Source organism: Lolium rigidum, chromosome 1 (genome assembly GCF_022539505.1).
Source record: "Lolium rigidum isolate FL_2022 chromosome 1, APGP_CSIRO_Lrig_0.1, whole genome shotgun sequence".
Taxonomy (NCBI): Eukaryota; Viridiplantae; Streptophyta; class Magnoliopsida; order Poales; family Poaceae; genus Lolium; species Lolium rigidum.
Genome location: NC_061508.1, coordinates 256,696,792 through 256,768,450, shown reverse-complemented (window position 1 = coordinate 256,768,450; position 71,659 = coordinate 256,696,792). Strand labels below are relative to the sequence as shown.

Here is a 71,659-nt window from a genome sequence, read left to right as displayed (position 1 = left end):
TCAACGATGACTTTAGTGATCGAATGAACCATTCACATACAATACCAATTCCCTTTGTCTCGCGATATTTTACTTGTCCGAGGTTTGATCTTCGGTATCACTCTATACCTTGTTCAACCTCGTCTCCCGACAAGTACTCTTTACTCGTACCGTGGTATGTGGTCTCTTATGAACTTATTCATATGCTTGCAAGACATTAGACGACATTCCACCGAGAGGGCCCGGAGTATATCTATCCGTCATCGGGATGGACAAATCCCACTTGTTGATCCATATGCCTCAACTCATACTTTCCGGATACTTAATCCCACCTTTATAACCACCCATTTACGCAAGTGGCGTTTGGTGTAATCAAAGTACCTTTCCGGTATAAGTGATTTACATGATCTCATGGTCATAAGGACTAGGTAACTATGTATCGAAAGCTTATAGCAAATAACTTAATGACGAGATCTTATGCTACACTTAATTGGGTGTGTCCATTACATCATTCATACAATGATATAACCTTGTTATTAATAACATCCAATGTTCATGATTATGAAACTAATCATCCATTAATCAACAAGCTAGTTAAGAGGCATACTAGGGACTCTTTGTTTGTCTACATATCACACATGTACTAATGTTCCGGTTAATACAATTATAGCATGATATATAAATATTTATCATAAACATAAAGATATAAATAATAACCACTTTATTATTGCCTCTAGGGCATATCTCCTTCAGGTACATCCTCGTGGGTTCTGGATTCTGGAGCTTCTTTTCACATGTCTCCTGATTCTTCCTCTCTTTCTTCTCTTCGACCTCTTCCTCTTCCTGTTAGTGTTCTTACTGCCGATGGTACTTCTCTCCCTGTTGCTAGTCGTGGCACTCTTTCTACTTCCTCCTTTTCCGTTTCTGATGTTTCTCATGTTCCCCGTCTCACCATGAATTTGTTTTCCGCTGCTCAACTCACTGATTCTGGTTGTCGGGTCATTCTTGATGTTGATTCTTGTTCCGTTCAGGACACTCACACTCGGGCCCTGGTTGGGGCTGGCCCTCGGTGCCGTGACTCCCAGGGACTTTGGGAGCTTGACTGGTTTCATGTTCCTTCTTCCCACACTTCATCGACCGCTCCATGCGTGCTTGCTGCTTCCACCACCGCCTCCTTTCAACAGTGGCACCACCGTCTTGGTCATCTATGTGGTTCTCGCTTGTCATCTTTACTTCGTCGAGGTCTTCTGGGGCCTGTCTCAGGAGATGTCTCGCTTCAGGGTTGTCAGGGTTGTAGGCTTGGTAAACAGAATCAGTTACCTTATCCTACTAGTGCGTCTGTATCTCAGCGTCCGTTTGATTTGGTCCATTCTGATGTATGGGGTCCGGCTCCTTTTGCTTCCAAGGGGGGCCACCGCTACTATGTTCTTTTTATCGATGACTTCTCTCGCCACACTTGGATTTATTTTATGACTTCTCGCAACGAGGTTCTCTCGATATATAAGCGTTTTGCTGCCATGGTCCATACTCAGTTTTCCACACCTATACGTGTCTTTCGGGCTGATTCTGCCGGTGAGTATATCTCCCAGCTATTGCGTGGTTTTCTTGCTGAGCAGGGTACTCTTGCCCAGTTTTCCTGCCCTGGCGCCCATGCCCAAAATGGCGTGGCTGAGCGCAAGCATCGCCACCTGCTTGAGACGGCACGTGCGATGATGATCGCCGCCTCTCTTCCTCCTCACTTCTGGGCCGAGGCCGTGTCTATTTCCACCTATCTCATCAACCTTCAGCCCTCCACAGCCTTGCAGGTGGTATTCCTCTTGAGCGTCTCACTCGGTCACACTCCCGATTACTCGACCCTTCGTCTTTTGGTTGCGTTTGCTATGTTCTTCTTGCTCCACGCGAACGCACCAAGCTGAGTGCTCAATCGGTTGAGTGTGTCTTCCTTGGCTATAGCTCTGAGCACAAAGGATATAAGTGTTGGGATCCTATTGGTCGTCGGATGCGCATATCTCGGGATGTTACTTTTGATGAGTCCCGTCCTTTCTACCCGCGTCCCTCCTCCTCTTCCTTCTCGGTGGATGATATCTCTTTTCTCATGTTTCCTGACTCACCTCCTCCTGTGCCTCCGGTCCCTACTCTGCCGAGTCTCTCACCACCTTCTCCTCCTTCACCCGCCAGACCCCCCTCTCCTTCCTCACCACCGTCCCCACCCTCCACATCTTCCCCTCCCATGTCACCTTCCTCGACTACGGTTGTCCCTTCCTATCCTTTTCACTACTCCCGTCGTCCCCGTGAGGATGATGCTGCTTCTCCTGCTACACCCTCTACCTATGATGCGATGCCCACTCCGTCCGAGCCGACTCACCATCTTCGTGCTCGTCCTCGTCCTCCTCCTGATCGCTATTCTCCCACTCACTACGGTCTTTCTGCTACCCTTGAGCCGACCACTTATCGGGATGCCCTTGCTCATCCCGAATGGCAGCTAGCGATGGCTGAGGAGATTGCTGCTCTTGAGCGTACTGGCACTTGGGATGTTGTCACTCCTCCTTCCTCTGTTCGTCCCATCACCTGCAAGTGGGTCTACAAGATCAAGACTCGCTCCGATGGTTCTCTTGAGCGCTACAAGGCTCGCCTTGTCGCTCGCGGTTTTCAGCAGGAGCATGGCCGTGACTATGATGAGACCTTTGCTCCCGTGGCTCACATGACCACTGTTCGTACTCTTCTTGTTGTCGCTTCTGTTCGCCACTGGTCTGTCTCTCAGCTTGATGTACAGAATGCTTTCCTTAACGGTGAGTTAAGTGAGGAGGTATACATGCAACCACCTCCTGGCTACTCTGTTCCCGATGGCATGGTTTGTCGTCTCCGGCGCTCTCTCTATGGCCTTAAGCAAGCCCCTCGCGCCTGGTTTCAGCGTTTTGCCTCTGTGGTCATCGTTGCTGGTTTTGTCCCTAGCGCCCATGACCCTGCGCTTTTTGTCCACACATCCTCTCGTGGTCGGACTCTGCTTCTTCTTTATGTTGATGACATGATCATCACAGGCGATGACCCTGAGTACATTGCCTTTGTCAAGGCCCGTCTTCGCGATCAGTTTCTCATGACTGATCTTGGTCCTCTCCGCTACTTTCTTGGGCTTGAGGTTTCTTCTACCTCCGATGGCTTCTATATCTCCCAGGAGAAGTATATTCAGGACCTTCTCACTCGTGCCGCTCTTGGTGATGACCGCATTATTGAGACTCCTATGGAGCTCAATGTCCGCCTCCGGTCCACTGATGGTGACCCTCTTCCGGACCCGACTCGCTATCGTCACTTGGTTGGGAGTCTTGTCTACCTTGCTGTCACACGTCCTGACATCTCCTACCCGGTCCATATTCTGAGTCAGTTCATGGCTGCTCCCACTAGTGTCCACTATAGTCATCTTCTTCGTGTCCTTCGCTATCTTCGTGGCACTATCTATCGTCGGCTTTTCTTTCCTCGCTCCAGCTCCTTACAGCTCCAGACCTACTCAGATGCTACCTGGGCTAGCGATCCAGAGGATCGCAAGTCTCTTTCTGCCTACTGTGTCTTTCTTGGTGGCTCTCTCATTGCTTGGAAGACCAAGAAGCAGGTTGCAGTCTCTCGTTCGAGTGTTGAGGCTGAGTTGCGAGCGATGGCTCTATTGACGGCTGAGGTGACTTGGTTACGCTGGTTACTTGCGGACTTTGGTGTTTCTGCTATGCTCCGACTCCGCTCTTATCGGACAGATGCGGTGCCATCGGCATTGCGCGTGATCCGGTGAAGCACGAGCTCACCAAACACATCGGTGTTGATGCCTTCTATGTGCGTCATGCTCGTGCGGCATCGGGTTATGGCCCTTCATTATGTGCCTTCAGAGCTTCAGCTTGCTGACTTCTTCACGAAGGCCCAGACTAGAGCACAACATGGTTTCTTTCTCTCCAAACTCAGTGTTGTTGATCCACCATGAGTTTGTATAGTCCCTTTTCTGTTATTCCCCAGTGTATGAGGGGCTTACCTGCACATTGTCACACATGTACATGTACTGGCCTATGGCCCTCTGTGAATACTAGTTGCTATTCTCCAACAGATACCATGTTATTCTTCCGTGCAAATGAGGAACAAGCAGTTCGTGTTAAGGAGGTGTTGGATGTTTATGAGAAGGGGACTGGCCAACTGATCAATCCGGCCAAATGTTCTATCCTTTTCAGCCCAATATGCTCACAGGATGATCAAGTTAGTGTTCGTAGTTCCCTCAATGTTGTCCAGCAAGCATTTGAGGAAAAATACTTGGGCCTTCCAACTCCAGAAGGTAGAATGAAAAAAGAAAAATTTCAAAGCTTACAAGCTCGGCTGAGTAAATGGTTAATCGATCTTGGTGATAGTTTGCTGGCTCAAAGTGCACGTGAAGTGCTTATTAAAGCGATCGCACAAGCCATTCCGACTTATGTCATGGGTGTGTTCAAGTTACCAGCTTCGGTTTGCGATGATATTGAACAATTGATACGGAATTATTGGTGGGGATCAGGGTAAAAGGAAAATTCATTGGATAGGTTGGCCAAGGCTGCTACGTCCTAAATCACAAGGTGGCATGGGTTTTAAGGATATGAGACTATTCAATCAGTCCCTGTTGGCACGTCAAGCATGGAGGCTGATCAATTTTCCCAATAGCTTGTGTGCAAGGGTACTACGTGCTCGATATTACCCAAATGGCGATCTAATTGATACGGTGTTTACCGGAAACCCGTCCTCTACTTGGACGGCAATTGCATATGGATTGGAATTACTTAAAAAAGGTGTTGTCTGGAGAGTTGGTAATGGACGGAGCATCAGGATATGGCGAGATAGTTGGCTTCCACGCCAGTCTTACATGAAGGTTTTATCACCTCGTTGCAGTTCTCGGCTGCGGTGGGTATCGGAACTATTGGATACCAGCGGAGAGTGGAGGACAGAATTGGTTCGCCGAACCTTTAACCCAATTGATGTGGAGGTTATTCTCAGTATTAAACCTGTTTTCCGTTTTGATGATGTCCTTGCCTGGCAACCAGAGAAGACTGGTATCTTTTCTGTTCGAAGTGCTTATCGTTTAGCTTTCACTCAAATGCCGATTCAATGTAATTTTGCTGCTTCGAGCTCGAGACCTGAGGGAGATGATGTTTGTTGGCAGAAGATATGGAAGGCCAACGTCCCTCCTAAAGTTAAAACCTTTGCATGGAAGGCTGCTTCCAATGCGTTGGCCACAGAGCTGAACAAGAAATCTAGAGGTATTAAAGTTACTGGAACATGCCTAATTTGTGGCTCGGCAATGGAGGATACTCAGCATGCACTATTCTCATGCCCGCATGCAAATCATCTTTGGTCAGCAATGTCAGATGTTTGGCACATCCCGAGGTTGGATGAAGTGCGTGTTCAAGATGGTATGTGGTTTCATTCTGTAATCACACAACCATCAATGGTAGATGCAATTCTGCTTATTGCCTGGAGGACATGGCACACTCATAATGAGGTTACTCATTCAAAGCCACTGCCATCTACTGAAGGTTCTAAGAGATTTTTGATCAGCTACTTGCGCTCGTACCGACAAGCTCGGGAACTTACCACAGAAGAAATGTTGTGTGGAAAACAAATCTTGGGCTCCCTGAAATTGAAACCAGAGGCCACGGGTCGAAGAAAAGAAGAAGCTTGCTGGTCTAAACCCGCCGCTGGATAGGTGAAACTGAATTGCGATGGCTCTTATCGCATAGAGGATGGTTCAGCGGGTGCTGGTATGCTTTTACGAGATGAGCATGGGCAGGTTATTTTTTCCGCCTGTCGTCAATTACAGAGTTGTAATGAGGCGCTTGAAGCTGAGGTTCATGCATGCAGAGAGGGCCTTGCCTTGGCCTTACAATGGAGTACTAAACCTTTGGTGGTGGAGCTCGACTGCGTTGGACTGGTGGATGCTGTCAACAAATCATCACTGGACCGATCGGCATTTTCATTTCTTATTCAGGAGATTAAAGCTTTAGTTAATTCAAATCGTACTATTTCTGTTGTAAAAGTGGATCGTATACAAAATAGGGCTAGCGACTGTCTCGCAAATTTTGCAAGGCAACATAGTAGAACGGTTACATGGGTGAGCTCGGGGCCTGAATGTCTTCGGCAGTTCCTCGAGGCGGACCTGATTGTAAGTCCTATTGAGTAATAAAGATCGCTTTTACCCGCAAAAAAAAAAAAAAAAAAACGAGCATGTGACCTTGATGACGAGCAAGCTGCCTCAAAGGCGATCACATATTCATAGGCACAGATCCGCTGCAGCTGAGCGAAGGAGACGACGGAGGCGACCCTTTTGTTGTTTCTGATTTTTTCTTGCCTTGCTATTCCATGTTTGTAGCGGACAGTGCCAAGACTTAGGTGAAGTTCTCATTCTTGTGTTGTTCCTTTTCTATTTCTTGTCCGTCTCCAAGGTTGATGTGCTAGCTTCTTCTCACTAAATGTTCTTTCGGTTTCGGTTGCAGGAACAATGTTTCTTATCGTCCTGGATGTTGGTCCAAGTGTCGTTATTCCCTCCAGCATGGTCAACAGGTTAGGCTCTTGCATCTTCAGGAAGAGATTGCAGATCATGAGTTTGTAGGCCATTTGGCATCTGGAAGTGCAGGTCCAATTTTCTCTCCATCTTAGGCTGCGCAATCATGTCACTTCGTTTTATGGGCATCACCCAGACTGATTTTTCTATGCTAATAATTCTTTCAGCGCGAGAATTCTAAATTCTCCAACTGGTTTCAGTCAAGACCCAGGAAACAAAGGGGGGAAGGTATTTTCCCGGGTCGAAGTGCTTTTAAATGGCTAAGCACAAATGATTACTAATTGTTGCATTGTTGTGCTGTTAGTTGTTAATGATACATAAAATGCATGAGCTACTTTACTGAGCAAATAGATGGATGCAGTAACATATTTTTTTCATTGGATTGCCTGTTTGTTTTTCTTAACATTTCCCTTTTGCTCGACTCAGGTTGTGTTTGATAGGGGCGTCTCAACTCCCCCTGTGTAGTTCAGATATGTAGTGTGCAATGACATCACAAAATATGGTATACTAATTCTATAAATATGCCGCTTCAAAGAAATAATGAGCATGGGTGATAAAAAATGACACGCTTCATTTATGCAACAAGATTCCCTAGATATTACCTCTGTTCTGACCATGATTCATAGATAGGTGAACATAACTGAAAGTCTGAAACATTAATGTGCAGTTTCTGTTCTACTTTGATTTACATTTCTTATGGAAACATGCTCCTCAAATGTGAGGATAGCTGCTGGTATGCTTCCAGATATAGTATTGGTACATCCATTTAATATGGTATACTTTGTTTTACTCTGAATCTTTGCCATGTCATGCTGTAGTCATAGGATACTCCTATCTAGGTCTGGCCTTATAGGAGGATTTTTATTCAAGCCATGTATTAAAGTATTTAGCTAATTTTACAGAGTTAAACGACCAGCTGGAACATGGAGCGAATTTGAGTCCAACAAGGTACAATAGTGCTTTAATTATTTCTGGAGATGTCATCTTTACTATTAAATTGGAGTTGGTCGTTTGACACTCAACGCGTTTGGTGGTCGTCATTAAAATCATCCAGACCGTCCAATCTAAATCCAATGCCACAGAGGTTCCACCAGACAAAAAAGAATAGTTCTAAAGAAAAATCAGCGCACAACAAGAAATCCGAGATTTCATGCGCAGTTAATTATCCTATCAATAAAAATCTTTACTTCCTTTTATTGTACCTGGTCGCTCCAATCCTTCATTGGTTAGAGCTAGATCATAGGACCTTCTCTGTTAGCGCAAATCTCGACTACTCCAGTCCTAGCCGAAACGCCAGCCCCATCATCGTTCCCCCAAATCCCGCACAGAGAGAAGAAAGAGAGGCGAGCGATAGCTCTAGGGTTGGGCGTTGCAGCCCCTTCTCGTCGTCCTCCGGTGATGCCCGTTCTTGCCGACACGCTGCCATCCATGCGCCCGGCCCTCCTCCACGACGCCTCTCTCCCATGACGCCTAGGGTCAAGGACCACAGGTGGGTCCACCATCCACACCGACTTCCTCCACCCCGACAAGCCCCTATACGCCGCCGCTACGGGACTGGGCCGTCGTCACCGGCGCCATTGACGGCATCAACCGGGCCATCACTGTCCGCCTCGCCACCAACACTCGAGGAGTCGAGGTGCTGCCCTCCATGTCCGCAAGACTACGCCCTCTGCCCCTTTACGCCCGTCAATCTCCGCATGGAAGAAGTGAACCCACGTCTTTTCCATATAAAGGGAAGAGGATAATATCAATGGGGCAACCATATTTGACGAAATGAAGAAGCTCCATGGTACGTTGTGTTTGCTCAGGCAATGTCCTGCAGCTGTAGATGTGTTCATACCTCTCCCTCCCGAGACGCCCCTTGCCGGTCCCTGTCATTTCTACTCTCTCGGGCTGACTTCCTCCTAATGAAGGTTGACAAGATGGGCAACGTAAGTCCTAATAACACCACCATGTGAAATTGTTATCTTTACATCTGAGCTTTTTTGCTTATCAATTGGATTCATAGCACAAGATCAGATTCATCAATTGCTTTACCAAATTAAAGTGAGTGCTACTTATAGAATTCCGTTGTGTTCGATTGCCAGATTGATGCTCATGATTGTTATTATATTTTCACAATCTTGCTTATCACTTCATTATTATATTAGCAATTTCTGAACCTAATGCATTAGTGTGTGTCTGATGTACTGTTAGATGAGAACATAGATGAAATGAGAGGCTTAGAGCTCCAGAGATGATATTGTTGGCACGAATGATCACCAGACAAGACAAATGAGGTATATTATGCTTTACAAATGACTCCATGGGTTGATAGATGCCTAACATATATAAGCATAAAAGTGGAAGTTGTGTAAATCAGGTATGATTTTTTGTCCTCATGGTGGTGTTGTATACATATGCATGTTTCTTGTACATACCAAGCAAAGCATTACTTTAACTTGTGCCTCATCAACCAAAAAATAATCAAATGCACACTATTTTTTTAACCTGGAATCAGTACAACTTGGATTATTATGATGGTAGGACATTCCTTTCAGGTTCAGATGGTCGGACATCCTTCCATTGAATCACTATAGTATTGGTGATGGAGATGATTCTGAACATTAGCAACGACTTTGAGCTTGGCAAGCCCGCAAAAGTCGTGGTCCAGCGAGGCGGAGGAGGTGATTTGAGGAGGAGAACTGTGGATAACTGGAGCGGTGTGCCAAGGCAGAGGCGTCAGCTAAAATCGCAATGGTTTGTCTGGTTCACAACAGAATTCCATTAAAAAAGGATTGTTGAAGGATAATAACGGGCAGACGCTCTCATTGCATTATTGACTTGAACCGGGAATGTCTCATCAGTTAGAAACATGTCTTCATAGTTCACATTTCGACTCATGTAATGATTTATCATAGAATGAGCTGATGTCCGTATTGAAAATTGGAATAGATTGACCCTCGGCACAACAATTGTTAGGGCCTTAGTACTACTTGCTGGCTCCAAAGCGTGAGCAAGTAGTTTATACCGGTATATTGTTTATTGGAAAAATATTTTGAATTGTTCAGCCAATGGTTAGCTTCATTTTTTATTACTTCAGTATGCATACCATGTTAGGCTTGTTGTGTTTGTTAATAAATGTGATCATATATGATGTGAACCGTTTTGCAACAAAGAGTATACATGGTTTCCTGTCGAAGTAAGGTACATAGTTCTATGTTTTCATTCATGTGTGCTAATATCTGCTGCAACTGAGATTCATGATGTTGGAGCTGGATCGTGTCGACCCTTGAGCAGAGGGACGGGAAAATGGTGGTTTTAGGCCTCCACTTGTGCCGGCACATCAAAATCAGATTTTAGGTGATTGTTGGAGGCTTATGATTACTTGTGTAATAGTTTATTTTGTAGGTTTATTCCTTGAGAAACCATGATGGTTCTGTTTGTCGAGTAATTTCATGCTTATTATACAATATAAAAAGAAACTACTGCATCTTGGTATGACACCAGATTCAGTCCTCTCACTCATCTTAAAGGATAATTTGGCAGCACTCCATCAGGAGTTGTTGGATACACTGTAAATTTTTCATTTGCACGCCTAAGGTTTATTACGCCATAATATATAAGAACCTTAAGCATTAGTTGGTTATCTTGATTGCACTGTCTGGAATTATGTTTTTCTGCCAGATCTTTGGCCACGAGGGCCTTTCCTATTTATTATTTATATGAACTAAAGAAGCCTAAACGTGTGGATTTGATGAAATGGTGTGGTGGTACAAGGTTTGGGATTACAAAGTGACCTTGATATATCCTGAGAGTATTTACATGTGAGATTGCAGTCCAAAAGTTAGAACGATGGCATGACATTCTGCAGTTGTACTGGGGTTTATATGACATCCAACTATCCATGATTTGTATTATTTTAGGCTTCCTATCAGATCTACTGTTTGCATGATCCTTGGTCATTACTCGGATGCCTTAATAGCCTTCTGGAGCTCAGTATAAGGTACATGTTCAGATTGGTTTTGAAGATATTCAGTTTGCTTTCTGTCAGAAAGTATTTGGGGTTAAATCCTACCTATGTAATTGAATGGTACATTGGTGTGTTTGCATTCTAGCCAGGGAGTGGACACTGCAAGGTTGCCTTCCCCAGCGTGCGCTGATGGGCTCCTCATTGGGCGGTGGCAACCTTACATTTGGCAGGGTTGATTTCTAGCATGGGGAGAAGCGCGCAGGGTGGATGACCAAGCAGAGGCACATCTTCTGGTTGAAGGAATCACCATCATGCGTGTGCCATGTGACATCATCCCCATCGTCGAGCCCGTGTTGAACTGCGAATTCTCCATCGAGATCTCCACCTCGTCAAGATTTCCTTCCGCGTCAAGTATGTGCTCAACTGCGAGTTTCCTGTCAAGATCTTCTGGTAAGACACCAGATTTTTTGGGACTTCTCCCTTTAGATTTTTGTGCTTGGTCTGATCATAGTGAAAAATGATTCAGTCATTATCCTACTAGAGTATGCTGCTCTTAATTTGATCAAATGATGACAAAGATGTGTGCATTCATGACCCATTTTCCCAACTATTGTCTTCCATTATTATTCAGGGGGAGACTTGAGATTTGTAAGGCTCTCGGGGTCCCTTATCTTGTTTGAAGATACGAACCATAGTTAGAAGGTAATAGGCATGGAGCAAAGAAGAAAGAAAAATATTGACAGCATGGCACATCGGATTTGGTTGAACGAGATTTCCTTAAAACCATGGTTATTTAACTAATTGAACATGGATGCTGCTCAAGTTTAATTAGAAGGGGAAACTCAGGTGTGTACTATGTACCACCAAAAGAATCTTAATTCGATCTAATACCATCAAATTATTCGAAGGAGAAGAGAATTTTTACAATATCACCACTTTGTGGCAAGTGACGGCCGAGGTGGCCAAGCAAAACAAAGGAAAACACACCAGGTGAAGACCTGGATGGACAATTATGCAGACCTAAATAATGGTTGTTTAGACATAATGAGCCACGTAGCAAAGGGTCATATGTTCTTGTTTTTTTATTTATTTTGTAGCTAGCTTCTGTCTTTTTTCTGGTTGACTGGTGAGTATGTGCTTTTAATCCATTAGTCTAATAACTCATTTTCTCATAGGACTACACCAACTAGAGCAGTCACAGTTTCTCAGGTGGAGAATATCAAGCCTTTTAGGAGGTAATTAATCGGTTTCCATTTTCTCGTGGCAGTTCTGGCTATTTTGACATGCTTGACACTATTTCTTCACCTCTTCCAGCCGCAAGAAGCAGTTGCGGCTTGCAGGTACAGATGCAACTCCCCGAGCACATCTAATGATGATTGTATCCAGCAAGTTACAAAGAGGTCGAAGGTCACCAAGCCTAAGAATAAGTAGGGGCAAACATGCCCTGAACTGTCATGTCATGTACTTGCAACATTCCAGGATATATTATGTTTACCTCGATTATTCTATGTTGTTTGAACATGTAAACTTAGGCTGAACTTGATAGCTTCATGTCGTGATGTCTGAACCTGGTACTATATGGTTGGACCTGATAACCTTATGTGACTGAACCATTTAGAAGGTATTGCACCTGGTATATGCAATAGAATGTTAACAATACTAGAAGTGCCTTGTTGTGTGATTACTTGATAGCACCTTTTGCTCGAAATAAATCGGCCTAGGCAATGGTTGTTTTTTCTTATCATAAAACTTAGATTATATTAACTAAAAAAAGGTTTACACACATCTGGAGCTAGAGTTAGGACAGTTGTCCTCACAAATATAGAGAAGACCAGAAAATTTAGAAATATGTCCAAGTTCCGTAGCAAAATCTTCTGCATCTCAAGTTGGCAAAACTTGTTTGGTTGTCGTTGAATCATCATAGGAGAGAACGAATAGGAGAGAACGAATGCTGATAGTATTGTAAAGTGAGTTGCCGACGCAAATCTATCAAGGGATATTATTTGTAGAAGTTTTATAGTAGACACATGACGCGGACGACGAGTTATGTTGTCAGTGGGGGACATGGTTTGATCGGTTTAAACGGTTTGTTAGATTCGTTGGTGGGAGCCGAGGGCTTACACCGTCATATGCTGTGGGTGGAAATAACCTACACAATAAGTCTGCAGCCAGGCAATACCACACCAAACAGGGGCACATGCCCAATATGACGGACATGTTGGATCCTCAAGTCGTCAACTGAAAATCCAAGGGTCCAAGGTGAGGTCGAAGTCAGTACCATTATATGTAGAGCTGCCACCGCCATCTAAGCAGTGCCACCACGCCACCAAGACCTAACCCAAACTACACGCCGTGCGAGAAGAGCCGAGATTCCTCACACCTTTCGTCGCTGATACAGAGGGGAGGGGAACCACCAATGGAAGGCCAATGAAGATATGATCTGGAAAGGGAAGAAGTTGGGGGACGTCGTGTCGTGGTTGAAGGAAAAGATAATTGTTAGATTGCTGCTATCTATGCATATGATACCAAATTATTATTATTTATTAATTATTTTTGAAACATTAAAGAAAAACGTAAAATAATATTTGAATTGTCATGTTATTATATTTACATGTCCGTGAAATTTGACAGAACCGTAGCAACGCACGGGCATTCAACTAGTATTTATAATATTTCAATGGCTGAATTTTCGAAATTGAAGCTCGCCATGTAGTATATATGTTCAAAGAATCATTCCCTTAACCCTCTGCTCTTCCGGTTCATCTCCAGCATCACGCCTCCTGGTAATTCATATATTGGATAAGCCAAGTAGGAGGATCATGCTTCACCTTCTTTGGATGATAAATGGTGAGCATCCTGCTTATGCATATATTTCTAAAGCTTCTGCGTCTGAACGATGTTGAATGGATGTTGCTGAATGTTGCTTCCTTCTATCTTGCAAGCTGAACCAGGCTGCTATGGGTGATGCGTCAAAGTAGTGCCTTAAGAAAATCTTGTATGTCCAGGGCAATATGCCATTTTTTTGCTAGGCCTGACCTGGTACATGTATACCTACAACCTTTGATAGACGAATGATTAATCTTAACCCTTGCATGATTTCATTAGTGTACAGTTAAACATATAATAGTGACAGCCTCCCGCTCTTTGCCAAAAAGAGTATGCATGTGTAAGCTGTCATAACCAGATTGAGCTTTGGAACACTAGGTTCCCTGTTCCAGAATTCCTTTTCGATGGGTCATTCTCACTTTGCTCTTCATTGGAAAGGATTTAAGTTCATAGAAAGAGCATAATTTGTGGAGCAACGGTGTGGTTTTATTGTTCAAAAAACACATTATAGTATCTATCATAGTTCAGTTATCACCATATTTTCTTGAGATATGATGTACTGTAATTTTCAGATGTTCTACAAGCGGGCGAAACAAACAAATAGTTAGTTTGCTGTCTAAAAGAAACATTGGAACCTGAAAGGAGGCTCCAAATTTTGTGCCTTTCCAATTTTGGTTCTGGATGTGCTTTTATTACTCAAGTCAACTTGATTTTTTTGTTGTTGTCGTTCTAAGGTTTGAAAGCATATTCTGTCGGAACATAGGAAGTTCATGCATTCTTATGATATTTTCATGTGTATTTATCTATCTAAGATGTCTCTTCAGCGGTTTTCATGTGTTTTCATTTGGCAGTTTTCACTACAGTACATGAATTATGAGTTTGTTTTTCGAGAAAACGCAAAAAGCCTTTGCGTTTCATTTCATTGGATAGGTAGAAGGTTTGCGGTTACATGCCCCCAAAGAGGCGATACAACACGGAAGGAACAAAAAGGGAAAAAAAGGCTAGTGTACATCCCAGGTCTGAGGAAGGATCAGGCGTAGCCCCTGCGCTCCAGCCCTTGCCCATAACGCGGCCTCCTCCTTGATGTTGTTGACACGGTGCTGATGGAGGGTTGAGCTCCATTGAACACGCAATCGTTGCGGTGCTTCCAGAGCATCCATGGGATGAGCAGGGTAATGGAGGCTAGGCCCTTGTGGCTGAGAGTAGGGGAGGTCCGATGTGCCCTGTGCCACCAAATCTGGAGCGAGTCGTCACGTTCCGGGGGGTTGCAGCCAGGCCAAGACCTCGAACCAAACCTGCTGGGAGAAGCAGCATCCTGTCAGGAGGTGCTGCATGGACTCCATCTCCTGATCGCAAAGGAGGCAGCGGGGGTGGTGTTGGCGTCCCCGGCGTTGTAGGCGTGCGGCCGTCCAGCATCGGTCCAGGTTAGCTAACCAATGGAAGAACTTGACGCGCTGAGGGGCCCAGGTGCTCCAGGTGAGCTTCCAGGCGCCGCAGTGGGTTGATCCCTGGAAGGCTGGAACATGGCTGTAGCAGGACTTGGCGGAGTAGGTTCCGGTGTCGCTCCACTTCTAGGTGAGGGTATCGGCTTGGTTGGACAGTTCCACGGGATCAAGTTGTCGCCAGAGCAGGAGGTACTCGCCAATCTCTGGGATCACAATCGAGCCGTGGATGTCGCGCGCCCAGGAGTGGTCACGCATGCCATCCGCGATCGTCCTGATGCGGCGTCTGCGTTTGGGGATGCACGCGTACAGGTGGGGAGCAATCTCGCTGATGGAGCGCCCGCCCAGCCAGCGGTCTTCCCAGAATAGCGCCGTGCGCCCGTCGCCGAGGACCATGGTCGTCGAGGCGAAGAACAGCGCGCGTTCCACGGCCGAGAATTGCAGGTCAAGGCCCTGCCAGGCTCTGGCCAGCGGAGGTGAAGAGCGATGCCAGCCTTGTCTAGGTTTAGGACGCCGAGTCCGCCACGGTCGATGGGACGACAAACCCGGCCCCAGTTGACGTGGCAGTTGCCACCATGGGCCTCCTTGCGCCCGGCCCAGAGGAAACCTCGCTGTATCTTTTCGATGAGGTGCAACGTCTTCTTGTCCGGGGCATAGACGAGGAGCTGGTGGATGGGGATCGCACTGAGCACGGACCTTATCAGTTTCAGCCGCCCGGCCTTGTCCATCAGATGCACCTTCCAGGTGGGAAGCTTTGCCGCAACACGGTCGATCACGGGCTGCATCTGAGCTCTCATGGGACGCCTGATGGTGAGGGGAATGCCCAGGTAGGTGATGGGCAACTCCACAACGGGGCATCCCAGGCCCGTGGTAACTGTGGCTATGTCATCGTCTGTGCAGTTGATGAGGGCCGCCGAGCTCTTGCCGTAGTTGACGTGGAGGCCAGATGCCTGTCCGAAGAGGTGTAAGAGCTCACGGATGGCGGTGGTGTCGCTGCGGGATGGGCGGCAGAAGAGCACCACGTCGTCGGTGTAGAGGGACATGACGGGGACATGGCGACGAGGGTGTAGCTGCTGGAGGATGCCGAGTGTTGCAGCATGGCTGATCAGGCGGCCGAGCACGTCGACAGCGAGCACGAAGAGCTGCGGGGACATAGGATCGCCCTGGCGCAGCCCGCGTCGATGCCATATAGGTGGGCCAGGCTCTCCGTTGATCAGCAAATTATGAGTGTGTGACCATGGAATTGTTCTTTAGATTAATTTGATTGGCTAGCATAAGGTGAGGGATATTATTTTATGCCCATAAAAATTTCTATATTTTGATTGTACTAACAGTATGTAACTTGCACTATGTGGTATGATTGGGATGGTGAACTGTCTCAGTTGGTTGTTCACAGTTTTTCAGCACCGTGGATCCTATGGAGCGTGCCTACATGGCAACGAGGGCTCATCAGGAGAGAGGGACGGCTAGTCCTAATTAACTCAGTGGTCGCGGCCAGAACAGTGCACCAAATGGTCGTAGCGGAGGCCCCAGTATGGTTGTTGGAGGACATAGAGAGGTGGATGAGAGTTTTCTTTTGGGCTGGCAAGGATGAGGTTCGCGGTGGCCAGTGCTTAGTGGCTTGGAAAAGCATATGTAAGCCAAAGGAGTTCGGCGGGTTGGGAGTGAAAGACTTGAGGTTGCAGGGCCTTGCCTTGAGAGTGAGATGGATGTGGCTCAGGCGCACGGATCCGGAGAGGCCTTGGCAGGGCCTACCCGGACTGAATGATCCACTTGTAGCAGGAGTGTTCCACAGTCTGGCGAAATTCAGTGTTGGGGATGGGCGGTTGACCTACTTCTGGAGAGATAGATGGATCAGTGGGTACACAACAGAAGAGCTGGCACCGGAAATCTTCGCCAAGGTAACCACTAGGCGAAAGAACACCCGCTTGGTGGCGGAGGCATTACATGAGGATGCTTGGATAGACGACATACCAGGAGAGATGACGGCTGACCTATGGAGGCAATGCCTAACTCTGTGGGAAGCGGTCGAGACTGTGGAGAGAGATGTTTCGAGACCTGACCAAATGACCAAATCAGCTGGAAAGGTGCGGAGTCTGGGGCGTACTCGGCAAAGTCCACTTACGAGATGCTCTGCCATGGGAGTGTGAGATGGAGTATGAGCAGGCCAGTCTGGGGATCCTTTTCACCCATGAAATGCAAGATCTTCGCATGGTTGGCTCTGAGATACCGATTGTGGACCTCCGACAGGAGAGCCAGGCACGGGCTGCAGGAGCACCCGGATGTATGCTACACGTGCCTGCAAGGCGATGACAGTGTTGACCACGTCTTGGTTTTATGCCCTTATGCGAGACAGGTTTGGTGCAGGATCCTGCACAGTGCAGGGTTACGGATGGACGACCCAGGAGGCACGGGCAATCTACAGAGATGGTGGACGGAGGCCCGGAAGCGAGTGAGGAGGATCGATAGGAAGCGTTTCGACTCCATGGTCATCAGCGCGGCATGGACGATCTGGAAGCAGCGTAATGCGAGGGCGTTCGCAAATGAGAGGGGGCAGAAGACAGTGGACCAAATGGTGATCCAGATTAGAGACGATTTCCACCTGTGGGAGAAGTCCAAGAGAGGAGGGAGGCTAGAGATAGCGAGAGAGTAGGCCTAGGCGGAGGGGAGGTGGTGTGTGTGTGTGTCCGCAGTACCTTGGTGCTGCTCTTGTAAATTGTTTTGCTCTCTCTTCTATAAAGATAAGGAACGGTTTGCGCGTGCTCTCGAAAAAAAAAGAACCTACGCTTGTCACTGCAAAGAATGTTCTTTCCATCCTTTCTATGGACTACTCTGTTGAGAACGGTCATCCAAACACGATGGTTCGCTTTCTACAGCCTATTTTCCTTGTTTTATCGGTGCATTAAGCATAATTAGCGTTATGTTTGATCCACTGAGGTTGCCGATGAAACTTCTGGCATAGAAAGAGAGATTAAGCGATATTTTTTGTTGGGATTTCTGCATGTTGTCAGTTTCTGCCAACTGCCGTCACCACGTTGCCATGTACCTACAGGTTTTTTCAATATCGTATGGGCTTATGATTTCTTATCGTTGATTTTGTGGCCTTTTAATTTCCCCCTTTTGAGCTCAACTTTCTCTGTTGGTGCCTTGACCTGCTCTTTGATCTCTTTTACTGCATTTTTTGTGGAATGTTATGTCAATGCTAATGGCACATGGCCTTTAGGGTTTACTAGATCATAAAACGCGCGCTTTGCTGCGCCCTCCCTTCTTGGGGGAGTAACTTTATAAATATCTTGGGAAGCCACGACAATCTAAATAACAGATCAACATGTCTATAAAGTTAGGATAATCGAAGCAACACATCAAGGAATTAAGATACTGCAACCTCAAGTTAAAATTGATCGATAGTGTCAATAGTTAGGACATATTCACAATACAAGGATAGTTATTATTAATTAACAATGGCAGAAGAATTTTCTGAATTATGGAGATCATCATTCCTGATTTCATTACAAACAGAGACTAACAACACACAAGTCTCACATGGTTCCTACAGAACCTCGCCAGGCCATCGGGTCACAACAGCCAACACAAGAACGGAAGAAAACTCGAGGAAAGGATAATTAACTAAATAGATTAAGGCCGTTGCAATCGCTGGCTTCCCAGAGTTTTGCCGGTGCCGTGTGGGCCATCGTAGCGTACGCCTGCTGGAGCGGACCAGCCCACCGCCCACCGCTCACACGCCCAGCGGACCCCCTGCCCTCTCGCTCCTTTTTCTTTCTCGCAACCGAGATGCAGCGTAGCCGCCGCCTAGGGTTAGCAAGCGCCGCCGTGCATCCGCCCGTAAGGTTCTGCCGCCGCACCCCCGTGTCCCGCCTCTTCGGCTCCGCGCCTCCTCCTGCCCGCCGCCTCGGTTCCCCACCGACAGGCTGACGAGCGACGAGGTGCGGCCCTGATCCTCGGCCGATTGCAAGTTGGTGCGCACGAGCTAGCCCTCCCGCACCTCGCCTGCAGGCAGGGCGTGCAAGCTCATCGACCTACGCCATGGACGATCCCAGCGGAACGGCATCTCAATTTTTGTTTGCGTGCTTGGACTTCGCTTTTGCGGGCTGTGTGGCCGACGAGAACATGTAACTTTCACGAGAGCCTCTTCTGGTGGTTGGCTGCTTACAAGTATTCTGCAGTTTCAGCAGGTACTGCGTGTTCAGGCATATGTAAGGGGGTGGTGTTGTTGAGGACAGTATTCATGCGTGTATGGAAATTGCTATGTACAAAATATTATCTACATACTGACCTGCTATTTCTCTTTAAAATTTTCAGTTAACATGATCGCTTGAGCCAGGTTTACTATGGACAAGGATTGGTGGGTGCGAGGCTCCTGAACCATTCATGAGTAAGCACAGCAGGCTGCGTGTGTGCTCGCTTTCAACGTCCATGCAGCCAAAGAAGGTTCATGGTCCATGGTATTTTCTCTCTCTCCAGTGTACTGTATGTGTGTTGCAATTACTTAAATTTGAAAGATTTCTGTGAGGTCCTGCTCTGCAGCATTTCTATTAGCTCCCATATCTGGTGCCTCATGTCCGGCCAGCTTTGCAGCCGTAACGACGCCAAATCTAAGACAAGCAGGAGTTCTCCCTTCACCTCTCTCACCCCCATTGGTGCACACACCTATTCAGTAACATCTTTATAGTTTGTTGATTGGTGTAGGCTGACCCAAATAAGGTGTTGACATACTCATTTGTCTCAGTGTTCCCTAATGCTGCTGCAAGAAGGCATATAGCAGTTGCATTTTCGAAGCTTTGTGTCAAATTTGTGATAGGTTGGGCAAATAACAGAGTAAAGCATATAGTTTTATTTATTCTGTAGCAAGTGTTAGTGCTATGAAATTTAAGGTTCATGAGAAGAACTGATAGATTGTATAAGACCAGACCTTTCATAGTTATATGATTTACTTAAATCTTATATTAGGATTTACTCAGCTAAAACACGGGTGTAGATCCTCTCCATGTGCTAAGATTAGGTTTTTATAGGTCACTTGAGACTTATTCACATGTTGATCTTCTGAAAAAAAAGTTCAATGAGACATGAGTCTTTTGAAAAAACAGTTCAATGACATGTTTATTCACTGGTCAATGGCTAATGGTTTATACACTTAATGAGAAAAAACACGCCATGAAAATTTGGGTCCACAATGTCCTAACACATTTATTTATTTTATGTGTTGAACCAGTGTTTATACATATTTACAATATTTACCATGTTTTCTGAAATTTGTGAATTTTTGTCTACAAGCCAGACTGCAGCTTGCTCTACAGATGAACTGCACTACCTGTTTTCATCTTACATATGTGAGTTGCTTCTTACTGAAACTAATTTTACATCTGTATATTATTATTAAGTGGTGCCTACTAACCATTCATAGAGTTACTATATTCAGTCAACTTGCTCATTATCCTCCCAGCAGTTTTAGAAATAAGGTCTTAACTATGTGCATGTACCTTCAGTAGAAATCTTTAGTCGAGGTATTTCACACTATCCGAATGCGGTGACGGGCCTATCGTATTTGCATCTTTTGAGTTAAGCCTAGCAAATGCCCTTGCAAATGGACTACACTCATGCACATTTGTTAGAAGTCAGGGTATGTGCATGCTATGCGAGCTTTTCATTTACTATTTAGAATAAGTTAAATTTTCTTAATGTAAGGACTATAATTCAGTAACACGTTCTGGTAGGCAACAATCATCTATAGCTAAGGCCACACCCACAAATCTTCGTACAATTAGTACTGAACGGGTTATCAATAGGGGAAATATATTGCCACACACTTGGATAATCTTGGAAAAACTCATGCTTATAAAAAAAATGATGACCTGGGCTATGGATGATGTTATTGGTTGCCACTATGACCCAAAAGGCATTTTCTGTGCTAAATCTGTTACAAAATCTAAATTGAAGATAAGTAAAGAGAATCAATGGCGGTTTATTTACTGATAGCTCTCAACCAAACCTAATATGGAAAAAGGTTTAGAAGCCGAACTGTACGTACAATGTAAAACACTTATTGCGGAGATTGGAAAATATCTCTTTTGCTCGGAGGAGGAATTTGCACTAGCAAGGAAAGACATTGACACCTTTTGTTCAATATACATTCGATTTGATTGAGATGGTTCACATAATTGTTTCCGTTGGAAGTTTGTAGCGTTATTTGTGTGTTTTAACCTGCATAATGTCAGAAATTTAGAGACTCTTGAGCAGTGCAAATCTGCACTCAATATTCGTGGAATCCTCTCCCTAGAATCCAATTCACATTTGATAGTCCTAACTTCTATTTGAAAGTAGTGGGAGGAAAGAAATAATAGCAGTAGGGTTGAAAGAAGTGATATTCTGAGGTACTATGCTTTATCAGCACACTGCGGAATACATCAATGATCACATGCTACCCAAGTTCGTGTGGTGGAAATCTCCTGATGTCGACAAATTGGAGCTCGGTATTAAAGGCTTCTACGAGTGCTGGATTGAGCTGGGATGGCCGGGATTTCGTCATTTGGGATTGCACAAAATGTTTATCGCTGCTTGATCCGGTCAGTATGAGCATCTTCAAGATATTGTGTAGGCTGAACCGCTGAAGTCAGAGTTCTATATGTTATATAGCAGGACCCTTACTTTCGTGTGTTAACTTAATCACTGTATGGCATTGCCGTGTAAGAGGTAGAACCCTTCTTAGTTCAGTATTGGGTCTTTATCCAACTTAGGCAATGTACAATGTAGCTATGTATTTATTACCTCTGCTCAGTATGTAAATGGAGATATTTACTCTGCATACATCTTTCCGATAGATACCTATATATACTGCAGACCAAGGTGTTTTTGCCCAAATGTAACCCGTAGCTAGCTCCTTTAAGAGAAATTGATTAAATCTGGTGGAGGTCCTCACTCATGCGAGTTTATGGGCTTGATCATGACTTATAATACTCTACTATGTTTGCCTTTACCTCTCTTGGGTGAAGGTTGATCCTTCGGATAGTGAAATGGTTTTTCTGTAGGAACACAATTTTCTGCTGGTCGTCTTCATATGGGGAGCAAGAATGAGATAATTGTTGCCATATTCTTTTTTCCCAAGATGCTGACAACTAATTGAGCAGGCAACATCTATAAAGTGTATTGCAATTAACCATTTAATTTATGAGATGTTTGAGACTTGCTTACCTTCAGAGAAAATATGCGATTGATGTCACAATGTCATGTTGTGAAATTTTATCACGAGGGAGTTAATGACCGATAAACAGACATGCAAAGTTTTTGTATAGCACCTATAAAGTTGAGGAAGGCTACAAGTCTATAGTAGTATCTAATTTACAGCGATAGAGAAGAGTAAATGAATACGTAGAAACCCAAGTAGCAGACCATTGCAAATTAGTAATTCGACAACAACAAAAGGACCATTGCAAATTAGTAATTTGCAGCGATAGAGAAGAGTAAAATTCAAAAAATATGATTTAAAAAATCAGGAGCACTGGTGCTGCTTATGTCTCAAATACACTTTTCGCAAGGCTACTTGCAACTAAAAAGACTGACAAACAAAGTAATTCTCTTCCATATTTTCTGTGTAATCTGATCTCTCTTGATGCTAATTTTCTTTGGGCTATCGGTGTCTCTTTTCTTTTTTATGACAGTGGATAGCACGTCCTTCCATATTTACTGTGTAATCTGATCTCTCTTGATGCTAATTTTCTTTGGGCTATCGTTGTCTCTTTTCTTTTTTATGACGAGTGGATAGCACGTCCTTGGGCACATTCATTCACTGTTTTGACACGATGTGGTATGTATGCTTAAAACATTTGCCATGCTCTTGAATATGAATTACAAATAATATTTGGTGCGCATATCATTTAAATCTCAATTATTTCCCAATGTGGGTAGATACACCCAGATAAAAAAATTCTCTGTTCATTTGTGCCAAATTGCTGGTGTTTGTGAAGGTTACCTCTTTGAGTAATGATGTCGTGATTCCTCTAAATTATATGCCAGACTATCTAAGAGGACGAGCTACCGGTTTGTATCTATTCGTGTGCCCTAAGACAGAAAGTAAATAACCTAATCGCATTACACACAACAGCGGCATAGATAAGAATGCATACAGTTCTACTTCTACCATGCCGGCCACTATGTTAGAGCGAGATGCAGGCGGCGCGGCGAAGCGCGCATGATCATCTAGTAAGAGAAACACTATGACGTTCTGCCATCAACCTTACAGATTTAAATCACCTTCTAAGCACAAACACCAAAAGATGCAGCACCATCACCAAACTTCACCCTCGACCTTCCGGAGCATAGGTTTGAAGCAACATAATTCTCTTTTCCATTGGCCCACATCCATACCCAACAATTGTAATGGTACCATTTTTCACACATTATACTCCCAGTAATAATTTGCACACAAATATCAAATATATGCAATTGTACCCAAATGTTTGACCTTCCATACAAAATAACACGACAAAAGTAGTCTATGTACCTGCTCTAAAGATCCACTCGGCCGTATCAGGCATGCAGGATCCAGTATAAACCTATAGATCCTAGTGTAGTGCACTGAACCAACTACTTATTGCATAATTTGCTAGCAAATACCTATAACATTGCAACTTACGTGTCATCGGAAGAAAGGGTATCTTGAGAAGCACCATCAAAATTGTATATGAGTTCAAGGGCAGCAGCTAAGTTGAGCAGGTGGAATAGTTAAACTGAAATTGTAAATAGCTACAAGTAGAAAAATCTGCGAAAAAAAACTTATTATGACAACAAAATCCATTTTTGAAGCATGGATGCTCACAAAAAGGATCATCAGTTATGCCATGTCAACATTTACAGTTTCCCTCTGCAGGTCCTCCTTTTTGTTAGGTTTACATCAGTCTGAATATGTATTTCATATTTACATAATTATTTGCAAGGAAACTAAGATGGCTAGCACTTGTCATCTACATAACATAATATTCTATTCTAGCAATATGTACATTGACTGATAAAATCCGTACCTATGTAAGTTTTCCATCTCTAGTTTCGGTGCAGAATTCTTCATTCTCTGTTGTTTATTCGGCTTTCTAATAAAAAATTATGAATTTTAGCTATCTTCTTTTAGCTACCTAAATCTACCCAAAGCTCCATAATACAATCAGACCATAGCGGGATTATATGAAACGCCCTGCTCCAAGCCAGAAAAAACATAGATGAACATTATAGGGAGTTAATAATCCCCACACTAAACCAGAACAAACAATGGACTATGAGAACTTTTGTAATAGGTGGAAGAATATTTTGCAATCATAGGCGATGTTCTCTTGGCATGCATGTTGATGACATAAAGGGAGAAGCTGATATATCAAGACTTGAAATGGAAGAAGACAAGCTCCCGGCCGGAATTGATTCCCTCAAATGGAGGTCATATACACACCATGCGTCCAGCCCCAACAGAGCACTTCCTCCAAAAGTTAGTGCAATAGTTCCTGAAACAAGAATATCAATCGAGTTGGCTGGGTTACACAGACATAGATAAAGAAAAAACTGACAAAGAAGGACAAGGGTGAAGTGCAAAACTAACCTGGGTGGCCACCGGACGGACGGGACGAAGGTCAGATGGAGTCATCGACCCAGATGGAGCATGCAAGAGAAGGGAACCCACGGACACAGACCATATTTATATGGAGGAGACAAACAAGGAGGAAGATGGAGAGACAGTAGAAACGCATGTTTATTCTCAGCAACAGAAATGGAAGGGAGACGGAATAACCTCTGCCGTGAATCAATGCCGCCGGCCATCGACCTTCGCCTTGATTACACCGCCGCCAGGCCTCCACATGTGTTGCTTCTCAACGAAAAGAGAAGTTTAAGGGAGTAGGAGGCCCGTGGACCAAATAGTGAGCCTCAAGTATCTATTGGCCTGTTTGAAGGATTTTCTAGCCCGGTTAACCAAAGAACGCCCAGGTCAGCGTGCCGAGTAGCAGCCCAAACAATGGTGTGGCAGGTTTTGACGCGAGTTACGGTGGGAACGGGATGCTGTGACCTTTCGGTTTGACACGGAAGATCTGGACCATTCATATGCACGATCGGACGGATAATAACGTCAAATCGCTGTGATGACTCCTAGCTAGGTGAGTTTTACTGTTAACTAATTGTGCAGTCATATGAATCATCATCTACCTTGTGTTCTGCCCTTAATTTTCCATTGGGAAAAATTGTTCAAGAAAATTAAAACCAATGATCATTGAATACCAGGCGAAGAGCCTGTCTATATTCTACGAGCTGAATTATGTATCTTTTTTTTTTTTGAGAAACTGAATTATGTATCTTAACTTCATAGAAAGGCAGTTACTTCTTCAAAAAAAAAGGCAGTTATACTTACTATTCCCTTCGCTGCAAGAAATGCTGATATTAAAATGGATTCTTTTTGTGCAGTTTTCTTACCTTTTGCTGGCATTTCTTCTGACAGTGGAAGTTTACATTAGAGAAGACCCTCGGAACTTATGCTATTGCAAATAAGACCATGTCGAGTCATGATATATGCACTGCTGGATAATCTCTAGCATAGTTTGGATATATTCGAAGGAACGCGCCGGCTGTCTACAATGGTAGTTATCAACTAGGTATTGTTTTTGTACTGATTTAATTAACTCTGCGGATAAAAGCTCTGGCATGCTATTTGATCTCGACATGTTTGACTACCTGACTACCTTTTATGTTACTCTATCCTTTTATTTCAGCGCATTGCGATGTTATATCTACATCTCTTTATCATCTGATCCTGAACCGTTTAGTGTAGATTAAAGTGGGGCATTACTTATGCCCTTGCAAGCTAAATTAGACTAGAAAAATACTTTACATGTGTGCCCTTCCTCTTTTCTTTGCATTATGTTTGTTTATATGTGACCAAGCTTGTGTTGTGCCCCTTCACAGAAGTGGCTTCGTTCATGGTTCTACATACAAGTACATATATTCTGAGCCTGAATTCCCTGGATTATGGTATGTACTTATTACATAACTGAAATTATTAGTGATGTTTACTAGACCTATTAGATAACTAAATACTCCTTCCTTTTTCTTTACACTAACTGAATATGCCTTCCTGAATTAAAAGATGAATGATTCTTCGGTCTTGTTTCTGACTTGATTCATGTTTAGCTCATTCCCATTAGATTGCATGAAATTATCATATGCAAAACAACCTCATAAGCTGACTTCCTGATTTTACACAAGAGTGATTTCATAAGTCACTGCTCAGTTCCCATTATGAGTATCTGTAGTTGTTGGCCCTATTTTAAGAGCACACTGAGGACATATACATGCCCTTGTAAAACTTGATGTGCTCTGTACATACAAGTATGCATCCCCTTTTTATGACTAGATTTTCAAAAGCTTTGAAATCATGTCATGGTGGACGTCAGATATCCAACAATGCATTTCTCACTTTGTTTTTCTATGTTGCTCTGTGTACGAGAAGGAAGGAAAAACATTTATTTTCATCTCAAGTGGTACTAAGTTTCTTCATATGGTTTCTTATGATAATACTAGAATCCATTCGGATGCATACGATATACTTGGAAGGGAGATCTTTCTGGACTACTTGGTCAACATCTTTTGACGTTGTATGCGAATCATTGCCAAGGAAAATTAACATCGGGACTGAGGCACCAACACCAAAAATTTATGCTCCTACAATTGTTGATTATATGCAGGAACATCACCATACATCAACAACTACAGAACTATGTTTTGGATTGGGAAATAACTGAGAGTTCCTTCGGTTACCGTGTATGCAGTACCAGCCAGCGCTATGTGACATCACAATAGATCCAGAGAAAGGAAGGACGAAAGGAGAGACTCTATCATTTCAAGTGATGAAGTGCTATAACAAATGTGTTGGATTAGAAGCAGCTGTTTGTTTTACTTATTCCTATTAAAGTTGCAGCCTAAGGTAGCCAGTTCTTATGTTATGTGTAATATAATTATATTCTTTAGTATATTAGTTAGTATGTACAAAATACCATTCTTATAATGATATCTCTATTTTGCTCCTGATGGCATATACCTTGGTCCGGCCCTTTTTAATTGACCCAGATTTAATACAACAAATTTGTGTAAACCGTCTACTGTCTATTATATTATAAAATTATGCTTTATTAATTAAACTTTTTCCACAATGTTTGCTTTATTTTGCTTATCCGCCATTGGCGGGCAAGCACGCGGCAAGCCGCGCTTTCCTACCTAGTATATAACATGGTTTGGTTGCACCCAACGGCGGTATAAATAATTTCTGGACCAAGAGCGAGTTAAATAAATATACTTTACACTAAACATGTATACTCGTGTATAAATTAATTTGGTATACACCTTCCCCATTACACATTCAACATAGTTAATCAAATATGAATTGTTACTAATATTGATTGTATCGTTGTTTTTATTCCAAAGTATATAAATTATTAGACTTACCTTGTGCTAAACAAATATATTTTTTAACAAAATTATGTATTTTCTACTATACGAACATTGACAAAATTGTACCCATCCTTATTTTTTGCATCTACGTTAATGTTTAAATATATTTAATAGTTTCATAGATATATGTATTTAGGTATGTTTTAACAAATATCTTAATAGGGAGATTTCTAGTGTATTATTATGTTAGATATTTTTCTAGAAACTTTTAGAATATAAATTGAGCTATTTTCATGTCTACCAGTCTTTTGTGGTCAGATTGCCTTACATGTTACGTTGTGTTCAATAATAATGTGACAATGCACGCATTATATATATTGGATATTGAAAAGTAATCAACCAAGTTTCATAAATTATAAATTATCTAAATTTATCGTACAAACAACTTGACTTGCTAGTCTCATCATTGTTTCTGGTATACACAACTTTTCATGTTAGTTTTTTCAAAACAAATGTGCACAATATTAAAAATATAAATTTAGTTACCTTTGCTTTCACTACAACTAGGAGAGCTTCCACATTAGAGAGACTAACGATTTGCCATCGTCGATCAATTTGGGATGCTCCAATGAGCGAAGCCTTCAAACGAGCTAAGCCTTTTATAGATAACTAATAGTTGTTGGATATAATAGATAATTACATAATGATAAAAATACTTTACTTGAAACTTGGATTTTAATCATTTTTCTGATTTACAATTCTAACTTAAGCCTAAAGATTAGAGATATGCTAACTACCAACATAGATACGTAGCTTGGGCCCTGCCTCTCGATGGCCTAGGGCCGGTGCCCCGTGGCCCCAGCCTTTGGGCCGGCCTTGGCTGCATCATACAATGTACCACAAAATGAAAGCTATTGATTATCTAAGCTAAGGTGGTGACTGACGACGGGCAAGAAGAACAATGACAAGAGTCACAGACAAGCTTACTAGTGCATCTCCTTATTTGCATAGCAAACACAATACTCTATATCATTCAGAACAAACAGTGGCAGGTGATTAGATGCCCAACAAATTCTTGAGATACTAGCTAGAATCCCTACACAACCAGTACAAATTGCTTATCTCATTGGTGGGCAAAAATAGCTGCAACTTTCGCTTCACTCAATCGCTATTCACAGCGAAGAGTACTTTTTTTTTTTGAGGAATCTTCGGACCATGAAGCAGTGAACCATCCACAGTTAACATAAGATGCCCTATTATGTGTATATAGAAGAAATCCAGCCAGTAGTGCAGTAGTTTCACATCCCACCATTACAAAATAATGGCTAAAGCAAAATCCAGTTGCTCCTCGTGTCATATCAAGCTCACCGCAAAATCCATGACAAATGATCCTAACCTCTGTTCAATGTCATTTGTATATGTTCTTTCCACCAAGACTAGCATAGAATTCTAATTTCCCTAGGACTAGACTTCCCACCTCTTGCCATTCTCTAGTGAGCTGCCACCAACTTGGGCTCAAACTCACAAGGCTGCCACTATGTGGGTTTTGAGATTTATAGGGAAAACTGAAATCTAATTTGGACCACTAAAAGTAGGCCAAATATTTCAACATAGACTAGTATTATTTCACAGACTTGTCGCCCAAACGACTGACACAGTGACACCAGCCAGCACAACGAGCATGTCAGCCATGCTCTCGAGACAGGGAAAGCTGACATCCCAAAAGGTACTAGTCTAGTATTCGTGTTAGTGTTCCTTGGTTCTACATGGTTGCATAAACTAGGTCATTGTCAGTATATACTACAATGATGCATCCTAATTTGCATGTGGGTGAGCAACGAAATAGAGTTGACATGGAACAATGGTGCACATCCTTCCGGGTCTTAAAATTGGAGAGACGAAGCCTGCAATGTGAATTACGCAACAGCTTTTGTTAAGACCAATAAACATGTGCACTCACTGGAAATTTAAAGAACATAAATTATCAACATACTTGCAGATCCAAGCCAATGTGTTTAGCGACCTGTATCTTCCTCATAAGATACTGGTTCCATGTTTTCCGTTTGGGAAGCTGAGATAAAATTGAAACTAAATCAAGTTCCAGTCTTAAAGAATAAATAAGGAACACAAACTATGCAAGAGGAAGCATGCATACCTTGTTCCAAACCGCCCATGCAATCAACCTACGTGCTTCATCCTCTGGAGCCTAAAGCCAATCAGATTTTTTTTGTCATCAATATTTATGAGATATATTTAAGAACTACAGGATTTACCAATACATGTCCACTCACTACAGGAATGGCGCGATGCGCCGACGGCCGTGGCGTACGCCGACGGCCAAATGTCGGGGCCGTCGGCGTACGTCCGGTCCAGGGCAGCGGCCCAAAGAGCCCCTCGGCGTAGACATCCCCTCGGCGTAGAGACGGATACGCCGACGGCCACCCTCGGCGTACCCAAGGCCGTCGGCGTAGCACGAGCATCTGCTCCGGTCCCGCTCCGGCCGTGACGGCCCGGTCACGGCGTCGGCGAGGCGCCGAGGGCCACCCTCGGCATAGGGCATCACCCACCTATGCCGACGGCCACCCTCGGCATACATTTTTTTTTCCTTTTTTTTCTTTTTGGTCATTAACTTTATATTATGTTTGTTTTATTTATGTACTAGTATGAATTATGTAAAAATAGTTACTTTTTTAAAGAAAAAAATGGTACATGGCTTATGTAGATCCCACGAGTGACGCTCTTCGTAGACGGGTCGACGGGATCCGGTACGCCCAACATCTGCTATCGATGTACATATGTCCTAAAACAAAGGAAAAAAGTCCATTGCTAACCCTAACTTTAACCCTAACCCTAACCCTAACCCTAGGGGTAGATTTGCGAGGTCCACTGCCCCTAGGGTTTCCCTAGATACAAACCACCGGAGCGTCCGAATCGCTGGAAACTCCTGCTACGGCTCATCCGGGGCCTATTTCATTCCAAACCTATGGTTTCCATGTGCATATGTCCTAAACAAAGCAAAGAAATTAAAAAATCCATTGGTGAACCCTCGCACGAAAAAAGCTATAGGGGTAGATCTGCGGGGTCCCCGCCCTAGGGTTTCCCAAGATACGGATCACCGGAGCGTCGGAATCGCTTGAAAACTTGCATTTGTCCCTAACATATGTGTACAAGTGTGATGTAAGGTTTGTCTAACCTTGCATGTACCCGGCGTTGACGATTTCCGCATACATGGGCCCACACTTGGTAAAATCCGGGATTTGTATGTGGAAACTCCTGCTACGGCTCATCCGGGGCCTATTTCATTCCAAACCTATGGTTTCCATGTGCATATGTCCTAAACAAAGCAAAGCAAATTAAAAAATCCATTGGTAAACCCTCGCACGGAGAAAGCTATAGGGGTAGATCTGCAGGGTCCCCGCCCTAGGGTTTCCCAAGATACAGATCACCGGAGCGTCGGAATCGCTTGAAAACTTTCATTTGTCCCTAACATATGTGTACAAGTGTGATGTAAGGTTTGTCTAACCTTGCATGTACCCGGCGTTGACGATTTCCGCATACATGGGCTAGCACTTGGTGAAATGCGGGATACGTATGTGGAAACTCCCGCCACTGCTCAAACAGAGCCTATTTTATGGTAAAGTATGCCCAACCTATGGTTTCCATATACATATGTCCTAAACAAACCAAAGCAAGTAAAAAAGTCCATTGGTAAACCCTCACTCGGAGAAAGCTATAGGGGTAGATCTGCGGGGTCCCCGCCCTAGGGTTTTTCAAGATACAGACCATCGAATCGTCGGAATCGCTGGAAAACTTGCATATGCCCATAACATATGTGTACAAGTGTGATGTAAGGTTTGGCTAACCTTGGATGTACCCGTTGTTGACGATTTCCGCATACATGGGCTAACACTTGGTAAAATCCAGGATACGTATGTGGAAACTCTCGCCACGGCTCAAATGGAGCCTATTTTATGGTGAAGTATGCCCAACCTATGGTTTCCATGTACATATGTCCTAAATAAACCAAAACAAGTAAAAAAAATTACATTGGTAAACTCTCGCACGGAGGGTAGATCTACGGGGTCCCCGCCCTAGGGTTTCCCAAGATACAGATCACCGGAGCGTCGAATTGTTGGAAAACTTGCATCTGCCCCTAACATATATGTACAAGTGTGACGCGTCATTTTATGTGCTAAATGTTTTCCGTTTCGCGCGTTGGCGGACGGGTGCACGCGCGCGCGCGGTACGGCCATACCGCATGTCCCGGCGGCCCCGTTTTGCGCGGTTGGCAAAGCAAACGGAGCCAAAAAATCGAGCGGAGCCGCGTGGCGTCATTTTATGTGTCCTAGTGACCACTTGCAAAAGACGGAGCCGGGATACGGCAATTATCTTGGAGAACCCTTCACGAACAGGGCTATCTCGTCCGGAGTTCTATGGCTTTTAGGGGAAATGAGTAGGAAACAGCCCGTTTCACCACATAGTTTGTCGGAACGAGGCCATATTTGGCACGTGCGTGGGCCTTAGGATGGGAAGCAAGGCCCCGGTCGCGGATTTCCAATCCGAACCACGGGCGACGGTTTTTCCATTTTCGGGGTGCCGGAACGGCTTTTTTTTGAAGCGGCTACATGGTGCGCATTTCGGTATCGCGCGGGACCTCCGCGCGGCGGTAGGATACCTCCTACGCACCACCTATCACATGCCATATGCGCGCGGAAGCCATCCGGGAATCCCACCCGCTTCTGCGGTGCCCGCCGAATCCGTCGGAAGCTGTCCGGATTTGAGCCGGGGCGACACTTTCCTTCGCTCAATAAATGGAGGGAAAAATGTTTTTAGGTCTAGGACGCGTCATTTTATGTGCTAAATGTTTTCCGTTTCGCGCGTTGGCGGACGGGTGCACGCGCGCGCGCCGTACGGCCATACCGCATGTCCGGCGGCCCCGTTTTGCGCAGTTGGCAAAGCAAACGGAGCCAAAAAATCGAGCGGAGCCGCGTGGCGTCATTTTATGTGTCCTAGTGACCACTCGCAAAGACGGAACTGGGATACGACAATTATCTTGGAGAACCCTTCACGAACGGGGCTATCTCGTCCGGAGTTCTATGGCTTTTAGGGGAAATGAGTAGGAAACGGCCCGTTTCACCACATAGTTTGTCGGAACGAGGCCATATTTGGCACGTGCGTGGGCCTTAGGATGGGAAGCAAGGCCCCGGTCGCGGATTTCCAATCCGAACCACGGGCGACGGCTTTTCCATTTTCGGGGTGCCGGAACGGCTTTTTTTTGAAGCGGCTACATGGTGCGCATTTCGGTATCGCGCGGGACCTCCGCGCGGCGGTAGGATACCTCCTACGCACCACCTATCACATGCCATATGCGCGCGGAAGCCATGCGGGAATCCCACCCGCTTCTGCGGTGCCCCGCCGAATCCGCTGGAAGCCGTCCGGATTTGAGCCGGGCGACACTTTCCTTCGCTCAATAAATGGAGGGAAAAATGTTTTTAGGTCTAGGACGCGTCATTTTATGTGCTAAATGTTTTCCGTTTCGCGCGTTGGCGGACGGGTGCACGCGCGCGCCCGGTACGGCCATACCGCATGTCCCGCGGCCCCGTTTTGCGCAGTTGGCAAAGCAAACGGAGCCAAAAAATCGAGCGGAGCCGCGTGGCGTCATTTTATGTGTCCTAGTGACCACTTGCAAAAGACGGAGCCGGGATACGACAATTATCTTGGAGAACCCTTCACGAACAGGGGCTATCTCGTCCGGAGTTCTATGGCTTTTAGGGGAAATGAGTAGGAAACGGCCCGTTTCACCACATAGTTTGTCGGAACGAGGCCATATTTGGCACGTGCGTGGGCCTTAGGATGGGAAGCAAGGCCCCGGTCGCGGATTTCCAATCCGAACCACGGGCGACGGTTTTTCCATTTTCGGGAGTGCCGGAACGGCTTTTTTTGTGAAGCGGCTACATGGTGCGCATTTCGGTATCGCGCGGGACCTCCGCGCGGCGGTGAGATACCTCCTACGCACCACCTATCACATGCCATATGCGCGCGGAAGCCATGCGGGAATCCCACCCGCTTCTGCGGTGCCCCGCCGAATCCGTCGGAAGCTGTCGGATTTGAGCGGGGCGACACTTTCCTTCGCTCAATAAATGGAGGGAAAAATGTTTTTAGGTCTAGGACGCGTCATTTTATGTGCTAAATGTTTTCCGTTTCGCGCGTTGGCGGACGGGTGCACGCGCGCGCCCGGTGCGGCCATACCGCATGTCCCGGCGGCCCGTTTTGCGCGGTTGGCAAAGCAAACGGAGCCAAAAAATCGAGCGGAGCCGCGTGGCGTCATTTTATGTGTCCTAGTGACCATCTGCAAAAGACGGAGCCGGGATACGACAATTATCTTGGAGAACCCTTCACGAACGGGGCTATCTCGTCCGGAGTTCTATGGCTTTTAGGGGAAATGAGTAGGAAACGGCCCGTTTCACCACATAGTTTGTCGGAACGAGGCCATATTTGGCACGTGCGTGGGCCTTAGGATGGGAAGCAAGGCCCCGGTCGCGGATTTCCAATCCGAACCACGGGCGACGGCTTTTCCATTTTCGGGTGCCGGAACGGCTTTTTGTGAAGCGGCTACATGGTGCGCATTTCGGTATCGCGCGGGACCTCCGCGCGGCGGTAGGATACCTCCTACGCACCACCTATCACATGCCATATGCGCGCGGAAGCCATCCGGGAATCCCACCCGCTTCTGCGGTGCCCCGCCGAATCCGCTGGAAGCTGTCCGGATTTGAGCTGGGGCGACACTTTCCTTCGCTCAATAAATGGAGGGAAAAATGTTTTTAGGTCTAGGACGCGTCATTTTATGTGCTAAATGTTTTCCGTTTCGCGCGTTGGCGGACGGGTGCACGCGCGCGCCGTGCGGCCATACCGCATGTCCGGCGGCCCCGTTTTGCGCGGTTGGCAAAGCAAACGGAGCCAAAAAATCGAGCGGAGCCGCGTGGCGTCATTTTATGTGTCCTAGTGACCCACTGCAAAAGACGGAGCCGGGATACGACAATTATCTTGGAGAACCCTTCACGAACGAGGGCTATCTCGTCCGGAGTTCTATGGCTTTTAGGGGAAATGAGTAGGAAACGGCCCGTTTCACCACATAGTTTGTCGGAACGAGGCCATATTTGGCACGTGCGTGGGCCTTAGGATGGGAAGCAAGGCCCCGGTCGCGGATTTCCAATCCGAACCACGGGCGACGGCTTTTCCATTTTCGGGGTGCCGGAACGGCTTTTTTTTGTGAAGCAGCTACATGGTGCGCATTTCAGTATCGCGCGGGACCTCCGCGCGGCGGTAGGATACCTCCTACGCACCACCTATCACATGCCATATGCGCGCGGAAGCCATCCGGGAATCCCACCCGCTTCTGCGGTGCCCAGCCGAATCCGTGAAGCCGTCGGATTTGAGCTAGGGCGACACTTTCCTTCGCTCAATAAATGGAGGGAAAAATGTTTTTAGGTCTAGGACGCGTCATTTTATGTGCTAAATGTTTTCCGTTTCGCGCGTTGGCGGACGGGTGCACGCGCGCGCCGGTGCGGCCATACCGCATGTCCCGGCGGCCCGTTTTGCGCGGTTGGCAAAGCAAACGGAGCCAAAAAATCGAGCGGAGCCGCGTGGCGTCATTTTATGTGTCCTAGTGACCACTTGCAAAGACGGAACTGGGATACGACAATTATCTTGGAGAACCCTTCACGAACGGGGCTATCTCGTCCAGGAGTTCTATGGCTTTTAGGGGAAATGAGTAGGAAACGGCCCGTTTCACCACATAGTTTGTCGGAACGAGGCCATATTTGGCACGTGCGTGGGCCTTAGGATGGGAAGCAAGGCCCCGGTCGCGGATTTCCAATCCGAACCACGGGCGACGGCTTTTCCATTTTCGGGGTGCTGGAACGGCTTTTTTTGTGAAGCGGCTACATGGTGCGCATTTCGGTATCGCGCGGGACCTCCGCGCGGCGGTAGGATACCTCCCTACGCACCACCTATCACATGCCATATGCGCGCGGAAGCCATGCGGGAATCCCACCCGCTTCTGCGGTGCCCCGCCGAATCCGTGGAAGCTGTCCGGATTTGAGCCGGGGCGACACTTTCCTTCGCTCAATAAATGGAGGGAAAAATGTTTTTAGGTCTAGGACGCGTCATTTTATGTGCTAAATGTTTTCCGTTTCGCGCGTTGGCGGACGGGTGCACGCGCGCGCCCGGTACGGCCATACCGCATGTCCCGGCGGCCCCGTTTTGCGCAGTTGGCAAAGCAAACGGAGCCAAAAATACATGTGACGGCGGCCCCGGTCGCGGATTTTATGTGTCCTAGTTATTAGAAGTCGAAGTGGTAAAAAAGGTAATCTGGATAATATATACTAGTATATTATAGTTATTAGATGAAACAATGAAAGAAAAAAAATTTAAAAAAATACATGTGCCGAGGGGGGTGTGCCGAGGGGGCCCCTCGGCGTATCCAAACCCTAGCGGGAAGCCCAGGGTCCACCTCAACGGCTAAGCCGACGGTGGCCCTCGGCGTAGGTGGGTATCTGGCTAAGCCGAGGGTGGCCCTCGGCGTATATCGGGATCTGAGCTTTTCACCTGGTCGGCCACGCTCCCGCTCGCACTTTCCCCATCGCGTTTTTCTCCCGCAAAATCACACGAGCCGCCGCCGCACGAGCCCCGCGCCGCCCCCCCCTCTTCCACACCTGAGGCCCGCGCCGCCGCACCCTCCTCCTCACCTGATCTGCCGCCGCAGCCCCCTCCTCCTCCTCACCTGACCCCCGCGCCGCCGCCCCCTCCTCCTCACCTGAGCCGCCGCCACACCGCCGCCGCAGGTCACCTCGTCTCGACCCGAGCCCCGCGCCGCCGCCGCAGGTCACCTGAGCCACCGCCGCCCCCGCTCCTCCTTGCACCCGCCACCTCCGAGGCCGGCCCGCCACCTCCCCACCCGACCCCCTCCGCGCCCGACCCGCCACCTGCAAGCCGGCCCGACCTGCCTCCCCTCGCCCCGGCCATCCTCCTTGCCCCGGCCATCCTCCCGTCGCCGCCTTCCTCCTCCTCAGCACCCCTCCCAGTACCCGGGAGATGGTAAGAAACTTTAGCCTTTGTTTTGTTTTTGTATTCCTTCAATTGTTGTAAGAGAAATTGATGTAGAAACAAATAGAAATATAAAATTAGAATTGATTTGAAATAGTAATAGAAATAGTGGGGATAGAAATATAAATATGTATGTATGTTCTCCAACAATTGATAGTGGGGATAGAAATAGAATAGTAATATAAATATGTATGTATGTTCTCCAACAATAGATAGTGGGGATAGAAATAGAATAGTGTAGTTGAAATTGAAATGCTATGTTTAATAATGGAAATAGAATACTGGACATTTGGAAAGAAATAGAAATGTGTAGTTGAAATTGAAATGCTATGTTTAATAATGGAAATAGAAATGCAAATGTGAATTTCTTCTAATAATATGGATTTGTAATAGGCCATGCCGTGACCGCCTCGTCGTGAGCACCCCGGCGTGACGATCCCGGATCTTGACGCGCTTCTCGACGGTCACCGACATCGACACTCTCTTGTTCGACTACTTCCTCTACAGCCGAGGGTGAGCAAAATTTCCAACTTTTCTCCGCATTTTATTTATGTCACTAGATTCATTTTCCAAGTCAAGTTGCGTAACCTAGGTGTCACTTCCCGTCCTCAAGCGTTACGCGGATAAATATGCATTAGTGGTCGGCATATTTTCAACCGTAACGCTTGCGGCATTTACGGGACGATCGGCGGATCCGTAGTTGGGTACGTTCTCCATGCTCTGCTCCGGTCCGAGTCGGGATTTCGGCGGCGCCTCACCGTTGTTCTCCGGATGCACATCCTCTTGTCTTTTTGGCGAGACGTGTATCGGGAGAGCAGCGGGAGGTGCTGCCGAAATTTGACTCGGACCGGGTAGCACATGGAGAACGTACTCAATCTACGGATCCGGCGGCTGCTAGGAGCCCACCTAGTAGAGATGTAGGTTGATGCATTCGTTTTGCTGTTAAAAAAATTAAAATATGATGCATTTTCCTATTTGATATAAATGCTATGCTTGTCGTTTGGCTTCCAATAGAGCGAGAGGATGGCTGATAATGGATGGATGTACACCGGCCGTGTTAGTGCGACTAATAAAACGAGATGAGTGGATAAGGAAGACTTGGCATTTAGTGAAGGAGTTGGCGCGTGGTACAAAACGAAGGTTCAGCCACTTTGCCCGTGCAATCGTTGCTTGAAGCATCACCGTCGTGGAAAGGATGACATGTTTAAACACCTTACGCAATATGGGTATATGCCTCGTTACGTCACGCGGATCGACTTTGATGAGCACGAACGTGACGGAGGTGAGGTGATGCGGCAGCGGCTCAATGGCAATGAGTACGATGGGGTTAGAGACTTTCTAGATGATCTTGTCGATGCCCACATGCCGAGTCGCCACCTTCACGGGAGGAACCGCCGAGACCGGAGGAACCTCCGGAACCGGAGGAACCGAGCCGGCCGCGAAGGCCTTCTATGATATGATAGCCGGCTGCTAAGACGCCTCTGTACGATGGCGCCGAGATTTCTCGGCTCGATGCCATCTCCCAATGTCTAGCCGACAAGACCCGGTACAACACCACCGTGACGGCTTCGAAGCAAGTACGAAAACAAGCGGTAACATGTTGCCCAAAGGGCATTGTGCTGCCTAAAAGCACCGCACGAGACGAGGCAACTCATGTCGGCGCTCAACATGGATTATCAAAGGATAGGCTTGTTGTGAAAAAGGCTGTGTTCTCTTACGGAAGCGGTTTGCGGAGGACAAGTACTGTCCCATTTGTAAGGCCTCTAGGTATGAAGAGGTAACGGGAAAGGATGGTCGGGTGAGGCGAGTCAAAGATCGCAAAGTCGATTCTTCGGTATCTCCCATTCATAAAAAGAATCCAGCGGCTTTACTTGGCGAGGAGACCGCCAAACGGATGACGTGGCACAAGATGGGGACTCGAATAAAGGACAATCGGGGGCGGACGAAGATGGGACATCCATCCGATGGCAATGCATGGAAGAACTTTGATAGAAAATACCCCCATAGGGCAGCGGATGCTCGGAATGTCGGAATTGCGATAGCTACGGATGGCTTCAATCCATATGGTATGTCGAATGCCAATTACGGTTGTTGGCCCGTGTTTGTAATTCCGCTCAATCTCCCTCCCGGAGTCCTAATGACGAGGAAGACCATGTTTCGTCGTCGATCATTCCGGGGCCCCATTACCGGGGAAGAACTTGAGTGTCTACATGCGGCCGATTGTGGAAGATTTGAACCACTCTTGGCACCACGGGACGTTGACGTACGACCAGAGCATCGAAGACAAACTTACGCATGAAAGTTTGGTTGCGGTATACCATGCATGACATGCCCGGGTACGCCCTAACATGCGGATGGTGTACAGCTGGTAAATGGCCATGCCCGGTGTGCGAGGCATCGACTTGAGTTCCTTTGGCTAAATAAGGGTCGCAAGTATGTTGCGTTTGACACGAATCGGCGGTACCTCAAACGGAGGCATCCGTTCGGAGAAGACAAAAAGAACTTCAAGAAAGGCAAAGTTGTGCATGAAGTAACGAGAGGTGCCAAAGTTCGATGGTATAGGCTGTTGATGCCGAGCTACGTGCTCTCGTGCCGGCGGCATCGGAAGCTGGCCATCAATTTGAGGGATATGGTGTAACGCACAAGCTGGACTCACGAGGCAGCCTTAACGAAGCTCGAGTATTACAAGGACCTCGAACTTCCCCATAACATCGATGTGATGCACACCGTAAAGAATGTCGCGGAGTCCTTATTTCACACGTGCCTAAACATTCCCGGGAAGTCAAAGGATAATGTCAAGGCTAGAGTCGATGTTGAGAAGCTCTGTGATAGGAAGAAATTACACATGCAACGTCCCTGCGGCCGTCGAAAGAATTGGTTCAAGCCGCACGCCGACTTCCGCCTTGATTCCATCCAAAAGAAGGAGGCATTCAAGTGGCTAAAATACGTTGTGATGTTCCACGATGGTTATTGTTCGAATATGAGCAAGGGAGTCAATCTTTCGACGGGAAAAGTCACCGGGCTCAAGAGTCATGACTATCATATATGGATTGAGCGGCTGATGCCGGTGATGCTTCGAGGGTATCTCCCCGAGAAAATATGGCGAGTGCTCGCGGAGTTGAGCCATTTCTTCCGCACGCTACTGTGCTAGCGGATATGTCCTAAGGTTATTGAGAAGCTGCAAGTTCAAGTGCCGGAGTTGCTATGCAATTTGGAGATGATCTTTCCGCCGGAGCTTCTTTACTCCGATGGCACATCTCATTGTGCACCTCGCAAACGAGGCACTATTGGGTGGCCCGGTGCGGTTTCGGTGGCGGTTTTGTATTGAGAGAGAGTTCAAGTATATTCGGAAGATAGCTGGAAACAAAGCCAAGATTGAAGCATGCATAGGCTGAGGCAACGTGCCTTCGGGAGATGGCGAGATGCCGCAACAACGTACTATCTCGATGAAGTTCCCACTCTGCATAACCCGGTCTCTCGTTACAATGTCGACGTGCCCATGAATGACCCCAAGCTTCAACTATTCCAATGTCCCGGTGGCAAGGCTGGTAAAGGACAAAAATATAGATTGGAGAGGGAAGAGAAGGATTGCATAATGCTCTATGTGCTTATGAACATGAAGGAAGTGGTGGGGGGGACGACGACGATGGCGGTCACGATTTCATTAGGTAACATGGTGTAATGCTTATTGTATCTAGTTTCGATCACCTACACTCAACTCGGTCTAATGCTTATTGTATCCTTTCGGCGAATTCACGGATGAACGGTGGTGGCTTCCGCGCGATCCCACGGGCGCGGAGTTGGAGACTCTGCCGAAAGAGGGTGCTCCCGAAGTAAAAATAAACTTTGTGTCTTGGTTCATGAAAAAAGTAATGTCTAAGCTGTCCCTCTTACCTACCAATATGTGACTTGTCCCTGTTATTCCACGTAACTAATGCACACAACAAATTTGAACCGTGCTTGTAGGGAGCTGATGCAAACGTTGAGATGACGAGATGAGTTGAGATGTGTTTCCCAAGGTTGTAACCGTGACGTCATGAAGTATGAGAAGTATGACGTGAATGGGTTTCGATTCCATACGAGACACACCGGAAGGGCCGGGCGAATCCAAAAACGATAAATACTGGTGTCTTCACTAAAGGATCCGATACCTTTGATTACTACGGGAGGTTAGAGAATGTATACGAGCTGACCTTCAACCGTACAAACAAACAACTCAATCTCGTTGTGTTCAAGTGTCATTGGTTCGACCCAAGAGGTGGACGAGAGAATTACCAAGTCCATTGGGTTAGTTGAAGTTAAGCCTTCCACCACCTATACCGGAGCCGATGTCTATATTGTTGCTCACCAAGCCAAGCAAGTTTATTATTTGCCGTACCCATGCCAGAAAGCGGCCCTCAACGGCTGGGAAGTCGTGTTCCAGGTATCGCCACATGGTAACCTACCGATTCCCTCCGAGGACGATTACAACAACATTGACCACTGTAACATACGAGGGAATTTTCTATCAAGAGGAAGAGGACTTCGGGCACTTTGAGTTAGAATGTGTTCTTGAAGAGGACCTCGGGAACGATGCGGAAACTCGTGGTGAGTCGGTGGTGGATCTAAAGGACATAGATATGCTCGAGAAGTTACAAGTGGAAGATGATAGCGATGATGAGCCTCCACCCGTCTATCAAAATCCAACTTACTACTCAAAAGATAGTGATAGTGATAGTGGCAAGGAGAAACAAAATGAGATTGACGATGAGATTGATGACGGCTGGTGAGGGTCTTTTATGTGTTTATATTTCAACATGCTTCTTATTTGTTTAGTATCTTTATGCTTAGTATTTATATTTTTTTCAACATGCTTCTTTATTGTTTAGTATCTTTATGCTTAGTATTTATATATTCTTGAACATGCTTCTTAATTGTTTAGTGTCTTTATGCTTACTATTTATATATTTTTCAACATGCTTCTTAATTGTTTTCTCTTTCTCAATGCGGGTGATTGAACAATATGAGCGGCGGCAAGGAGGACTCGTCGAGCTTGCTTAAGAAGATGCAACAACGCAAGAACAATGTTAGAAGGAGTGAGAGGGAACCGCGTCGCAATCCGCGTTACGAGGACTTTGCGGTAGGAGGAGGAGGACGAGGACGAGGACGAGGACGGGGACGAGGTGGTGGAGGTGGAGGTGGCTTGGGAGGAGGTGGAGGTGGAGGTGGAGGTGGGTCTGGGGAGGACCGGACTTTGAGCCACCACCCTCGGCTTCGGGCGACGTTGCTTCCGGGTTCTTTTTGGAGGGGACGTCTAGAGAGGAGGCGGAGACGGAGTCTAGAGCCGAGGAGGACTCTAGCCGCGGGGTTGAGACTCCGGAGGAGGATGGGCGGCCGAAGGCAGTGAAGATTCGTGGGGAAGCGAGAGTCCCCGACGAGAGGAAGGAGCCTAAGACCCATGAGGCGAAGACCCTTATTATTCCTGGTGGCCACTGAGTAAGTGTACTAATTTGGCAATTTCGATTTTCATGTACTAATGTTTGATTTTCATGTGCTAATGTTTGATTTTCATGTGCAGCAATTGGATATTTCCTCCGGGGGTCAAGGGGCGCCTGCCTAGCGGCATGATTGGAGCTTTGCTTAGGAAGTTCGGCCGGGCAAGTACTATCCCTCGGCACTCGTCCCGGCTGGCGAGAAGAAGCTAGCCACTACTTGGATGGACTACGAGAGTGCCCTCGGCGTAGGCTTCCCGACGGCTGCTCGAGGCCGTGATGAGAAAGTTTTGGGTAAGACATATTTTCTCGAGCTTCGTTCATATTTGATGACCCCAATGTTCTAACTCATGAATCTCACAATTGTTTTTTGCATGATTGAAGTGTTTTTATCGTGTGGCGCCCGAGGTTGAGGAGACGGCCGCGAACAGGACTTTGCGGGCGACTTGTGAGAGGTTGACACCGCGGGTGTGGTACAACCAAAGGATCACGTCCGCGGGTCACTTCGGGCGGAGAGAGGCGAGAGGGTCCATAAGCCGGACATTGTCGGTAAGAATGCTAAGGCCGAGTACGAGATGACGGTGGAGGACTACATGTCGGTGAGTAAAATGTCAATGAGATTCTACATTGCTACTAAGTTGCGATTGCATTAGATTGAGTTGAGTATTGCATTTTCAGGTTATCCCCGATTGGGCCGAGCCGCATGCCGAGGCATGGGAGGAGATGGTTAGGACGAGGTGGCTCAAGATGGACGAGGACTTTGCGGCACGTGGCGAGGCGGAACGCGGAGAACCGAGGCGACGGTGGCACACACTGTGGGGGAAACCTCGGCTACGAGCGCTACAAGGGGAAGACGGTATGTATACATTTTATTTTCCTTCGGGTTCAAAGTTGGTACTCACAACATTTCCTTTCGCGATGCGAGAGGGCCGCGTTAGGACCCGAGGAGGAGATGTCGACCTCGAGATATACAACAAGATGCGGCTTAAGAAGCCCGATTTCTCGCAGCCTCGGCCCTCGCTCCCCGAGTACTTCGGCACCTACGCCGGGGACGTCGAGAACTACTTGCGAGATGGTGAGGCATCGTCACCCGGAGGTGGATGACCCCATGAGCGCGGAGGTCGACGAGGAGTCGTTGGTCCTGTCGTCCGGAGGGTTGCCGCATGGCCGTCTCGCCATGATGAACAAGGCCGTCAAGCATACCCTCACCACGACCTTCACGCGTCTCAAGGCGGGACTCACCAAGGACAGCCCCCTCTCCCGCCTCGTCGCCGGGCTCGGCAACAACCCGCATACGACGTAAGTTTCCCTCATTTCCATCCTCTTTCCGACTTTCGTTCATACATTGCTAAGTGCTAACGAGACATGAATTTGTGAAATTGTAGCCGACTTCGAGGCCGCCTACGTGGCCGCTCATCAAGAATATCGGGTGGCCTTCAACCAGCACCAGCAGCACTTCATGGAGTACATGGCATATATACATGTAAGTTCCAACCTTTGTTTTCGCAAATGATGACAAGTCCCACTTTCCCCTAGTTTGATGCTTCATTTACGCAAAGATCGACATGTAAACTATCTTGCGGGCGTCGATGGTGGCCAATCAAGCTGGACGGACAGCGGATTTAGGGCCGATGCCTCCCTTTCCGGGGCCGGCGCCAAACATGCCATCGAAGGAAAATTTCGCTGCGGAGTACTATGGGAGAACAACGGTAAGTTCTTCGCCAAACCGAATACTACGGCTTTCCTTTGCCTCGCAAATTGCTAACATCTCGAGAACATGTGTGTAGGGAACGGGATGTTCCGGAAATCAGGGTGGTGGGAGGGAGATCACACCGGTTCATCATGGTGGTCCTTCTCCCGGTGCTACACCCGGTACTTCTCCCGGTACTTCTCCCGGTCCTTCTCCCGGTGGTTCTTCCGCAGCTTCTACCGGAAGGAATCGGCCGGTGTTTAGCGGCGACGAGCTCCTCTAGTAGTCCCATGTATCTTATGCACACTATGGCACCATGCATGTATGCACACTATGGCACTATGACACTATGTATGCAACCTATGGTACTATGACACTATGTATGCACTTGATGTTATATGTATTTGCACTTCATGCCTATGAATTTCATGTGAATTATATGTGCTTGTGTATCTGTCAAATGCTGGAAAACGCGCGAAACAGCAAAAACGAAAAAAATGAGCCAAATGGCACCCTCTACGCCGACGGGTCTACCCTCGGGGTAGCTCCCAGGTTCCACCAGGGCGCGCCACGTGTCCAGAAATGGACCAAATGGTCGCCTCTACCCCGACGGGGAAGCCCTCGGCGTACCGTCCGTCGCCCAGGGACGCCCAGGCCGCGCCACGTGTGGCTGTACCCCGACGGGGAGGCCCTCGGCGTACCGTCGCCCAGGGACGCCCAGGCCGCGCCACGTGTGGAGGTACCCCGACGCGGGAGGCCCTCGGCGTACCGTCGCCCAGGGACGCCCAGGCCGCGCCACGTGTTGAGGTACCCCGACGGGGAGGCCCTCGGCGTACTGTCGCCCAGGGACGCCCAGGTCCTGCCACGTGTGGACGTGTGCCGACGGTGCGCCCCTCGGCGTAGCCGTAACGGCCGTCACCTTGACGGTGCCTGTAAGCGAGCTGCGCCGACGGCCCGTACGCCGACGGGTGGGGCCTGCCGTCGGCCCTCTCCGTCTACGCCGACGGGCGGCGTTACGCCGAGGGCCACGTGGCCTTCGCCGAGGCCCACCTTCCCCGAGGAGCTACGCCGAGGGTCCCCGTCGGCGTATCGTACGCCGAGGGCAAGTCTGTCCTACGCCGAGGGCCGTAGGCCGTCGGCATATTGCCGGATTCCTGTAGTGACTATATATACAACTGGAAGCTCAGTTTTACTGTAATCCCGTGGGAAGCAGAAAATTCCTTGTGAACATACATGAACCTTGTATCATCCTATTTAGCATGTTATGTTAGTGGCCATGTGATGTTGTATTTATTTTTCTCTACATTACATACTGCATCTATTTCATTTATCTAGTAGCTAGTATATATATACTTGCCATATCCCATAAGGCTGTTTCTGAAAAATGCCACATCCCGTATCCCCGTGTTTGTATCTCCGAACTGGTGCTTCTCAGGTTTAAAGTCATCCGAGAATAACAAAAGGAAAAAAACAATAACACATTAATGATTTTTTTAAGCAATATGTGCATAGTAGCTTGCTCGCCACATGCCTTCTCGTGATGCTCAATGGTGCGGGATTAGGTAGCAAGCTAATGTACATAGTTTCTAACTTTCTATCATTTAAGCCGCTAGGGTATAGCTAGCAGTGGATGTTGAATCTGGCTAGAAGTGTATGATTTTATTGTTAACAATAATAGAATTCGTTGGTGATCCCTCATTTAGAATAGATGGACAATCAAATCCAGTGTAAATTGCATATACTTTTTAATATATCATACTTACGTCATCGGGGATTCCTTCCACGCAGATGTCAAACTGGACAAGAACGATGGGAAATGAAAATCATTATCAAGGATAATGCACGTCAATAATCAGAACTCAATATGATCAGGGCATGAATTGCACAATATGAGCTAGAATAACTTACGGAAAATTGCAAATTGGAGTAGATACAATTATCCAGTGCAAATTGCATACGCCCTTTGTGTCGAGGGGACAAATTCTCTTGATTGACTTGGCGCAGAGCATCTCTGAAAGTAATCTGAGCACAATTCAAGAAACAAAACACACATCACCAAACATATACAGCAGACATGAAAAAAAATAGATACTATGGTATTGTTTGTAAAGAGAAGGCTTAAATGCACTAGTACACCACAAATGACGATTCCATATTCTCGCAAAGAAAAAGACGATTCCTTAGCATTTGTGTGACACGAATTATAATGCTAACCTTTTGTGCAGTGACACGATTCCAAATCTCAAAAAGGAGATGATCAATGTCTTCGCAATAAACATAATCAAAACGCACACTCCAGAGGTGATCCTGAACAAAAAGAATGTTGATGTCAAATAAAGCAAGAACCATTGCTGACCACAATAAATACTTAAAAGCAAAGAGAAGATACTGTACCGTGTATGCGGTAAAAGCTAAATCAAAGCTGATGCAGGGAAAGTCTACCGCGATCTTCACTGCTTGCTGAAATCCTCTAGCTTCCATGTCCATCCACTAAAGAGCGAAGGGGTTATCAGGGTATTATACTACATCTGTACCTTTGTTCCATGGTTTTCTTTAGGGCATGCTTACCTCATGAGATTCTCGTTCACATTCCATGTACTCTTTAATCCACTGTCCCAAAAGATAAAGTTACTGGTATCCCAGAAATATCAAGAAAATAGCATATTCTAAACCTTAATATCTTCATCTAAGTGATGCATATGCATACCTTAATTTTCGTTGATATTTCTTCAAAGTACTTGATATACTCTGTATCTATTTCGTAGCTAGTAAACCACGACCTGTACTTCTCCCAGTCGAGGAACATCATACCATCCTGCACCCCGGGGGAGAAAAGAAATACTCCGTACATGAAATACATAACTCTGAAAGTTTTTGATCCTACCATTTAGCCATGTCCATCATTACTGAAACGCCATAATAATTGACACTTGTGGAAGTTTCAAAAATAACTTTGACATGAGGCGAGGGAAAATAGTGAATGTGTACAGTTTTACTCCTTCCAGACAAAAATGCCTTAATATTTATACATTCCCGTGGTCTCCAGGATGCAACTTAACATTTGTTTCCATTTTCACAAATATACAAAGTTTAAGTTAAATAAATTACATCACCGTATGACAAATACCATCATGACAACGCTACATGATCAATCCAAAGAACTCAAAGATGGTACTGATCATTGAAATACATGAACTTGCTGAAAGTTTTTTATGCTGCTGTTCAACTTAAACTTGCTGTCAGGTCCATCATTACTGAAGTGCTATAATAATTGACACATGATCAATCTAAATAAATCCGAAGATGTTACTAACTATTGATATTGTTTCATGAAAACTCACTGCGGTGACAAAAAAAATTGCAACTCGAAGGAACAGATGATTAATCCAAACGGAAGTAGTGGAATGTTTGGGCAGAGGCCACTTACATCTCCATTAGCAAGGACAAGGCGCTGGTAGTCAGTCAAGTAGGAGTGAACAGCGTAGTCACAGTCGAAGTACCAGTCGAAGGTGTCCACTTGGTCATGGTAACTCAGTGGGTCATTGTAATACATTTCCTCTAGAGCTTCCGGAGAGTACTCCTTTCTCAGTGTCATATCATCCAGCTCATCTCTGCACACCCCCTCTGCCAACTGAGAACACAATCAGGGAGAGTTAAGGTTATGCTTACAAGCTAGCAGGAGCATTGCAAATTAACTAACCCCTTCATATATCAAAAGGAACAACCTTGGAAGCCCTGATGCGGTAGAGCACAAGGCGTTCATACACCAGGCGTTGCCGTTCGTTGTCCAACCTTCGCCCGACGAGGGTGCCGGGACGACGCCTGGTGGACAGAACCGCAAGGCATCGGCGGAACTCCTCATCCTCCTGACGGTGTGATTTTCCAGATCCTCCTGCAACTCGTCTGCTGAACCCGATGGGCGATGGCATTGGCGGCCTGGACCTAGCACGCGCGACATCGTCTTCTTCCGCAATCGTGTCTCCACGAGCAACGGAGGGCGATGTGGGAGACGGGACTTGATTCTTGCGCCTCTTCTGCCCCTCCCACCCTTGCCCTCCTTCTATCTCCATGATCAACTCTGCAGCATCTCGGTAGGAGATCGAGGTCCGCGCCTAAGCTGGCCCCTATTGTGTAGATTGATACAGGGGTTTCGCCGGTCTCCATCGTGGAGGTTCGGACTCGGGTTGGGAACGGAGACGAAGCAGACAGGGGAAACGCAAGGGGCGGAGAAGAGATTGTTTTTCGGGGCCGGCTGAGAAGAAGATGGATGGCCGAACCTGGTGGGCCGGCCCAATAAACTATTTGTTTTCCTGTTTTTAACGTCTGTGTTTTATTTTTTCATTACTTACAATTGAATTTATTGTTTTTTCTTATATATCTTATTTTCGTCATCATTTTTTAAAAGTTTACCAATTATTTTCCTTCTATTATTTTTCATTCTTATCCATAAATACATTTTTTATATTTTATTTTATTTAAAAAAATAGGAATATTTTTAATTGATTAGTATATTTATCTGCATATACATAAAGTTTTTGAATATTTTATCAATTTTAATTATTATCCATTTTATTATTCTGAAGATACATGAACATCTTTTAAAAAATATGTATGAACATATAATTTGATGTAAATGAATATTAATTTAGGAATATTAAGTGTTGGTTTCATGTATATGAACATTAATTCATAATTACGTGAATATTATATTCAATACACGTAAATAATTCCTGTAAACTATATGAACAATGTTTTTTATTTTAGTTAAAAATATTTCAAACAAGTTTATCTATCTATGTTTCACAAATATGATTGCTTTGTATGTAAAATTTGAAAAATAAATACAATTCCTAATACGTACATACAAAAAATTGTACATATGTTCATTCGTTGTGCAAAATGTGGACCATGTATAGGAGCCTTCAGGTGCCATGAGCCTATTTCACGCTTAGGTTTCTTGTGGATTTTGTAGGACCTTCGAATGTCGATCATATTGTTTATATAAATTTTGGAATTGTTTGAGGATTTGCATATTTAGACTTGTCTGTACGTGTCTTTAGGATTCTGGATTAGACTCGCCAAATTTCTATAAGTGCATATTTGACCTTTTGCATTATATTTAGACTTAAATTTTTCCTCTAAGAAGTACAATATGTTTAATTTTGAAACCAGGCAAAAGGTTTAGCTTTTATCTTGATATAGGAGGAGCACACACTACATCAACTGATAATTTCTGCAATATGTTTTGCACCTTCTTCTTTGGCTCTTTGCACGATATCCAACGATACTGAAGATTTGATTTTGAAGACTCTCGTGCTCCTCTTTATCTAAATTTTTCAAGAGATGAGCATGACTACGGTTGATTTAGAGCGGAGGTAGGCCACCTTGCAAGGATGTACCAATATTCAAGCACCATGGTACGATTATTCCAAGCTGAGCAGCAGATGAGACATGAAATCCAGGATGCCACGGCGGTCCAAATCCTCAACCCATTCCTAAAAAACGATGCGCCTTGCCATCTTCGTGGCGCAGTTGCAGAGCTGGCATTTGGGAAGATGGGGCCACCCCCTACCCCGCTTTGATAGCCGGTCAGAAATCCACAACCCGTGAAAGGTGAGCCAGGCAAAGAAACCGTATTTCGAAGGGGTCCAATTCTTCCAAACAATCTGCTTGAAGGAGCACGGGTAGCAACCTAGAAATTGCACATTGTAGGCAAAACTGCCCGAATAGCATGCTTGGCGAAATGGTCCAAGTGATGGAGAACCCCAAGGGAAAGCTGGATGTCGGAGAGAAGTCCCTAAACAAGTACTTATTGGTCAATGTGCTCCACAATGAAGTTGTCGATGGCAACGTTGAAGATCCATTTGAGGTCTTTGAGGGCGTCATGGACTGAACAATTCTTGTGTTTTCAAGTTGTGTGCTGAACACTTGGGTGGTACACCTAAATCTGTGCCCCCCCCCCCCAGAAGTCCAATGTGTTATATATGTGCATCTATTTGGTTGCAAGATGCACATTTTGAGTCTATAGAGGTGCAACTTTTTCGATGAATCCTTTTGGTAATGAGAGTAAAAATTGATTGCCTTGTATATTTGATCACTGAATTATCTGTGCCAATTTACAGTGGAGATACTCACAAAAATGACTTCTGTAGCCGCTATACCTTTTACAAACAAAAATACAAGTCTGGGTGTTGAATCTGATTGTAACTTCTATCCCTATCCTTAAGACAATATAGTCAGCCAATCTCACACACGAAAAAGTTCCAAGTTCTCTACAGTTTCTCAACGAAGCCCACACCAAGATGAAGAAGATCCATTGTTCCTCAACTCTTCACAAGGCGCAGGGAAAACTTCATGTGCCTCTCCATACACAGACTCGCAGTGCCATACAACCTGATGCTTTATCGCTCTTAGGCTAACGTTTCTGAAGCAGATCCCATCATAAACCGCACCATGCACCGCTTCCAGCATCGGCGCGCGCTGCACATCCACTCCAACAATGTCTACAATATGGATATCACTGATAGTCGGTAGCGCTGATCGGTCATACCTGTCATCCGAGTGGTCATTCGAACCCCGGCTGAACCTTATCGGTACCTTGACTTTCTCCATTGTCACGTTTGCGATGGTGATGTTGGTTATGTAACCACCACGCCCCACGTCGGTCTTGAACCTCACCGCAGATGCGGAATTCCATATGTGGAGATCACGGACGAGAACATTCGATATCCCACCGGACATCTCGCTTCCAAAACCTACACCCGAGCATGTAGGCGTTGTGCCTGAAACCCGTTGGATGATAATGTTTGAGCTGGGTTTGCCTACAGATATTCCATACTGATCCCAGCCACTCTTGACGGCAACCAGGTCATCTCCACTTTCAATATAGCAGTCCTCCACACAAACTTCTGAACTTGAGTCTGTTATTGTTCATCAAGAGAAATGTAATAAAATAAGTTTGTTCAGAACTTGCACCATGGTAAGAGGTTTGCGATATCGGGAGAGAATGATATTATAAATTTATGAGCACAAACCTGGATCAATGCCATCAGTGTTCGGAGCATTCAGAGGAGCTAGTATAGTCAAATCCTTTATCACAACGTTTCTGAACATTCAATATGCATTGTCAGCTTATGGTTTCAAATGAAAGGAAATGAGGATGGTTCTCTACTAGGAGATAAACTCATAATCCACAGGATCAGCATGATAACCAACCTGCAGTAGACCGGATGCACTGTCCAAAATGGGGAGTTGCGAAAGGTGACATTGGAGATCATGATGTTTGTCGAATTCACTAACTCGATAAGATGACCTCTTGTGTGGTTCAGAGTTTTGTTCCACCATAGCTCCCACCACATCCTACCTTGGCCATCTATAGTCCCATTGCTACCTGACACGCAAAGGGAAACATTTGAAGTACAGTCAAAGTTAATTCTTCACATGATAATACCCCCGCAAACTGAACTTTATTTGTTTGACTGGGCAAACTTTTATGCTTCAATTGACCGCCCGTTACATGGAATTGCTTCAGCTCTCTGATTTTCATACACAATTCCCACTTACTGACCAAACTTGAAAGTATGGACTGTTAAGGAGCTGCTGTACCAGTAATGACAACATCGTCTAGGTCTTGTCCGTGGATGAGGCTAATGTGGCGCGGACCTAGCCTTTCCCTCCCACGCCCATAAGACGGCAATGGCGCTATGAGAGGCCAATCTTCTGGATCCTGCACATCACAGTCCAACAGTTAATACTTGCAGCTCCAAAATCAACCTACACAATAGTAATTGAAGTGTACGTGGAGAAGTGGAGATTCTTCAACTCCCTCCGATCCATAAAATGTGTCGTGGTTTTAGTTCAAATTTGGTCAATTTGAACTAAAACTAAGACACTCATTCTAGGTCGGAGGGAGTACTTAAATACAAATACATGCCTAGTTGTTAAATCGAGAATTGGGGGATTGGTCCCCTTAAAGATGATTGTCCTAAAATATTAAGGTGGTGGATTATTGCAGCGCCAGTGCATGTGGCAGCAATGTCAAACTCCTAGCCAACGCTCTTAATTATGGTTTCTTTTCCAACTACTACTCTAAGCTGCCCCTCACAGAAAGTAGTAGACAGTATCCCCATATGAGGGATTCTTTTCAGCAACTCCATCTCAGATGAACTCTCCATACATAGTACCGACAATCTTCAAAATCAGTATGACCATTGCGTTTGTACGCAACAAAAATGGCTACTAGCTCCTGCAGAACGCTCCAATCTAGAGATTCTTCTAACCATTGCATTGCTAACATAAGAGCAAATGAGACATGGCTGCAAGCAAAGTAGTAGCACAATAGTAGCATCAAGTCAGGCAAGTCCAACCAGAAGTGAGGACAACGCAAAGTCACAGACACTGTGTGAGTTAGTTAGAACAATAACATGTGCCAAGCTGCTGAAGTCACAGGAAGAAGCCAACAACCGTGCAAGCATGTGCATGATTCCAAACCCACCACAGCATTTTTTCCCCTTTTATTTTTCAGTGGCCACTGGCAAGTGACAGCACAACTGCACAAGCGTTGGAGCCAGTTTCGCATCGCCGGATCAAACAACATTGACTATAATCATGATTTGTGTACTATTAGGGGAAGCTTAGCTATGTGCAATTTTTTTTTTTTTTTTTTGAAAAAAGGAGTTGCCGGTACTAATCAACATGATTACATGACATTTCATATCGGCAGAAAAATAATCTTTCCATTTAGATGTGTTTGCATGTTTCAGTTCCGACGCCAAAAACTAGTACTCAGTAGAGTGCACTCTACTAATTTGTAAGCACTCACAAGATTTGAGAGGAGAAATAAATTCGATTAAACGAAAAATAAATAGTCGAAGAGGAAGAGGAATTGGCGGGCCATGGATGGATCACGTACCTGGGAGCCGAGGATGATCGCGCCGTGGTGCAGGAAGAGCGTGAAGCGGCTGGTGAGGTTGAAGCTCCCCGTGAGCCACCTCCCCGGCGGCACCTCCAGCCTGGCGCCGCCGCCTCCGGCCCTCTCATCCAGCGCCGCCACCGCGCGCCGGAACGCCGCCGTGTTGGTCGTGGCCCCGTCGCCGACGGCCCCGAACTCCTCCACCGACGCCGTTACCGCGCGCCGCCCCGCGCCGCGGTAGAACCCCGCGCAGCTATCGACAGCGGAGCCACGGCCCGCGGATGGGGCGATCAGGGCGGCGAGCGGGGCCGCGGCGGGGAGGCGCGTGAGGGCGAGGTAGGAGGAGGCGAGCAGGAGGAGGAAGGCGACCAGAGGGACCGCCGGCCGCGCGCAGGGGCGCGGCATGGGCTCGGTCTGGACGGTGGCGTGCGGCGCCATGAATAATGGATCATGTCACGCGGGGCAGCCGCGGCGGAAAAGACGCGATTTTTATAGGTTTCTTCCGATGCGCGCAGCTGGTCGCTCGCTGGTTTGCCACCGCCCGCGTGAGAGTACTACTCCCTGGTTTCAAAAGTTTGAATTTGAAATACGTTCGGTTCAAACTTAAAATCTGCTTCTGTTGAAAGCAAAGAATTCTAAGAGCATCTCCACCCGCAGCTCCCAAATAGTCACCGGCAGAGGCGTCGGCACAATATACTCTATTTGGGGATGCTGCTCCCACACCGGCGCCCCCATACGCCAGCCCCGATAGATTTTCAAATTTAAAATGATATTTAAAAATCAAAATTCATACGAAATTCATACAAAATTTATACAAAAATAACTCGAATTTAAATACCCAGTTTAACAAGTTGATTCTCATTGGTAGGATCCCAATCCATAACACAGCTAAAAGTGCAAAGATAGCTCGGTTGATCCTGGTCAAACATTTCAGCCTATGAAGGTAAATGCGATGTTGAATTTGATCCGAAAAGAGTGCAGAGGAGGCAGTAGAGGATGCCCTAGTTCGAACCATACTTTTTAGAAAGCAAGTTTTCTTGTTTTGTTGAAGAAAGCGAAGAGCATGTGGTAATTCATTCATTTCATCGGAAAAGGATCGAACAGGAGTCATCGCATCGTTTCTAGATCTTCGATACCTCTATATTCTTCAGAATAGGTCCTAAAATGGTCAATCGATTGTTTTCTCAACGGGAATCGAGGAAATGGCAAGGGATGCACCGGTATCTGGACACGTGATGGACCCTGTAGGAAATATTCCTTTGTGGAAGGCTTTGGTTATACCTGGGTGGCAAAGCGAAGTTTCTGGTGGGTAGGTGTCTAAAACAACCCTCTGCAAGGAAGCACGCCCGTATCAATCCTTTAATCTTGGATAACGTTTTCTAGAAATAGGAGTGACAGTCGGGTCAGACGAAATCAAATCTGTTGCGGTGAGCCGGGCTATGACCCTAGGCCCCGTGCCTACTTATACATTTAATAAAGAAGTTATTCGCGACCGAGCGGAAGCTCTGTATCTGCCATGTCCTATTTACCGCCTCTGTCTGTTAGGCCAAGGCTCTCTGCTTCAATAAGAAAAGTAACAAACGCCAACTTAAACTTAATCCTAATCTACTGGCTGTCGGTTAGGACGCTCGACGGCCCTGCCTCGTCGTCGTTCTTCGCCATTGCCACCTGCGTCCGTGCCCGCTTCTCGTCCCTCGCTTCGCGCATCTGGCGGTGGAGCATGGCGGCCGGCGTCGGAGGAGCTTGCCGGCGGCGCTGTCCCCGCGCTTCGAGCCTTTCCCCAGAAGCGGCGCGCCTCGCCTGCTCGCGGGCGAACGCCTCGTAGTGGCGATGAGCGTTGAGCTCTGGGAGCTTCTGTCGCTCCGCCTCCATGAGGAGGCCTCCTCCATGGCCGCTCGCTCACGCGAGATCTCGAGGACGTGCTCGAGGTTCGCGTCGTTGACGAACTCGCGCTCCTCCTCCTTCAACCGCTGGTAGCGTTGCGCGTTCAGCGACGCGAGGATCGCCGCCTGCTCCGGGTGGGCGTGGGCCTGCGGCGGCTCGCCCCACTGCGCCGCCTCCTCCACCGCCTATGCTTGCGCGTCTGCGACGTAGACCTCGTGCCACGCCGTGAACCGTCGATCCTTGTCCTCGTCGGAGCTGTACTCGGCGTCGGGCTGCAGCTCCGGCTACGACTGCGGTGGTGGTGGTGGTGGAGGCAGCGCGCGGGCGTTGAGGCCAAGCATCGAGTAGGTGGTCTTCAGACGGAGCGTCATATTGAGGTGTAGAGGGGAGAATGGAGCGGTGGCGGTGGTGGAGATAATAGGATAGCACCACGGTGGTGGACGGCGTACATGCTATATAGCGGTGGAAATTACCCGCATTTACGACGGCTTAGGCGACTGGACGCCGTGTGGCCAGTCGCTACCCTTGTGGACGCCTCGGTTTCCGCGCGGGAGACCATTAAACGCCGACGACCAACCTTCCCGCGTCACGGCCGATGCGAACCGTCGCGGTCTCTCGCTGACAAGGCGCCCCCACCCACGAAAACCGTCATTCCTCGATGCGCCGACGCGGCTGATTCACGCCCTTGGCGAAGGGGCCGGCACGGGGATGCCGGCGATTCTATTGGGATCGAAAACTAGCTGGTGCCGTTTAGGGCGCACCGATGCGAGCCAAAAACGATGCTGGTCCCCAAATCACTATCGGGACCGCCGATTAAGATACTCTAATGTAACAAACAGTGAGGGTGGACGGCATCACGATGATGATTCGTCGATTCGAGGCCATTCGAGTCAATTGTGGCTTGTGGGTGTAGGCTAAAAGTGATGACGTGGACGTGGTCAGGTCAGTCTCCGTGTCCATTCATGTATGTGTACACGCAGCATGGAACAAGTATATGCCTATCAAAGGCTACCATAGTGGTTGTCAGTTTCTTCCAACCTATACACACAGGCTACTAATCACAAAATATCTTTAGTGTAGAATTGCAGGTTTCCTAAAGAAAATCTTAGATGGTGTTTTTTCCTTCGAAATCCTTCAAAGGTATCTTAAGCAGAAGTGATGTGTATCTTTCATTCGGGATCATATGTTCACTTCCGGTTCACAACAAGTCGCTATTGGGTATATATTTCTTGTTTCATTTGACAAAAGCCACATGCATCTCACTATCAATAGAAACGTTGATTTTTACTCTAGAATAATTGGACGCACAATGTGTGAACGTGTGGCTTGATTCTTTGTTTAGGGTATTCTCGAGCATAGGTATCTATTTATTTTATATTAAAAAGAGAAATGCACGCTTTTGTTTAAGAGAATAGAGCTGGCACATCAAATTGTGTTTAATGGGGTGTTATTTAAGATCGATTTCGAGAAATCATACGACAAAAATGAAATGGCTTTTTTTATAACAAACATTAAGAATGAAAGATTTTGCTCCAGAATGGGGTAGATTAGTGCAACAATTCGTTCTAGGAGGTAGTGTTGGGGTGAAGATGAATGATGATATTGGTCATTATTCCAGACAAAAAAAGGTCTAAGGCAAGGGGACCCTCTGTCTCCAATGCTTTTTAATATTGTAGTGGATATGCTTGCCATCTTAATTGAACGAGCAAAAGAGGATGGTCAAGTCGGGGGATTAATTCCACATTTTGTTGAGGGAGGTCTCTCTATACTACAATACACTGATGAAACTATCCTTTTTTTGGAACATGACCTCAACAAAGCTGTTAACATGAAACTAATTTTGTGTCTCTTTGAAGAATTATCGGGACTCAAGATTAACTTTCATGACAGCGAGATTTTTGTTTTGAAAAGGCAAAGGAGGAGGAAGACCAGTATAAGCAGATCTTTGGATGTGATGCTGGACAACTTCCCTTTAGATACTTAGGTATTCCAATCCATTAGAAAAAAAACTCAAGAATGCATATTGGTATCTGGTAGAAACACGGTTTGAGAGTAAATTAGGATGCTGGAAAGGGAAGTTACTATCCTATGGTGATAGGTTAGTTCTTATTAATTCAGTGTTAACTAGCTTACCGATGTTTATGTTGTCTTTCCTGCAAATACCTATTGGGGTAAGGAAATGTTTGGACTTCTATAGATCTAGATTCTTTTGGCAGTCCGACGAAAACAAAATAAAATACCAGCTTACAAAATGGAACATTGTTTGTGGACCCAAAGATCAAGGGGGCTTAGGTATTGAGGTTCTTGAAATCAAAAACATATGTTTATTAAGTAAATGGCTTTTTAAACTTCTTAATGATGATGAGGTGTGGCAGGAATTGCTACATAATAAATACCTAAAACATAAGACATTATCGGAGATTCAAGTGAGACCTATTGATTCCCCATTCTGGAAAGGTCTAATGGAGGTCAAACATGAGTTTTTTTCTAGGGGTTTTTTCAAAGTGGTTAATGGTTTGAGTATCCGCTTCTGGGAAAATACCTGGTTATGTAAGACTTCTTTGGATCAACAGTATCCGTCTCTATATAATATTGTCCATCATAATAATGTCACAGTTGCACAAGTGCTAGGTCAATCGCCGTTGAATATTACGTTTCGTGGAGTGTTAAATGGAAATAAATGGACTTCATGGTTGCAATTATGTCGGAGACTCATGGTGGTACAGTTGAATGAAGAGGATGATCGTTTTGTCTGGAATTTGACATCAAATGGTTTGTTTACAGTGAATTCGATGTATGAAGATCTTATGTGTGACCATACCCCCTTTCTGAGAAAATATCTATGGAAGGTTAAAATTAAAAATTAAGATTTTCATGTGGTTCTTGAGTAATAAGGTGTTGTTAACTAAGGACAATCTAGCTAAATGTCATTGAAATGGGTGTACAAAATGTATCTTCTGTGGGGAACAGGAGACCATTCAACACATTTTTATTGAATGCCCTTTAGCTAAGCTCTTATGGTGTACAGTTAATTTTACTTATGATCTTCCACCTCCCACCAATATTACTAATATGTTTGGTAATTGATTAAATGGAGTAGATAGACAATCTAAGGCTTATATTCGGATTGGGGTTTCTGCTTTATGTTGATCTATTTGGAGGATCAGGAATGATATATTTTTTAATAAAAACCCCTCTTTTCATTTCTTGCAGGTTATCCATATGGTTTCCCATTGGGTCCAGCTTTGGGCCCTACTTTCCCTGGAGGGGCAGCGGGATGCCATGGTTTCTGAATGCACACGGCTCCTGATGGTCGCTCAGGATATCATGTGTCAGGCTAGTTGGCGACATACTAGAAGGCTATGTTGATATGTAGTCATAGTATGTGTTTTTTTATGGTTGATTTTTATATCAATCTTTGATGATGCGTGAGTTGTAAACGATAATACTTTGAACATTTTTCTAATAAATGGCCGTGTGCATCGTCATGATGCAGAAGCCGGGAAATACCCCCATTTCGAAAAAATCAAATTGTGTTTAAATCAGAGATTTAAATATTGTTATACATGTCAACTGTATTCAATATGGAATCCAACTGAAACCATAATAACATGGAGCTTTCATAAAGCAATGATGACTAAGCCGAGCTACAGATAACAATGAATGACGAAGCCGTTTTTTAAGTTCAGAGAGAATATGTCGTTGTTATATAGCCATTTTGGGTGGTTAAAGACAATATTTTGAATTGCCTATTTTATTTGCATAATTATGAAAGCACATGAATAAGAAACGTAGTCGTTCCTACACTGAACTCTACATCAACAAGAAAAATAGCAATGGAAGTTGTTTAGTTGTGCCAAAAAAAAAACACATGAGCTTGCATACAAGATTAGGTGTAATTGACGTACCAAAAACGAAATTTCCAAAAGGTTTTGACTTTATGGTAAATCTACTTTGAATTTGCATGCAAACTAGGAAATATTTCTTGTTTTCCACGAAGGCAAAAAAATCACTTGGTTTTGACTCCTGCGATTCAAACAAGTCATGTATGAGTGACCCTGCAAAATAACAATATTTGGCTAGAAACATAAAATCCTCACGATAAGTGGGACACTCGTGTTACCCCGTGGGTGGCTGGCTCCACACACTGCTTATCTCTCTTAGGAAGGGTGTTTATGTCTATGTGGGGGGACTATTGGTATTTTTGGCGTGCCTTTTGTAGATCTAACTATCAAAAAGTACATTATAAATTTGAATCGAACGTCCAAATTATGATCGATTTCTACAGTTGTATTCCTCGTGTCAAGGTGTTCAAAAGCAGATCACATATTGGTATGTCGGGGGGAAATTTTTATGTCACTTTTGCATCGAAGTGCAACATTTGCATTACCTTCTATCCAAACTATTGTATTAATCAAACTACTATATTTCGTCAAGTGTGTCACTAATATTTTATGCCACCATTTGGGTCGGATATGTACTGCTTTTCCGCTAAGTGCACCACCCTAATATATAGTTTTATTGTTCAAATGGAGAGATGTTGCTTAGAGGGAGTGAATTTTCGAAAATTAATTACGAATTTGGCTTCAAGAATGGAGAATTAGAGAAATGTTTTTATTTTCAAGCACAAAACATAAATAAGTTAGGCTCAACTAAATGCAACAACAATAAGTTAATCTAAGCAAGCTGGACACAAGATATATATATATATAACACAAGTAATAAGCAACAATAAATACTTTAAGATCGATGGCTATCGCACGGAAAGTTAACTCGGGTATTGAGATAACCGAGGTAGATGGAGATGATGATGTATTCATGTGTTCCCTCACACGAAGTGAGATACATCACGCTGGAGAGATGCGAGTTACCACGAAGGTGTCTCGAATGCTACGAGGGCTCACCTTCTTATCCAAGCCAATTTCACGAATAAAGGCTCTTTCCTTATGGCTAGCTTTCCCTCCACTCCGAAAATGGCAAGCTCCACAACCATTTCACAAGCTTCACGAAGGAGAATCACATGCCTCTTCACAATCTGCCATGAAGAGGCCACCGAAGCACCAATGTAACATCCATCTTCTAGTTAAACCTGATTAGGATTTGTTTGTGCATCATCACAGTTTGCTAGAAAATTGCACAAAAGAAATAAAGTTGAAAATCGTAATAATTGCAAACCTTCCTCTATTTCAAATTATCTCAAAATGCTTTGCAAAGTTTCAAAACCATAGTTGTGTGAACCTTACAAAATATCTTATGAATATCCTTGGGTATTTTTATAACTTTATAAACATATTTGAATCACCAAATGTTGCAAAACCAACTATGTTTTTGAGTTTCCAGGAAAACCCTAGAGTCTAGGGGGTTATTTGAAAAAAAAATCCCTTTGTCTTCTTCCTCGAAGCTCCTACGTGTCGAGCTCGTGTGCGTCTCGAGGCCATCTTCGAGCGCCTCCACGATTGCGCGTCGCGATCACACTCTGGCCGTGAGCAGGTGTGTCGAACACGCCTAACCACGGGAACGACGTGGATGTGCTCGAGCGGCTCGCAGCCATCCGTGCTGACATCATCACAACATCACGCCAATGTCATATTTCTTTTTACAATTTTCCTAATTCATTTCTGTAATTGTTACAGTTATGACACGTGGGTGGCGCTGTCAGATATTTAGTATTTCCGTAAAGGTTTAGTAAGTGTTTAAATATATGACAGTGGGTCGGTCGGTAAAATGATTAAAAGTTGGAAATTCATAACTAATTCATTTGTTTAAAATAACTAAAACTTTATAAATTCATAGGTAATTTATTTTAAATCAAAAAAATGTATAATGTATCAAATCTTCAGAAAATGAGATGTACATTTTGGTATAAACAACTTTGAACCCTACTTGTAATAGAAGAACAAAATAACCATTTCTTTAATATATGGAGATTTTAGAAATGCTAACGCTAGTGCATTCCAACTCATAGATAGAGAAAATGAAGAGTGTGGCTGGTTGAAGAGTCCTAGAGCCTGTTTGGTTCCCAGCCACACTTTGTCAAGCCTAACTTTGGCAAGTGTGACTGCTAGGATTTTGGAAGCCACAAAGTATGGTAACAGTTGGAAAAAAATTCACTTTATGACAAGTGAATTATATGGATAGTGAAATGTGGCAGCTCTAATGTGTGATAAGAACCAAACACATACCAAATTGCCTAACTTTATCTTAGTAAATTGTGGCTGGGAACCAACCAGAACCATAGAAATGGGATCTGTTGGGCCAAGGGAAAGCCTCGTAGTGCTTTCCGCTGGTCTACTATAATAGGCCTCGTTTCCCTCAAAAGAAAAAACTATAGTAGGCCTCATACTGGGTGGCCCATGCCCTTATGGTTGGGGGAGCTGGACTTGAGTTGAGTCCGTCAACGATCACATTGTGCACGTCATTTCGCGGAAGCCTGCACGGAGCACGCGTCGCCCCGCTTGATTCGTCGGTCTGTCGGTCGGATTCTGCAACCGTGACCGATGACCGGTCGCTTGCTTATCCGCCAGGCAAACACCCAATTTAATTCGTCAACCATCCCCAATTCCCACCCAAGCTCTTGCTTCTTCTTCTCCCACGCGTGCGATTTCCCCAAATCCCAGCCCCCCTCCCCCCAAATCCCACCCTCAATCTCCAAATTCCCGGCGACACCAACCTCCAAATCCTCCCCGCAAGCTCAATTAGCTCGGATCTCCACCCCCCACCACCACCACCACCAGCTCCGACCAGCCAGCCATGGAGTGCGAGCCGGAGGAGCTGCAGTTCCTGGGCCCGCTGGGCATCTACCGGGAGTCGGTGGCCATCCTGCGCGCGCACCGCCCGCTCTACGCCCGCATCGCCGCCGCCTTCGTGCTCCCGCTCTCCGCCCTCTTCCTCGCGCACATCGCCATCTCCCACGCCCTCTTCCGCACCATCGACTCCGACGACACCGCCCTCGAGTCCTCCGCCCCGGGCACCGCCACCCAGCAGCGGATCCTGCAGCGCCTCGGCGCCGACTGGGCCTCCCTCATCCTCTTCAAGGCCGCCTACCTCCTGGCCCTGCTCCTCCTCTCGCTGCTCTCCACCGCCGCCGCCGTCTTCTCCGTCGCGTCCGTCTACTCCGCCAAGCGCGACGCGCTCACCTTCCCGCGCGTGCTCTCCGTGGTGCCGCGCGTCTGGCGCCGCCTCGCCGCCACCTTCCTCGCCGCCTTCGGGCTCCTCTTCGCCTACCACCTCGTCTTCGTCGCCGTCTTCGTCGGCCTCCTCGTCGCCACCGACAACGGGTCCGGCCTCGCGGGCCTCCTCGCCGTCCTCGTCGCCGTCGCCTACCTCGCGGGGCTCGTCTACCTCAGCGTCGTCTGGCACCTCGCCAGCGTCGTCTCCGTGCTCGAGGACCTCAAGGGCTTCCAGGCCATGCGCAAGAGCAAGGCGCTCATCCAGGGCAACCTGCGCACCGCCGCAGCCATCTTCGCCACGCTCAACCTCGTCTTCGTCGTCGTCGAGCTGCTCTTCCGCTCATGGGTCGTGCAGGGCGGCCGCCACGGCCTCGGCGCCGGGGCCAGGCTCCTGCTCGGCCTCGCCATGCTCGCCGCGCTCTGCGCCGTCGTCATGGTCGCGCTCGTCGTGCAGACCATGGTCTACCTCGTTTGCAAGAGCTACCACCACGAGAGCATCGACAAGAGCAACATCTCTGACCACCTCGAGGTATACCTCGGCGACTACGTACCGCTCAAGGCCAGCGACGTGCAGATGGAGCACTTCGAGGTCTGACCACACTCGCTTCCATTAACTCCCTTCCTTCCTTGCATATCATCATCTTTGTAATACTCTACTACCACGCTACGCTAGCCTAGTCCCACACAATTTGCAATTCCCTTGATGGAAACATTCGAATGAAACTAAGGGGAGGTGGGATCATTTTACCACCTATTTGTCGGTGATCATTTGACCTTCCTGCTGTAACACGAGGATCAACTGGATGTTGCATTTGTGTAGTAGCAATCTGTAATCAGGGGATGGGAATGATACAACACTAGATACTACGACCAGCTTGATTGCTTCTTCTATACTGGATGACTTGCATGTTATATTTAATCTACTTATCAGGGTTTGAAGATTCTGCAATTAATGTACACTTGCTGTGATTATGAGTGAACCGAGTGCAGTAGTAGTAACTAAAGTGCTGGTAACATTTATTATAACTAGATGAGCAAGTGATGCTAATAACTGTGTAGGGATTCTAGTATCAGGAGAATTTGCTGGGTTTTGGTTTTTCTGAACTTGTCTAACCAATCATCGTCGTTTCTTCTGAATAACCATTGTGTGAGATGAGCACTAATTGTGTATGGATTCTACTCTAGTAGCCAATCATCCTTGTTTCGTCTGAATGACCAAGATGTGAAATGAGCACTAATTGTGTATGGGTTCAGTATGAGGAGAATTTACTAGGTTTTGGATTTCTAAATTATTTCTTCTGAATGAGCAAGATGTCGAGTAGTGTTCTGTTTGCCATCCAAAGTAACCGGATTGCGTAGCAGCTTCATCGTTCCAAGCTGATCATAGCTGTAGCTCCGGATGACTACATGAGCACCAGAGCTTGCAAAGATACAAGGAAAACGGTCATGAGAACCACATATTCCCTGCCGATAGCCATGATAGAGAATCAATAGCTTGATCTAGCAAAACAGTGTGCATTGCATCCAACCACCAAATTATGCTACTAAAGGTCGCATGTTGCAAATGTGGGTGTGACACTACACACACTAATTTTTTTTTGGCAAATTATAAGAAGCGAGGAATGGAGGAGACGATTTTGCAGAAGTGAAACCATGAATTGAGGAGGAAGAGAGTGAGACGGAAGTTTATTGCTTTGTTAGCAAAGTTAGGCTAATCAGACTTTGGATGAGATTCCTGAAATGTTAGCAAAGTTAGGGGAATGAGACTTCAGGAACTCACAAATCAAGTGCACCTGCCTGATTGTAAGCCATACAAAGCTGGGGCGTATGAGCATACGTTTGATGATGCATCGACGCTGTGTTCTGTTGTGGCCGTAGTATTCTTCTGGACTTAGGACATCTCCAGCGGCGCGACGCATTTCGGATATCCGAAATGTCCGTTTGCGTCGCGCGGCGGACGTGAGAAATACCGTTTTTGTTCGCGCGTCCGTTTGCACCTGGGGTGGCTCCAGCGGCCCGACGCATTTTGGCGTTTGCATCAATTATGAAGTTTCGAAACAACAAAATAAGGAATTCAACGAAGTCATACTTATTACATTTAAATTTTTAAAAGTCTAAATGAAAATAAGATAGTATTTCTCTAGGCATCATCTTCATGGCCAGCCAATATCCACTGATGCTCAATTAGATCCGTCTGCAGCTGTTTAGAGACGTTCTCGTTAGTGACTTCTACATTGATATGTAGATACTCCTGCCAAGATGAAGCTCCAGGAAGTGGCGCCACCAGCTCACCTTGGAATTCCCAGTGGTTCTCATTGCGACCATCAGGACGCTCGTTCTCAATGATCATGTTGTGCATGATCACGCAGCATGTCATCACCTCATGCATGGTCTTCAGCAACCATGTTCTTGCCGGGTGACGGACAATTGCCCACCGAGCTTGGAGCACACCAAATCCGCGCTCCACATCTTTCCTGCAAGCCTCTTGCATCTTGGCAAACCTCCTCGTCTTCTCGGAGTTTAGATTACTGGACAGCTCTTCACCAGTGTAGCCCGAGTCGGGGTAGATGCCATCAGCAAGATAATATGCCTTGTCATATGCATTTCCATTGATCTCATAGCTCACCCGGGGAGCTTTGCCTTGCATGAGCCGGTTGAAAACCGGTGATCGGTGCAACACATTGATGTCATTGTTGGAACCAGCCATGCCAAATAACGAATGTCAAATCCATAAATCTTGAGATATGACAGCTTCAAGAATGACAATTTTCCCTCCTAATGCCCGCTGTACGCACCCTGCCATCCAAATGGATAGTTTTTCCACTCCCGGTGCATGCAATCTATGCTGCCAATGATTCCTGGGAACCTTCTAGACTCGTTGATAGACAGGAGCCGCCTTGTATCCTCAACAGTTGGCTCCCTACAGTAATACTCTCCGAACATGACAATCACGGCTCGGCAAAACCTGTACATGGCCTCAAGGCAGGTGCTCTCACCCATTCGAAGATACTCATCGAATATATCCGCAGCCATTCCATATGAGAGCATGCGAATAGCCGCGGAGCATTTTTGGTAGGAGGTGAAGCCTAGCGCACCTGTTGCATCGGGCCTGCATTGGAAGTAGGGGTCGTAGTTTCTGACGCCCCGTAGAATGACCAAGAACATGTCCCTTGACATCCTGTACTGGCGCCGAAAGAGTTTTTCCGGGAACACCAGACTGGTGAGGTGGAAGTAGTCCTTGTGGAGACGGGCCTGCCCTTCCACTCTGTTGCGCGGCAAGATTTTGGAGCGCCCCTTCACAGAGCCCCGGTGCTCCGGTCCCAGGTTTGAGGTGAACTCGTGGATCATGGAGGCCGCAGTAGTTGCCAATGTCTGCGTTGACTGATCGGACCCCTCGTCGGAAGAGGAGTCGACGACCTCCGCGCGGAACTTGTTCAACATCTGCCACATGTCCATATGCGTGGGTACAAAGTGCGGATCAATGGCCGCGCACAATGGCGCCGAAAACACGAGTAAAAAACTACAGACGCAATTGACTGAACATGTTGTGGGCGGCGCGGAAGGGCGGCGCAACCGGGAGCGTTTGGCCCGAAAACAGCCAGCAGGTACGCGGCGGAGCCAAGCCCGAGTACGATCCTGCTCTCCCGCGCGGCGAGAACGGAGCCGACGACGACTACTGCGGCGCTGCGGCGGGACGGCGGCGGGATGGCGTCGCAGTAGGGTAGCAAAGAAGGGGAAAAAGAAGCAAATCGAAGCGGTCGATTTCGCTGTCCCTGACTTGCGGGACCAGGTAACAAATGGAGGACGCTCCGCGCGGCCGCCGAGCGTCCGCGGAGACGCAAACATGTCGCATATTTGGGCTAGGTTTGCGTCTCCGCGGACGGCCCGGTCACTTTGCGTCGCCCCGCTGGAGCATCCGGCGGAGGCGCCACCCAACGGCGGAGATCTAAGCCGAGGTACTGAGGACCAGTATTCTCTGGCTCACAGAACGAGAGACGAACCCTAAGAAGAGGTGTATAATAGCGAATTGAAGGGGAACCCAAAGGAAAGCCGAGAAAAGTCCGGCCTGGCATGCATGTGTACCTGTGCTGATGGTCGATGGACGCTGCCGCTGCAGGTTTCTTGACCGCATCGACGCTGAGCCGCGTGGTCCTCCGCTCCCTCCTCCTGCTCCTCCTCGCGCTCTCACCCGACGGCCGCACCAGCTCCTCAACCTCCCCAAAGCGGCCGTCCCCGTCCGACTCCATCCCGAGATGAGGCGGCGCGCCACCGTTGGGAGGAGGAGAGAGTTCGTCGGGGATTGGGCAAGTACATGTCCAGCCGTCGCCTCCACTCGGCCGCGCGCTCCGTGCTGCAGCTGCTGCCGTCTCCCGCCGCCCCCATCACCCTCATTTCCTAGAGCTCCACGAACTGCTGCTGCTCCTGCCGCTGGCCACATTCGCTGCTGTGATTAGGGGAGGAGGAGAGCTGGAGATTGGGGAAGAGAGAGCTCGTGCGGGGATTGGGGAGGAGAGCTCAGGCGACGGATTGGAGGGTGCCCCGTGCGATCTAGGTTTTCACTTCTTCCCTGCAGGTACGGGAAGGAAGGCGACACAAAACGAGCAGCGTGGCTGCCTCTGTCTGCCGGTCCCGCAAGAGGCTGGTCCCAGCCATCATTGACCCATCTAGAGGAGCCAGAGGTGCAAAAAGAAATCACTACATCCAACGGTTGCTATGACAAGTGGGACTGAAAAAATTACTGTTACTGTCGCATAGGATTGGACGAGCAGGATTGGTTTGCCCTTTCAGAACCCTGGATGGCGGGGTAACATAGCATCATTTATAGGAAGAAATGACACGCTAGTCTAGTCGCACGGAATTTGCCACTCCCGTGCTGGTCTTGATATTGATTCGCCCAAAACAAACTGGACATGGAAGGAGAGGTGTGATCATTTGATCAGTTGTTTCTTGCTGATCATTTGAGCAGCCTGCTATAAGTATAATTCATTTTTCCATACAAATTTGAATGAGGGCAAATAATATGAAGATTCTACATTCAGTGTATTCTTCCCTTTGATAACGATCACCATTTTTTATTTTGTACGCGAATGAGCACGCTATGGAGAATTCGATTTACCGTACAAATTCAGGTTCCCACACAAATAAGACTCACATTGATTAGCAGATTAATGTTTATAAGCTGGTGTATGTATGTATTTTTTTTTTTTGAAACGTGGAGTGTCCCGGCTTCTGCATCAATTGATGCACATAGCCTAGCTGGTATATGTATGACAGACCCATTTGGTTTGGTGATAAATGTGGTTATTGGTCAGCTCTGAAGCTTCATCAATGAGAGCATCCGAAATTTACAAGCCAAGCAGTGTATTCTTGAATACAAACCACATGCTCCCTGATCCATGGCAAGGTACACTGTTGGAAATCTATAGCATTTATACAGTGAAACATCGTGCGTCTACATCCAAAGAAACTATGTATATAAGAGGTGGTATGGTTCGAACATGATAACACAATGGCACCAACTAGTATATTTTCTGTGAATGAAGTAGAAGAGAAAAATGGAGTGGAGAAAGGAAGGGCGAGGGACTTACGTTTTGAACATATGGACAGGTCCTACGTGAAATGTTAGAAGCTCCTAAGCTTGAGAGACGTCAGGAAATCAGGAGTTGCTTCGCCCTTCTGCCAGCCCATGCATTGTATTGCAGCGTGGGAGTTGTGCATCTTCTGTGGCCAGCGTGAAACTGTGGAGCATGCGCTCCTATCCTGTTATTTTGCAAATGAGGTGTGGCGGGAAATCAGACAACAGTATAGTACATGATCTGATTGGGACGGAGCTACTTCATATCTCTTCGAGTCTGGGCTCTAGATTTCTTGGAGAGAGGATCTAATCTCGAACTCACTACGGCCATGACTGCCATGTGGCATATCTGGGATGCGTGCAACAAGGTTCGTGAGGGAGAAAATTTAATGCATCCTCGGACCATTGCAACAAAGGTAAAGGCTTATATTGAGATGATTACTCAGCATCCATACAAACCTGCTACCCATAGGCGTGAGACTACTTCGTTGAGCTTTAAATGGTCTCCGCCGTTGGAAGGTACAGTTCTCGTCAACGTGGATGCGGTGATCTTCTACTCTTCCAGACGTATGGGCATCGGCAACGTTATCATGGATCACAGTAGATCGTGCTTAGCGACTTGTGGCGAGCACCTACAGGAGGTAACATTGCCGGAACTTGTTGAAGCATTGGCGCTACACCGGGCTATCCATTTTGCCAAAGATGAAGGCTTTAATCGATTGTTCGTTGCTTCTGCCTATCTGTAGTTCAGCAAGTGACAAGCTCGGTGACTGACCGATCTTTTCTGGGATCGGTGATTGAAGATATAAAGTTTTTAGCTACTACTTTCTCTTCTTGTAGTTTCCAACATGTTTTGAGAGGTGCAAATGTTGTGGCACATTCTCTGTCTAGGATTTGCAAGAACTCTAGTTTGGTGACGTGTGGTGTTGCTCCGGATTGTATCCGAGAGCTTATTTATAATGACATTATGGTTATGTGATCAATAAAATCCACGTGTTCTCTCAAAAAAAAAAACTGTTTGGAGTCACCAAACTTACAAGAAACTTAGGATAAATGCTGGGAAATTCTGAATGCACACCGATGACTGACATGTCTTGCGGTCACAGCGATAGCAAACTATTCTGTAGCGTAACGTAAGTTCAGCTTCTGCCAGCGGCATAGATCACACGAAAGCAGAAGATGACTTGTTACTGTATAGTGTAGACTCTGCTTTGAAATGTTAAGTGAAATTTGATGCAATACCATAACGATCAAGTACTTACTAGTACTAGTTTGATTGCTTCTACACCGGAAAGTCAATTTTGCTCCCGAGCACTTGTGCTCTCGGTATTTTAGAAAATTCAAAAATTTATATTTATAGGTTTCGAAAAATTATGAAATAAAGTTCTAAAAGTAGCTAATGATATATTCCACCAACGTGTAAAACCTCAATTTCAAATATTTTATGTTCTAAGCTATATTTTCATCATTTTTATTTAGACCAAAATACATATTATTTCCAATTGAAAATTAGCACGTTTGCAAGATACATTATTGGCTACATCATGCTTTCTTTCAAAATATTTTAAAACTTAGAAATATGACTTTCATTTTCTGGATAAAGAAATCAATGGTGCTCACGTGCACCAAAATGATTAAGATGAATCCGGGGGCATCGAGGCTTCCCAGTAGTTTATTTATTCATTCAGAGAGCGGGAATCAACAATGAGTCGCACTAACCGCGGCCATGAACTCTTCCTCGGCGAGGAGCCTGGCGAGCACCTCCGGGGCGAGGCACACCTCCAGCGCCATGCTTCCCACGCCGTGTCCACCCTCGTACACGGTCACCTTTCCATCCAGCTTGTTCCCGGCGCCGCTCCGGACGGTCACCGGCCGGCCCCACCCGAAGTCGTTCCCGTACACGTCGAACCGCGGCGAGCTCCCCGTCAGCAAGCTCGTGTGGGCGGTAACCGATAAAGCCGCCATGCTTGGGAAGCTGGGCTCTCCTGGCCAGGACGCGAGCTTCTCCCTCGCGCTCCTCTCGTCGAACGATGCGACTGCTCTGTTCAGGAGCCAAGCCGCCCAGCCCAGCCCTCCGTCGAGGATCTCGCCGGCGGGGGACCGCGCAGCGGCATGCGTCACCGCGTTGCCCAAGTAATCTGTTGGAACGCCGTCCACGCGGCCCCGGCATCCGACGAGGAGGCCGTACAGCGTCTCCTGGCCCGGCGCCAGCCTCCGAGCCCGGCACGCCGCGCGCCACAGGTGCGCCAGCAGGGCCTGCAGCGAGGAAATCGTGGCGGTGGCGGTGCCGGACATCTCGGCGTTCGCCTTCGCCTTGAGCTTCTTCACGCTCTCCACTGAGAAACGGAGGAAGCATTCCTGCACCGGCGGGTACGAACCTATGCGCTGGCCGACGATTTCCTCCACGCTGCCGAAGGGCAGGAGGATTGGAACGGGGCAGCCGTCGAGGAACCACCTCCGGTGCACCGGCAAAGGCGAGGAGACCTCGCAGCCACCGTCGCCGTCGACGCTGCGGCGGCTGATCTCCGACCAGGTGTTGAAGAAGCGCCAGAAGGCTGTCCCGTCGGCGACTCCGTGGTTCAGTGACAGGGCGACGAACACGCCGTCGGCGAGCTCGGTGACCTGAGCGGCCATCACCGGGCGGGAGTCGGCTATGGCGTCCACGCCGAGCATCCCATCGAGCGGGAAGAAGGACCAGACCACCCGCGGAACGCAGATCGCGGCCGTGACGTCCGCCACGGTGACGCCGGGTGCCACGGCGTGCACGAACTCGGCGCCCTCGCCGCTGCAGCGCAGCGAGACGACCAGGCTCTTAGGTGGCCCTCCGTCGCAGTCGCTGCGGCCCGGCGTGGCAACGAGGCGGCCGGCGAAGGGGTAGAAGCGTCCCAGAGCACGCGCGAAAGATGACGCAAGGTGTTCGACGACGGCGGTGCCAGGCTTGGGCAGAAGAACTCCCTTCTGGATGTGATCCACGGTGAGCATCCGCAGGTCCCATGGCGTGAGGTGGATGGTCTCCGGCGGCGAGGTGGTTGGTTCCGGTTCCGGCCGGATCATGCGCCGGGACACGATGCTTAGGTCGCCCATCGATATTGCTTCAGTTTACTCTGGCAGGGAGGAGTGGTCACGGTCGGTTTGATGGCTGCGTGCGACCTGCCTATGCTGCGTGCTGGTTTTCTGTGACCCCTTCTTTATGTCTTTTTTTGTTGCTTAAACCTCTTAAAACCTCCTAAAACTTCTGCATTTTAGATCTCAGGCCCACCCAATAATTTTCATACACCTGTTTTCCTCGTAGACACTTTTTTTCTGTCTCCGCCCCTACTACGGGCTGGTCAGAGGGACCAGTGGGGTGCGTTGGTGATTGGTGGCAGTGAGTTATTCATCTTTGGCTAGGCGGTGTGCTGTCAGGGCCGGCATGGATGTCGGAGCGACGGCTCCGGTTTATCGCCTGCGTTGTTGATGTGTTAGAGCATCTTCAGCTGAATCCTAAGAGCAAATACAATAAGGTACAGTCAGCTGGCTATAAAAGATAAAATATTATAAATTTGCTTAGTTGGAGGAGAGAGATTAGGAGAGAGAAGAGGAGTGGACTCTTATCTTATAGCATAGCTCTACAGCGTGCTTCCTAGCGCACTATGTGAGACTAAAAGGTGGGCTATGTATTGTAAAAATCTTACACTTTTATAGCTCACTATTGTATATGTTGGCTCTAAGTTAGCTATAGATGACATGACACTTGGTTTATAGCCAGCAACTGGCTACACTATTGGAATTGCTCTAAAGCGTTTTTAAACCGCGTTGGATTGAGCGTTTGGGGACATGTTTCATTCGTGTCGTGTTTGGGGACGTCGCCGCATTCAAACTTTTTTAAACATTAAAATATTTTTATGTTTTTTTTGCATTTTTATTTCAATAGAGAGAAGAAAACATTCCACAAACTAATACATAATTCAAAATATGGTTTACACACATTAAGATATAGTTTGGAACATGGTTTCCACAAACTAACACTTAGTTTGAACCATGGTTGACACAAATTAAAACTCTGGAAAATAACGAAACCTAACTAGTGTTGCCATCGCAAATTTTGTGTGTTCGCTGCCAAGAAAGAATACTCCCAGGCACTCCCAGTCACCTAAACTGGAAATCCAGCTGGTGATGATAGCCATGTTGATCCTTTCGAGGAAGAACATCCAGAAACCTCCGTGTATATTTCAATCTTGTATTTAAAAGAAAATTCTCAGCTCCAACCTAATTTGTAACTGAGAAAATTACAGTTGTAATCTCACATATAACCGGAAAATAAAATAGTCGCAACATTTGTGACAAAAAATCCAAGTTACAACCTCAATTGCGACTAGAAAAAATCTCACGTACAACTCTAGTTACAGTTGAAAAATCTCAATTACAACTCCACCTGCAACTAGGACCAAAAAAAGAAATTCGAGGTTTGCTTTGATTCTAGAGCATTTCTCTCCTAGTTGCAACTCCACTTACAACTCGGCAACAAAGGTCAGTTACGACCCCGCTTTGCTGTTGTAAAAAAATAGAAATTTAAAGTTAGCATAGATTTTGAAGCATTTCTCTCTTAGTTGCAACTCTACTTGCAACTGGGCAATAAGTGAGTTACGATCCCACTTGCAACTGAGATAAAATTAAAAATTTGGGGTTAT

At 46.4% G+C, this 71,659-nt stretch overlaps 4 protein-coding genes and 1 long non-coding RNA gene across 5 annotated transcripts; 1 reads left to right on the top strand and 4 right to left on the bottom strand.

Annotated features, from left to right (window-relative positions):
• Positions 1-28,976: 28,976 nt before the first annotated feature.
• Positions 28,977-45,246, bottom strand: LOC124683545. The gene is made up of 4 exons (XR_006996737.1): positions 45,214-45,246; positions 29,340-29,390; positions 29,178-29,255; positions 28,977-29,088 (listed from the first exon to the last, which is right to left on the bottom strand). It is a non-coding gene; the product is annotated as an uncharacterized LOC124683545 (long non-coding RNA).
• A 533-nt stretch (positions 45,247-45,779) lies between these two features.
• On the bottom strand, positions 45,780-47,520 carry LOC124657747. Its single transcript, XM_047196264.1, has 6 exons — positions 47,176-47,520; positions 46,878-47,081; positions 46,158-46,265; positions 46,019-46,060; positions 45,840-45,940; positions 45,780-45,801 (listed from the first exon to the last, which is right to left on the bottom strand). Exons 1-6 carry the CDS (start codon positions 47,518-47,520, stop codon positions 45,780-45,782), a joined length of 822 nt encoding a protein of 273 aa, XP_047052220.1.
• Positions 47,521-49,511: 1,991 nt separating this feature from the next.
• On the bottom strand, positions 49,512-52,799 carry LOC124657739 (probable polygalacturonase). The gene is made up of 5 exons (XM_047196258.1): positions 52,362-52,799; positions 51,056-51,176; positions 50,666-50,840; positions 50,485-50,555; positions 49,512-50,370 (listed from the first exon to the last, which is right to left on the bottom strand). Exons 1-5 carry the CDS (start codon positions 52,797-52,799, stop codon positions 49,733-49,735), a joined length of 1,443 nt encoding a protein of 480 aa, XP_047052214.1. The 3' UTR covers positions 49,512-49,732.
• Positions 52,800-60,713: 7,914 nt separating this feature from the next.
• Positions 60,714-62,038, top strand: LOC124683544. Its single transcript, XM_047218043.1, has one exon. The coding sequence runs from the start codon at positions 60,996-60,998 to the stop codon at positions 62,007-62,009; it is 1,014 nt and encodes a 337-aa protein (XP_047073999.1). The 5' UTR covers positions 60,714-60,995; the 3' UTR covers positions 62,010-62,038.
• Positions 62,039-68,687: 6,649 nt separating this feature from the next.
• On the bottom strand, positions 68,688-70,076 carry LOC124657728 (uncharacterized acetyltransferase At3g50280-like). Its single transcript, XM_047196248.1, has one exon. It carries the CDS (start codon positions 70,071-70,073, stop codon positions 68,688-68,690), a length of 1,386 nt encoding a protein of 461 aa, XP_047052204.1. The 5' UTR covers positions 70,074-70,076.
• Between the last annotated feature and the right edge of the window lie 1,583 nt (positions 70,077-71,659).

What these genes read in the sequence shown, in the direction of transcription:
- LOC124657747 (XM_047196264.1), bottom strand. Translation starts at nt 47,520, where the DNA reads ATGGAGATAGAAGGAGGGCAAGGGTGGGAGGGGCAGAAGAGGCGCAAG. An exon ending in ACCGCATCAGGGCTTCCAAG is followed by an intron (nt 47,082 to 47,175) that starts GTTGTTCCTTTT and finishes TTGTGTTCTCAG; the next exon opens with TTGGCAGAGGGGGTGTGCAG. An exon ending in GTGAACGAGAATCTCATGAG is followed by an intron (nt 45,941 to 46,018) that starts GTAAGCATGCCC and finishes TTCGCTCTTTAG; the next exon opens with TGGATGGACATGGAAGCTAG.
- LOC124657739 (XM_047196258.1), bottom strand. Translation starts at nt 52,799, where the DNA reads ATGGCGCCGCACGCCACCGTCCAGACCGAGCCCATGCCGCGCCCCTGC. An exon ending in AGACGATGTTGTCATTACTG is followed by an intron (nt 50,841 to 51,055) that starts GTACAGCAGCTC and finishes TTTGCGTGTCAG; the next exon opens with GTAGCAATGGGACTATAGAT. An exon ending in CACTGATGGCATTGATCCAG is followed by an intron (nt 50,371 to 50,484) that starts GTTTGTGCTCAT and finishes GAACAATAACAG; the next exon opens with ACTCAAGTTCAGAAGTTTGT.
- LOC124683544 (XM_047218043.1), top strand. Translation starts at nt 60,996, where the DNA reads ATGGAGTGCGAGCCGGAGGAGCTGCAGTTCCTGGGCCCGCTGGGCATC.
- LOC124657728 (XM_047196248.1), bottom strand. Translation starts at nt 70,073, where the DNA reads ATGGGCGACCTAAGCATCGTGTCCCGGCGCATGATCCGGCCGGAACCG.